This window comes from Coregonus lavaretus (genome assembly GCF_964263955.1).
Source record: "Coregonus lavaretus genome assembly, chromosome: 25".
NCBI lineage: Eukaryota > Metazoa > Chordata > Actinopteri > Salmoniformes > Salmonidae > Coregonus > Coregonus lavaretus.
Window position 1 is genome coordinate 7,695,664 of NC_140012.1, and position 72,058 is coordinate 7,767,721.

Here is a 72,058-nt window from a genome sequence, read left to right on the forward strand (position 1 = left end):
TTTGGCATGGGGATAGAAGCTGTTCAGGAGCCTGTTGGTGTCAGACTTGATGCACCGGTACCGCTTGCCGTATGGAAGCAGAGAGAACAGTCTATGGCTTGGGTGGTTGGAGTATTTAACGATTTTCCGGGCCTTCCTTTCACACCGCCTGATATAGAGGTCCTGGATGGCAGGGCGCTCAGCCCCCAGTAATGTACTGGGCTTTCCGCACCACCCTCTGTAGCGCCATGTGATCGATGGCGGTGCTATTGCCATACCAAGCAGTGATGCAGCTGTAGAGCTTTTTGAAGATTTGAGGGCCCATGCCAAACCTTTTCAACCTCATAAGGGGGAAAAGGCACTGTCGCAGACCATTTAAAGTTATTAGTTATTTGGACATCGAGGAACTTGAAGTTCTCAACCCGCTCCACTGCAGCCCTGTCGATGTGGATGGGGGTGTGCTCGCCCCCCCGTTTCCTGTAGTTCACAATCAGCTCCTTGGTCTTACAAACTTTGAAGGAGAGGTTGTTGTTCCAGCCCCACACTGCCAGGTCACTGACCTCCTTCCTGTAGGCTTTCTCATTGTCTCCGGTGATCAGGCCTACCACCGTCGCGTCATCAGCAAACTTGATGATGGTGTTGGAGTTTTGCGTGGCCACACAGTCGTGGGTGAACAGGGAGTACAGGAAGGGACTAAGCATACACCACCCTGGAGCCCCTGTGTTGAGGGTCAGAGTGGTGGAGGTGATGTAGCCTGCCCTCACCACCTGGGGTCAGCCCGTCAGGATGTCCAGGATCCAATTGCAGAGGGAGGTGTTCAGTCCCAGGGTCCTAAGCTTGGTGACGAGCTTGGAGGGGACAATGGTGTTGAACACTGAGCAGTAGTCAATGAACAGCATTCTCACATACTGTAGGTATTCCTCTTATGTAGGTGGGTGAGGGCAGTGTGCAATTGAGATTGCGTCGTCTGTGGATCTGTTGGGGCGGTATGCAAATTGGAGTGGGTCTAGGGTGTCTGGGATTGATGTGTGCGATAACCAGCCTCTCAAAGCACTTCATGATTACAGATGTGTCATTGTGGCATGGGCAGTAGTCATTGTGGCATGAAGGCTCCCACTACGACACAGGAAAGCTTGCAGTTTATTAGAAATAAGTTATGATGAACTTCACAGCAGGGGCATTTCCAGGATTTGGGGGGGTCCTGGGGCATCCCCACCCCACAAAAAAAAAAGGACTTTCAACAGCGAAATGCATGAATCTGGTGCACTTTGAGATTAACATTGAGAGATTAGATCTTTTTCAGGTAACGTGCACCTTCCCAACGGCCACAGCAGACACTGACAGTACTCAATTACAGCAGCTACTGTCGGTCTCTCTAGTCTGGAACGGATACATCTACAGTGTATTGCCAAAACCCTCCATACCACTCAACAACTTCAAACATAGACTCTGACCTGTCCAATGAGCCAAACTGATGAAAGAATGCCACAGCCCCAAACACTGTCTCTCTCTCACACACGCACACTGTGCAGTAATTAGAATCCATAGAGCAGATTTAAGTGACAGTCTTCTGTGTGCTCACCCCTCCTCTGCCTCTCTCCATCGCTTTCTCTGTGTCGTCTGTTGCTGTCTCTCTTGTCGGCCCTCTTCTGTTGCTGTCTCTTGGCCTTCTATGTTGCGGTCTCTTGTCTACCCTCCTCTCTCGTCCTGTCCTGGTTGTGAAAAGTGTAACAGTAAACAATTGTTTTAATAGTAATTTCACAGGCTTTTTCACCTCACCTGCAAATTCTTTGTAAACCATGCTTTACTTTTTTACTGTCTGTATTTCACCTGTTATAATTTGTGCAAATAAATACAACTAATTATAATCTATGAAGCAGCTTGAAGTGATACAGTCTACTGGGTGCTCACCCCTCCTTTGTTCTCGCTCCATCTCTCCTGTCACTTTCTCTGTCTTGTCTGTTGCTGTCACGTTCTTGTTTGTTACCGTCTCCTTAGTCTATCCTCTTCTGTTATGGCCTGTTCTGTTCTTCTGGTGTCTCTCTCCATCATATCCTATTCTTCTGTTGCCGTCTCTGTCTTGTCTGAAGTGTCTCTCTTCTTCTGGTCCGGTCTCTGTGTCTTGTCTGGGGTGTCTTTCTCCATCACCTATGCTTCTGTTGCTATCTCTGTGTCTGGTCTTGTGTTCCTTTCATTTTGCATTCCAAAACGGTCAAGGGGATAGTGGGGTAGCTTAACTTGTTTTGGGCCTGTGTCTGTGTCACCTAAATTATACTATTTCCTACCAGTTGCCCCTGGCTGCTGCTGTTCTAAGTGCTCCACTGGCCTGCTGTTCTCATCTGTCCTCCTGCTTGGCTAATCTGCCAGGTAACAAGGTAGAGGTACAACGTGTCATTAGTTAGTTTTAAAGGGCAACTTCCTGATTTGGCCTCGTTTTACATTTGGTTCCTTAAGAAATGCTAGCGGCCATGACTGAATTCAAACGTGAGTTGATTTCGGGGTGTGGTTTGATGTGGGTGTCTCGTGTGAGTTCGCAGGTGGGAAGAGTTAGCCAAATTATTTTGCCAATTGGCTTCAGCTGGCTGGTGTGCGACCTGACTTTGACTCTGGATAGCCTATCTCCGGGGCTAGATAGGGACTGTCAATAAATGACACAATGTAAATGGGACAATATTTTCATGTTGCACATCTTTTAGTTGTCTCATTAAATGCTTTCAATATTTGTATATGAATTTCGACAATTTATAGTTGGTTTGAGGTTTTTAAGTCATTGAAATGTGGAGATATTGGAATTTTAACATATTGTCCCGTGTACATTGTGTAATTTACCGATGGTCCCTAACTAGCCCCAGAGGGATATCCAAAGTCAACCCAAATTTACCACAGACATTATGATCGGGTCACGTGCAGCTGCACTCAGAATTTATGATTACTTTTGTGCTGCCAGCCGTGGGCAAGATTGAAATAAACCCAACTTTCATTTACATTGTGATGAAGTAACGACCTCAATTCTCACAAAACTCAGTTTTGGACAAGACTGATTTTATGACCGAAATTATCCTATTTACACTTTGTAGTCAATTTCACAGTATAATAAATGTTTCTGACTCATATCGATGCCACATAGGCTGTTTTCTAAATGAGAAGTTGTTTTTTAGGGGCAGTTGCTCTTCAAAGTTACTGAATACTGACATGACCAGGGCAACTCAACTGTAAATAAAAAGTGTCTGCATAACAGAGAAACACAACTCCAAACATGACAGATAAGAAGCTACATAGCCCCTAGGCTATATGAATATAAAGAGACATGAGCCCCCTCAAACAATACCTGTATAAGTTATAAAACCTCTATGATTAATTTCATTTATTCAGTTCTACCAGTTAATGTGATATTTTAGATTACATAACATAACATAATTTAAGGGCATATGCATTTTCTATATTTTTCACAATCTGACCACAAAGCCAGCCATCTTTTCCCCACTTTCTGGCTGCCCTCCCCCTTCCCTTCTAAGTTCAAGTTCAAGTTTGTTAATACCTGTATGTCATATACAGTGCATTCAGAAAGCATTCAGACCCCTTGACCTTTTCCCCATTTTGTGACATTACAGCCTTATTCTAAAATGGAGGTGACCAAGAACCAGATGTTCACTCTGACAGAGCTCCAGAGTTCCTCTGTGGCGATGGGAGAACCTTCCAGAAGGACAACCATCTCTGCAGCACTCCACCAATCAAGCCTTTATAGTAGAGTGGCCAGACGGAAGCCACTCCTCAGTAAAAGGCACATAACAGCCCGCTTGGAGTTTGCCAAAAGGCAACTGAAGGACTCTTAGACCATGAGAAACAAGATTCTCTGGTCTGATGAAACCAAGATTGAACTCTTTGGCCTGAATACCAAGCGTCACGTCTGGAGGAAACCTGGCACCATCCCTACGGTGAAGCATGGTGGTGGCAGCATCATGCAGTGGGGATGTTTTTCAGCGGCAGGGACTTAGTCAGGATCGAGGGAAAGATGAACGGAGCAAAGTACAGAGAGAGCCTTGATGAAAACCTGCTCCAGAGCGCTCAGACTGGGGCGAAGGTTCACCTTCCAACAGGACAACGACCCTAAGCACACAGCCAAGATAACGCAGGAGTGGCTTCGGGACAAGTCTCTGAATGCCCTAGAGTGGCCCAGCCAGAGCCCGGACTTGAACCCGATCGAACATCTCTGGAGAGACCTGAAAATAGCAGCAACGCTCCCCATCCAACCTGACAGAGCTTGAGAAGATCTGCAGAGAATAATGGGAGAAACTCCCCAAATACAGGTGTGCTAAGCTTGTAGCGTCATACCCAAGAAGAATCGAGGCTGTAATTGCTGCCAAAGGTGCTTCAACAAAGTACTGAGTAAAGGGTCTGAATATTTATGTAAATGTGATATTTTCCAAGAAGAAGAAGGATTTAACAAGATTGGGAGTAGGGTCTTTTATTGAGTACGACATTATAACATGTGATAAGATAGGTTCGAGTCCTAAGTAAGAAATATATATTTTTCAGAGGTTCAAGTCCTCAAGGAATTATAATAAAGTGTTCGATGTGAAGAGGTTCAAGGCCTCAACCGTGTTATAAAAGCCCTATGAGAAAATTCGTATTTTGTTAAAGATTTGAGTCCTTGGTTGAAGGTTGAAGTCCTTGGTAGAAGGTTAGAGTCCTTTGTAAAAGCCCTATAAGTTAAAATAAGCCATAATTGATTAAGGGAGTGACAACACTATAGAGGAGAAGTACAAATTAAGGAGGTTCAGTCTTTTGAGAGGGAGAGTACCTGGGTGAAGAGAGAATTAGTCCTGTGTGAATTACGCCAAACGGTCAGGAGAGAGAGAAAACAATAAATCATAAAGAATCATAGCAGATACAAATGAGCCTGTTGAATCATAGCACCAAAGACAAAATAGGCAAACGACATTTTAATAAAGATCAAGGTGGAGATTTGATTCAAACATTGAATTACTTATATTGTATTAACTAATAATACATGAGAATGGGGAGTCAATTCAGTATACCGGTTACGGGTAAGACAGTGACAATAAAGAAGAAATCAGAGCTAGATTTACCTCGATGGGAACGAAAGGTTATGATGAAATTGTTGCAGACAAATCCGCATCTAAAACATATCTCTTTTAAAAGTATTGAAAATCAGACACCGCGTGACTGGATGTTAATTAAATTAGGCTTTTTCTATGTGGAACCATATCTTAGTGATTTATCAGCATGGACAGATAATTACTATCCTCATGATGGTAGTTTTCAAAGGGATCAATTACAAGTAGCACGAAAGTATATAATTGATAATACAGCCATAAGCAACCCGAAATGGGATTTAGATTATATGAAAGAGGTGTATAGAGCATGGGATTTAATGAGTGCACAATGGCCGGTAAATATAATTAGTTACATAATTTGGCAATGGAATAATCTACCTTATGAAAAGAGTCAGTCCATAGGGGCTACTAAAGGATCTGAAAGTATGAAAGGAATTTATCCCCAGTTAGCGAACTCTATTCAGCCTCCAGTATTGACGTAGAAGAGGATAGCGACATATATTACATTTACATTTTAGCAGACGCTCTTATCCAGAGCGACTTACATGAGCAATTAGGGTTTAAGTGCCTTGCTCAAGGGCACATCAACAGATTTTTCACCTAGTCGGCTCGGGGATTAGAACCAGCGACCTTTCTGTTACTGGCATAACGCTCTTAACCACTAAGCTACCTGCCGCCCTATATGATTGGTTATTTATGGAATCTTATGGAAGTCAGGCTAAGAAAACATTTATTCCTAAGATCAGGTCAACATACATGTTTCCTATAGACAAAATAGATAACTTTGAGATCAAACGGTGGCGAGAGGAATGCAGGGCCTTGTGGTTACAACGCTTTGGTAGAGCTTTCGAAACAGCAGAAAGAAGGTTTAGAGGTCATACAGGACGAATAAACACTGAAAAGTTGCTCTTTCCTTGTAAAATGTTGACAACTGTATAGAACACTTTCTATTGCTAAGATGCTCAAACTTAACTTAATAGCTACACTCACTGACACAGGATAAACTTTATCCCTCATGCTGGCCCTGACCAAACCAGTAAGTTGCCCCTCACTATAGTTGCACTTCTCCACATGGCCAGACTTCTAGTGGTCTTCTCCCCTTTTAATGCTCTTATGCTCATCCTTGAAAAATAGTCTGAAATAGACACTGTGGGGATCTATTTTCTTATAATTAGATGTGCTGTTAGCTTAATAAGAAAGCTTAAATGATTAAACATAATAGGTTTGTGCTGTACTGATATAGACTGTTTAATATAACAAGCTGTGATTAATGTGGGGAACCATTAGGGGGTAGGCTGAGACAGACTTGTGACCCACACACACACACACTGCCTCTTTGTTAAATCGCTCAAGGACAAACTGTGTCTGGGGTTGCTGACTCGAGACAAGTTGTGGAGAAAACAACTGACACCTGGCAACAGTGAAGCGCCAAGGGACTGGGACCAGCCTGTGCGCCAACGATAGGCTGAGTAAGTCTAAACCACGCTCAGTCTCTACTCTGATAGGCCAGCAGGGAGCGGGAACTATCTCTGTCAGAGTATTTAAAGAAGAACTTATAACAATGGACCAGTTCTCTGACTACCCTGCGTGGTTTTTCAGTGGACCCGTATATATGAACATCATATTTACCATTGAAGTGTTTTGCATTAATTAAAATACTAGTCTATTTTAGAAGACGTGTATTGACCTCTTTTTGTTCCAATACCAGATTTGAATTGACGCAACTTAACAACACCAAAGTCGACATAATGTACAAACAATTACCTAGGCTAAGTAATACAAAATACATGTTTTATATACTGCTCTGCTAACTAGCTAGCTAAAATGTAGTCAGTGGCTAGCTAAGACAGAGAAAGGGGACGGAAGAAGTTCAACACTTTATTTAATTAATTTCAATACAGCACATGGATTCATCATGGCTTGGGCACAGGTCTTTGATCGCATTGTGAACGGTAGCTGACAATGTCGGCTAGAGATGACGTGCAGGAGTTTCCTGCAGGAATTTGTAGTCTTGCTGAGGTCTTCTCTGTTGGTAATTAGCATTTTGAATGTTTGAGAGTAAATTGAGGCGAATATATTGATAAAACTCACCTTGTCCGAGAAATAATTACATGGTTATGAAAACGGCATGCCAAGGTAAGCCTACACCAAACAAATACTTAGTTTGAAGTGTTTGTCAAATGTGAAAAAACGATTTGCACCATTTCCGTGTTTGACCACTAGGTTTTATTGGTAGAATGACGTGTCCACTGTGCCGGACTATTTACATTTTACATTTTAGTCATTTAGCAGACGCTCTTATCCAGAACGATTATTTTTAATTTTTTTATACTATTGACATGTAACCGTTTGCTGTAGGGTGGGGGAGGGGTCAAGGGACGTGTGCGGTCCACTGCCTTGTGAAATCTTGACCAATCACATCAGAGTCTGTTGGGTGGTGGGGTTAGGGTAAGAGTCTGTTGGGTGGTGGGGGCAGGGTAAGAGTCTTATTGCAGGTAAGTATTGTATTCGGCGGACCCCGGCGAAGCACGAGGCTAGCTTACCCACTACTTGGACCAACAAAGCTAGCTAGCTAGCTAGCGGGTAGCTACTGGTAACTTTTAGCAACTGTGGTTAGTTGTTTCCAATGTTATTTCACGCTTAAGAGTACCTGTGATTGAGCCAGCTAGCTGCCACCATTCAGCTGTTTTTCTAACCTCATTATCCGAGGCATTAACGTTAGGTGGTTGGTAGCTGCTGTACTTAATTACAGCTACTGATTGCAGTCTGCCAGTTTGGCTTTATACATAGCTTGGGCTTTGTCGAGTAAGGCTTAAACTATGTATTTAGATTGTAGTTAGGTATTATAGGTAGGCATCGTGGGCTGTATATTATTAAGTAGTATAGGTAGGCATCGTGGGCTGTTGTGGTTAGTTGTTGTGTAGTTATTGTAGGTTACTTTTGTATTCGGCGGTGCCGGGTGTAGCACGAAGCTAGCTAGCTAACTCACCTCCTGGATTAGCTGGCGAGTAGCTATTAGCAACGCTAGCAACTAAAAACAATATCCTTTTAGCCAGCTACATTCGTTCGCAGCGACGCCGTTTTTCAAACAAAGTCAACACAGCAGCCATTGCTAGCTAGCCAACACTACCAGCTGGCTGTACTGTAGTAGCTAAATACAATATCTTTGTGCTAGCTACCCAACGTTTAATCATTGCTGCATTATGAAAGGTAAGCTTGGCTTCTTATATGGTGTTGAGTAAAGCTTGAACCATGTATTTAGATTGTAGGTAGGTATTGTAGTTAGGTATTATAGGTAGTTTACTCAGGTAGTTATTGTAGGTTATTGTAGGTAATTATTGTCGGTAAGTATTGTATTCGGCGGACCCCGGCGAAGCACGAGGCTAGCTTACCCACTACTTGGACCAACAAAGCTAGCTAGCTAGATAGCGGGTAGCTACTGGTAACTTTTAGGAACTGTGGTTAGTTGTTTCCAATGTTATTTCATGCTTAAGAGTACCTGTGATTGAGCCAGCTAGTTGCCACCATTCAGCTGTTTTTCTAACCTCATTATCCGAGGCATTAACGTTAGGTGGTTGGTAGCTGCTGGACTTAATTACAGCTACTGATAACAGTCTGCTGTAGTTTACAACAATTCTAATTTCTAAAGTGGAAGTTGGGAGAGTTTTATTCGGGTGGTTCAGTGAAACAATTATAGTTTCTGAGGTGGAAGTTGGGAGAGTTATATATTATTTTTTTTGGTGAGGGAGGCCTGCTCTCTCCTTTCCCAGATGTTTAGTTCATTTCATTCCGATCTCCTCTGCATTATTGTAGCCATCTGCTGCAGCCTGTCAACTATGCCTCTGCCTATCCCTGTTCTCTCCTCTCCGCACAGGCTACACAAACGCCTCACACCGCGTGGCTGCTGCCTCTCTAACCTGGTGGTCCCTGCACGCACCACACACCTGGAGTTCCAGGTCTCAGGCAGCCTCTGGAACTGCCGTTCTGCCGCCAACAAGGCTGACTTCATCCCAGCCTATGCTACCCTCCAGTCCCTCGACTTCCTGGCGCTGACGGAAACATGGATTACCACTGAAAACACTGCTACTCCTACTGCTCTCTCCTCGTCTGACCATGTGTTCTCGCATACCCCGAGAGCATCTGGTCAGAGGGGTGGTGGCACAGGAATCCTCATCTCTCCCAAGTGGTCATTCTCAATTTTTCCCCTAACCCATCTGTCTATCTCCTCATTTGAATTCCACGCTGTCACAGTCACTAGCCCATTTAAGCTTAATATCCTTGTCATCTATCGCCCTCCAGGTTCCCTTGGAGAGTTCATCAATGAGCTTGATGCCTTGATAAGTTCCTTTCCTGAGGATGGCTCACCCTTCACAGTTTTGGGGGATTTCAACCTCCCTACGTCTACATTTGACTCATTTCTCTCTGCCTCCTTCTTTCCACTCCTCTCCTCTTTTGACCTCACCCTCTCACCGTCCCCCCCTACTCACAAGGCAGGCAATACGCTTGACTTCATCTTTACTAGATGTTGCTCTTCTACTAATCTCACTGCAACTCCCCTCCATGTCTCCGACCACTACTTTGTATCCTTTTCTCTCTCGCTCTCCTCCAACACTACTCACTCTGCCCCTACACAGATGGTAACGCGCCGCCGCAACCTTCGCTCTCTCTCTCCCACTACTCTCTCCTCTTCCATCCTATCATCTCTTCCCTCTGCTCAATCCTTCTCCCTCCAATCTCCTGATTCTGCCTCCTCAACCCTCCTCTCCTCCCTTTCTGCATCCTTTGACTCCCTGTGTCCCCTATCCTCCCGGCCGGCTCGGTCCTCCCCTCCAGCTCCGTGGCTTGATGACTCATTGCGAGCTCACAGAACAGAGCTCCGGGCAGCGGAGCGGAAATGGAAGAAAACTAAACTCCCTGCCGACCTGGCATCTTTTCACTCCCTCCTCTCTACATTTTCTTCATCTGTTTCTGCTGCTAAGGCCACTTTCTACCACTCTAAATTCCAAGCATCTGCCTCTAACCCTAGGAAGCTCTTTGCCACAATCTCCTCACTGCTGAATCCTCCCCCCCACCCCCCCCCCCCCTCCTCCCTCTCTGTGGATGACTTCGTCAACCACTTTGAAAAGAAGGTTGACGACATCCGATCCTCGTTTGTTAAGTCTAATGACACTGCTGGTCCTGCTCACACTGCCCTACCCTATGCTTTGACTTCTTTCTCCCCTCTCTCTCCAGATAAAATCTTGCGACTAGTGACTGCAGGCCGCCCAACAACCTGCCCGCTTGACCCCATCCCCTCCTCTCTTCTCCAGACCATCTCCGGTGACCTTCTCCCCTACCTCACCTCGCTGATCAACTCATCCTTGACCGCTGGCCATGTCCCTTCCGTCTTCAAGAGAGCGAGAGTTGCACCCCTTCTCAAAAAACCAACACTCGATCCCACTGATGTCAACAACTACAGACCAGTATCCCTTCTTTCTTTTCTTTCCAAAACTAGAGCGTGCCGTCTTTAGCCAACTCTCTTGCTATCTCTCTCAGAATGACCTTCTTGATCCAAACCAGTCAGGTTTCAGGACTGGTCATTCAACTGAGACTGCTCTTCTCTGTGTCACGGAGGCTCTCCGCACTGCTAAAGCTAACTCTCTCTCCTCTGCTCTTGTCCTTCTAGACCTGTCTGCTGCCTTTGATACTGTGAACCATCAGATCCTCCTCTCCACCCTCTCCGAGCTGGGCATCTCCGGCGCGGCTCACTCCTGGATTGCGTCCTACCTGACCGGTCGCTCCTACCAAGTGGCGTGGCGAGAAGCTGTCTCCGCACCACGTGCTCTCACCACTGGTGTCCCCCAGGGCTCAGTTCTAGGCCCTCTCCTTTTCTCCCTATACACCAAGTCACTTGGCTCTGTCATATCCTCACATGGCCTCTCCTATCATTGCTACGCTGACGATACACAACTAATCTTCTCCTTTCCCCCTTCTGATAACCAGGTGGCGAATCGCATCTCTGCATGTCTGGCCGACATATCAGTATGGATGACGGATCACCACCTCAAGCTGAACCCTGGCAAGACGGAGCTGCTCTTCCTCCCGGGGAAGGACTGCCCGTTCCATGATCTCGCCATCACGGTTGACAACTCCGTTGTGTCCTCCTCCCAGAGTGCGAAGAGCCTTGGCGTGACCCTGGACAACACCCTGTCGTTCTCCGCTAACATCAAGGCGGTGACCCGATCCTGCAGGTTCATGCTCTACAACATTCGGAGAGTACGACCCTGCCTTACACAGGAAGCGGCACAGGTCCTAATCCAGGCACTTGTCATCTCCCGTCTGGATTACTGCAACTCGCTGTTGGCTGGGCTCCCTGCCTGTGCCATTAAACCCCTACAACTCATCCAGAATGCCGCAGCCCGTCTGGTGTTGAACCTTCCCAAGTTCTCTCACGTCACCCCCCTCCTCCGCACACTCCACTGGCTTCCAGTTGAAGCTCGCATCCGTTACAAGACCATGGTGCTTGCCTATGGAGCAGTGAGGGGAACGGCACCTCCGTACGTTCAGGCTCTGATCAGTCCCTACACCCAAACGAGGGCATTGCGTTCATCCACCTCTGGCCTGCTGGCTCCCCTTCCTCTGCGGAAGCATAGTTCCCGCTCAGCCCAGTCAAAACTGTTCGCTGCTCTGGCACCCCAATGGTGGAACAAGCTCCCTCACGACGCCTGGACAGCGGAGTCACTCACCACCTTCCGGAGACATTTGAAACCCCACCTCTTTAAGGAAAACCTGGGATAGGATGAAGTAATATATTTCGACCATCAAAAGGTTCGGGGCTGGACCAAAAACATCCAGGGCTGAAGCCCCAAAAGCCAAGTCTAATAACACCACCGCTTCACAGGGTGGTGAAAGTGCATGATGATGAGCTTGTTGCTCCTTTCTAATAAATATCGATGGTCTTATTCTGGTGACATTATGATTCATGCGTAGCTGGCGTTTGACAAATAAAAATAATCGTATCCATAATAAACTAATCATGTAGGGTAGTCTACCTGCACTGTATATGCTAGCTGTTGGCTAGCGCTCAGGTGCGAAGACCAGAGTGGGCACATTTGCTATTTAATGCAACAGTTTTTGGGACAAAACTATCGATAGAGTTGAAAATGCAATGGAAACACATCGAACTTCATATTTTTATTTGGTACATCCATTTGGTCATCCATCAAGCACTGCTTATCCACAACAAGCCAGTTCGGTGGAAACACACCACTGGTGGGAAGATGAGCATATTTTCTTTATGTGGATTTTAGAATACTAGCATGAAAAATCGGTCGCCAATTAGATGGAAATGTATACTGTTTGCAAAAAACAACATCCTGCTTTTCTTCTCCTATTCTTTGCACACATCCACATCCAGAGCTCAGCCACAGCTAGAGGATCCGAGAAAAATGTGGCCTTTTATAAACACATTTCATGCAATTCTACGACAATAGCAAAATCTTTAATAGTACCCCAAAAATGACAGGGAATAGGCTACTCTGCTGACACTGACAAACTGATCAATAAAAAAAACTTGTTTTTAATGCAACCATCTAATCGAGGCCTATGACAAGGGGAGACAACTATAGTAGGCTATGATGTCCATCTAGCCTGGAGAAGGAAATTATTGTCCTAAAAAAAACTTTACAGGTGCACGGACTTACCAAATGATAAAGACAATGAATATGAGGATGTGGCTGATGCTCTGTGCCAATAAGATAGGCTAGGCCTACTGTTCGCTCAATAGCCAATTTGAGAGTTGAACATTTTGATAGCCTAACTAAAGACAGGTTAGAGTTGTTTTTCTTGTCTCCTCTCTTTTGTGTTTCCCAGCGATTGTATTTTGAAATATTGCGATAGTCCTAGACCTATTTTAGATGCTTTTCACTGATAGACGCAAATCAACAATCAGCTATTTGATATGCTGCGCGTTGCCCAAATTGTGCGCTTTCTGACTGGAGGTTATGATCTGGCCTTGTGATTTCAAACAATCCAGCAATTTTTTTAAAGAAGCTAATGATCCTCTGTGGCTAAGTCATGCTCTGGTGTAGTGCTTTGAATGATTGTATTTGTTTTTGTATGGACAAGAATATATACACTGCTCTAAAAAATTAATGGAACACTAAAATAACACATCCTAGATCTGAATGAATGAAATAATCGTATTAAATACTTTTTTCTTTACGTAGTTGAATGTGCTGACAACAAAATCACACAAAAAGTATCAATGGAAATCAAATGTATCAACCCATGGAGGTCTGGATTTGGAGTCACCCTCAAAATTAAAGTGGAAAACCACACTACAGGCTGATCCAACTTTGATGTAATGTCCTTAAAACGTGTCTCATGAGTGGCGCAGTGGTCTAAGGCACTGCATCGCAGTGGTCTAAGGCACTGAGCATCGCAGTGCTAACTCTGCCACTAGAGATCCTGGTTCAAATCCAGGCTCTGTCGCAGCCGGCCGCGACCGGGAGACTCATGGGCGGCGCACAATTGGCCCAGCGTCGTCCAGGGTAGGGGAGGGAATGGCTGGCAGGGATGTAGCTCAGTTGATAGAGCATGGCGTTTGCAACGCCAGGGTTGTGGGTTCGATTCCCACGGGGGGCCAGTATATAAAAAAAATGTATTCACTAACTGTAAGTCACTCTGGATAAGAGCGTCTGCTAAATGACTAAAATGTAAATGTTAAAACAAGTCAAAATGAGGCTCAGTAGTGTGTGTGGCCTCCACGTGCCTGTATGACCTCCCTACAACGCCTGGGCATGCTCCTGATGAGGTGGCGGATGGTCTCCTGAGGGATCTCCTCCCAGACCTGGACTAAAGCATCCGCCAACTCCTGGACAGACTGTGGTGCAACGTGGTGTTGGTGGATGGAGCGAGACATGATGTCCCAGATGTGCTCAATTGGATTCAGGACTGGGGAACGGGCGGGCCAGTCCATCGCATCAATGCCTTCCTCTTGCAGGAACTGCTGACACACTCCAGCCACATGAGGTCTAGCATTGTCTTTCATTAGGAGGAACCCAGGGCCAACCGCACCAGCATATGGTCTCACAAGGGGTCTGAGGATCTCATCTCGGTACCTAATGGCAGTCAGGCTACCTCTGGCGAGCACATGGAGGGCTGTGCGGACCCCCAAAGAAATGCCACCCCACACCATGACTGACCCACCGCCAAACTAGTCATGCTGGAGGATGTTGCAGGCAGCAGAACGTTCTCCACGGCGTCTCCATGTCACGATCGTCTACCAGAGATGAGGACCAAGGCGCAGGGTTGCAGGCAACCATACTCTTTATTAAGAGACACGATCAAAACAACAAACGATACGTGACAGTTCACGGTCTACCATAAACAGACTAGAAACAAAATCCCACAAACACGAATGAAAAACAGACTGTTTAAATATGGCTCCCAATCAGAGACGACCAGCAACACCTGACACTCGTTGCCTCTGATTGGGAGCCACTCTGGCCAACATAGAAATAGCACCCATAGAAACAAAACACATTGATCTCCACACCCTGGCTCAACATAACAGTGTCCCCAGAGCCAGGGCGTGACAGTACCCCCCCTAAAGGCGCGGACTCCGACCGCGTCAACCAAATACCACAGGGGAGGGACCGGGTGGGCACTCCGCCTAGGCGGCGGATCCGGCTCCGGGCCTGATCCCTGCTCCCTCTCCAACCCCCCAAAGTACCCCTGGTCCGGTCTGGCCCCGCTGGCCGGAGCTGGACTGCACACTGATGGAGCGGATTGCTCTAGCTCCGGCGTAAAACATCTGACCAGTGCCGAACCAGGCACCAGTGGAACAGGCACGGGCCATGCCGGACTGACGACGCCCACCACTGGCTTGGTGTGGAGAACAGGCACGGGCCGTGCTGGACTGACAACGCACACCACTGGCTTGGTGTGAGGAGCAGGAGTGAGCCGAACCGGGCTGACGAAGCGCACCACTGACTTGGTGCGGGGAGCAGGAACGGGCCGAGCCGGGCTGACGAAGCGCACCACTGACTTGGTGCGGGGAGCAGGAACGGGCCGAGCCGGGCTGACGAAGCGCACCACTGACTTGGTGCGGGGAGAAGGAACGGGCCGAGCCGGGCTGACGAAGCGCACCACTGACTTGGTGCGGGGAGCAGGAATGGGCCGAGCCGGGCTGACGAAGCGCACCACTGACTTGGTGCGGGGAGCAGGAACAGACCGGACCGTACTGGAGACACACACCACTGGCCCTACACCGGGATCTGGAACGGGCCGGACCGGACTGGTAACACACCCCAGTACCTCTCGCCGTGCCTCTACACCTTCCATCCCCTCTTCGACCAGTGGCCCCCGTAACCTGGCGGCCTCCTCTGCCAACCCGCTGGACCGCTCTATCGCGGCCTCCTGCTGCCCCGACATCGTGAGCCCCCCCCCTAAAAATTTTCTGGGGGTCTCTCTTCCCCGTGGGCCAGGCCTCTATAGTTCTCGCCCAACTCTCGCTCTTCTGCCTCCAACTCCCGCTATTCAGCTCCTCAATTGGCTTGACCCAGTCGAAGCTCTTCCTCCATTGTTCCCAAGTCCACTCTCTCTGCTCTTCACTCGGCTTGACCCAGTCGAGGCTGCCACGGAGATCTGCTAGGGATTTCCCTGGCGATGGCTCCTCGACTCGCTGCTTGGTCCAGTTGTGGTGGGATTTTCTGTCACGATCGTCTACCAGAGATGAGGACCAAGGCGCAGCGTTGCAGGCAAACATACTCTTTATTAAGAGACACGATCAAAACAACAAACGATACGTGACAGTTCACGGTCTACCATAAACAGACTAGAAACAAAATCCCACAAACACGAATGAAAAACAGACTGTTTAAATATGGCTCCCAATCAGAGACGACCAGCAACACCTGACACTCGTTGCCTCTGATTGGGAGCCACTCTGGCCAACATAGAAATAGCACCCATAGAAACAAAACACATTGATCTCCACACCCTGGCTCAACATAACAGTGTCCCCAGAGCCAGGGCGTGACACTCCAGACTCTGTCACGTCTGTCACGTGCTCAGTGTGAACCTGCTTTCATCTGTGAAGAGCACAGGGCGCCAGTGGCGAATTTGCCAATCTTGGTGTTCTCTGGCAAATGCCAAACGTCCTGCACGGTGTTGGGCTGTAAGCACAACCCCCACCTGTGGACGTCGGGCCCTCATACCACCCTCATGGAGTCTGTTTCTGACCGTTTGAGCAGACACATGCACATTTGTGGCCTGCTGGAGGTCATTTTGCAGGGCTCTGGCAGTGCTCCTCCTGCTCCTCCTTGCACAAAGGTAGCGGTCCTGCTGCTGGGTTGTTGCCCTCCTACGGTCTCCTCCACGTCTCCTGATGTACTGGCCTGTCTCCTGGTATCGCTTCCATGCTCTGAACACTACGCTGACAGACACAGCAAACCTTCTTGCCACAGCTCGCATTGATGTGCCATCCTGGATGAGCTGCACTACCTGAGCCATTTGTGTGGGTTGTAGACTCCATCTCATGCTACCACTAGAGTGAAAGCACCGCCAGCATTCAAAAGTGACCAAAACATCAGCCAGGAAGCATAGGAACTGAGAAGTCGTCTGTGGTCACCACCTGCAAAACCAGTCCTTTATTGGGGGTGTCTTGCTAATTGCCTATAATTTCCACCTGTTGTCTATTCCATTTGCACAACAGCATGTGAAATGTATTGTCAGTCAGTGTTGCTTCCTAAGTGGACAGTTTGATTTCACAGAAGTGTGATTGACTTGGAGTTACATTGTGTTGTTTAAGTGTTCCCTTTATTTTTTTGAGCAGTGTATATATTTTTTGCAAGTTCAATTAAATTTACTGTAGGGGAAGCTAACCTATTGGATGCGCCGCATATGCCCAATAGTTTGTGTTGCAGTGCAATCTAGGAGGTACAGTAAGACTCATTCATTGAGAGCATTTCTTTCTCATATGGCATAGAAAGTTTAACATCACTCTTGTCACAGACAGTATACTAACACAGAGCATACTATAAGGTGAATTCGAAAGTGGGACACTTTTTGCATTTCCGTCTACTGTAACCTCTTTCCACATCTATCCACATATTAGCCCAACACATGATATATTTCTGAAATCCTCAAGATGTTTCCAAATCACACCAAAAAATAAATGTTATCATATTCACAGGCGCCATGACACACCCATTTGTATACACTGAGTCAAAACCATATTCAGTTTGCATTTGGTCGACTGGGACAGCATGTTCGATAAACTGGGGCACCATTATTATACAGGGCTTGACATTATTATTTTTTAGCTACTTGTCCTTCAGACAAGTAGGACTGATTTTTTACTTGTCCAAAAGGTCAAGTCACTTGTCCAAAAATTACAAAACGGTCTGTAACACCATTTCTACATAATTGTATGATGCAAGGAACCACTTTACAAAATAAAATGCATTACTATCTTTTTTTACCATAGAGAATCAGAGAAAAATGTAGGTTACACTCTGCCTATTGGCTTCTTTGCATATTCAAGCCTGTCTCAAAACACAACACTGCCCCTTTAAGGCTCACCCTTGGTAGCCTATAAAATATTGCAACATTACAATTATAACCAAATACTTTTTATGTCTTTATAACATAAAAAGGGCTTGAAATTAAGGGCATCCCGTCGTCCCTGGGACAATAACAAATATGTCTACGGTTCAAAACAGACTCTGGGACAGTTCTGGGACGACATATCCAAAATTCATACAACCACTGCACATAAAAAAAATGTTAAAAAGCAATGAGGCTGATGCAACAGATCAGACCGTTTAGCTTAAAATGTTGATAAAAAATGTTTTCTTCATAAGCTCAACAATGCGCACATGGCTGTAAGCTACACACTAATGTTACAAAATGCAATCAGCAGGAAAACACTGTTCTCAAAAGCGCAACGCACATGTGAGCGGTTTTATGTGAAAATATCCTTTCGAAATTCTAAAGATGCGTCAAACTAGCATCGGTTACTACACTGAACAAAAATATAAATGCAACATGTAAAGTGTTGGTCCAATGTTTCATGAGCTACAAAAATGTATCCCAGAAATGTTCCATATGCACAAAAAGCGTATTTCTCTCAAATGTTTTGCACAAATTTGTTTACATCCTTGTTAGTGAGTATTTGTCATTTGCCAAGATAATCCATCCACCTGACAGGTGTTGCATATCAAGAAGCTGATTAAACAGCATGATCATTAAACAGGTGCACCTTGTGCTGGGGACAATAAAAGGCCACTTTAAAATGTGCAGTTTTGTCATACGAGCTTCAATGCCATACAACAATCCTTCAGTAGCCTCCAACTGCTCTTAAACACTAGTAAAACTAAATGCATGCTTTTCAATCGAACGCTGCTGGCACCCGCCCACCCGACTAGAATCACCACTCTCGACGGGTCTGACCTAGAGTATGTGGACAACTACAAATACCTAGGTGTCTGGTTAGACTGTAAACTCAACTTCCAGACTCACATAAAGAATCTCCAATCCAAAGTTAAATCTAGAATCGGCTTCCTATTTCGCAACAAAGCCTCCTTCACTCATGCTGCCAAACATGCCCTCGTAAAACTGACTATCCTACCGATCCTTGACTTCGGCGATGTAATTTACAAAATAGCCTCCAACACTCTACTCAGCAAATTGGATGTAGTCTATCACAGTGCCATCCGTTTTGTCTCCAAAGCCCCATACACTACCCACCACTGTGACCTGTACGCTCTTGTTGGCTGGTCCTCACTACATGTTCGTCGTCAAACCCACTGGCTCCAGGCCATCTATAAATCACTGCTAGGCAAATCCCCGCCTTATCTTAGCTCATTGGTCACCATAGCAGCACCCACCCGTAGTCTGCGCTCCAGCAGGTATATCTCACTGGTCATTCCCAAAGCCAACACCTCCTTTGGCCGCCATTCCTTCCAGTTCTCTGCTGCCAATGACTGGAACGAATTGCAAAAATCTCTGAAGCTGGAGACTCTTATCTCCCTCAATAACTTTAAGCATCAGTTGTCAGAGCACCTTACCGATCACTGCACCTGTACACAGCCCATCTGAAATTAGCCCACCCAACTACCTCATCCCTATATTGTTATTTATTTTGCTCTTTTGCACCCCAGTATCTCTATTTGCACATAATCTCTTGCACATCTAGCATTCCAGTGTTAATACTATTGTAATTATTCTGCACTATAGCCTATTTATTGCCTTACCTCCATAACTTGCTACATTTGCACACACTGTATATATATTTTCTGTTGTATTTTTGACTTTATGTTTTTTACCCCATATGTAACTCTGTGTTGTTTTTATTGCACTGCTTTGCTTTATCTTGGCCAGGTCGCAGTTGTAAATGAGAACCTGTTCTCAACTGGCTTACCTGGTTAAATAAAGGTGAAATAAAAAATAAATACAATACAATACCACAGATGTCTCAAGTTTTGAGGGAGTGTGCAATTGGCATACTGACTGCAGGAATGTCCACCAGAGCTGTTGCCAGAGGATTGAATGTTAATTTCTCTACCATAAACTGCCTCCAACGTTGTTTTAGAGAATTGACAGTACGTCCAACCAGCCTCACAACCGCAGACCATGTGTAACCACGCCAGCCCAGGACCTCCACATCCGGCTTCTTCACCTGCGGGATCGTCTGAGGAGGGGTGGGAGGGGTGCTGAGGAGTATTTCTATCTGTAATAAATCCCTTTAGTGGGGAAAAACTCATTCTGATTGTCTGGGCCTGGCTCTCCAGTGGGTGGGCCTGGCTGCCAAGTGGGTCGGCCTATGCCCTCCCAGGCCCACCCATGGCTGCACCCCTGCCCAGTCATGTCAAATCCATTAGGGCCTAAATCTTTGAAATTGTTGCATGTTTTGTTCAGTATAATATGACTAGGATTATGCCTTTGGCTGGTGAACAATATAATGTTGATTTGAAAACCAATAGAACATTTTATTTTGCTAGGCTTGGCTACTTTGAAACAAGGTAATAATATGTGCTTCATAAAATGACATCAAGCGTCCAGGTAAAAAAAAAAATCTGTTTATGTTTAAAGTTTCAAAATGCTGACCGCCTCTGCTCAGATTCAAGTTTGGGATATACTTGTCCCATTCTCCACCGTATTGACTAATGTTCTTTGCAAGATGGTCCTTCAGGGTCCGGTTCTGCCTCTCTACCATGCCATTGCACTGAGCATAATATGGGGATGTGCATGTTTTTTCAATGCCCAGTACTTTGCATAATTGTTTAACGTGGTCTGACTCTAATTGACGGCCTTGATCAGTATGAATGGACTCAAATTCCATGCTGGCGTATGTAGTCTTCAAAGATGCAATGAGCTACACTAGTGGCACGCTGGTCTTTAAGGTGGTAAAGATTAACATAGCGTGTGAAATAGTCCATTACAACTAACACATAACTATTGCCTTGGGAGGTGACGGGCAACTCAGTGATGTCAGCTGCGACCTTCTGGAATGGCCGCTCAACATTGATTGACTGTAGCGGGGCCTTTGCAGTGGGAGTTGGGGAGCTGCGGGTCTGACATGGAAGACAGTTTGCACAATATTTGTGAATGTCACGAGACATGTAGGGCCAATAACACAGTTTACGAACTCTCAGCAAAGTACGCTAAATGTTCACTGAACACATTTCCATGCAGGAAAGTGCCTCTGGAAGCACTAACTGGTAGGTGACTGTTTTCTGAGTGAGAGCTGTGACTTTCCTACATAAGACACCACTCTGTATTGTTAAGCGGGGAAACTAGGCCCCGTATAGCTCAGTTGGTAGAGCATGGTGCTTGCAACGCCAGGGTTGTGGGTTCGATTCCCACGTGGGGCCAGTATGAAATTTTTTTATACACTCACTAACTGTAAGTCGCTCTGGATAAGAGCGTCTGCTAAATGACGTAAATGTAAATGAAACTCCAGAGTTTCCTCAGAGCTGCAGAGGAATGTTTGAGGTACCCCAGTGATGATGACATCACTGTGCTGAAGCACACATACGCTTGCAGAGGAGGAGGCTCAGACCCAGGGCTGAGGTTGGTGATTAAGCACAGTGCTGATTTGTGTGTGTTCAGGTCTCCGTGAAGTTGTGTTTGCATGCTGTTTTCCTCCTTGTGTGCCATGACATAGACATACACATCCAATTCCAAGATCCAACATCCTCTCCTTCCCGTGGGGTCACTATCCTCTGGACATTTCTTGAGGCTGAGTAAAGGCTTGTGGGGGCGCTCCGGTACATGGAGTAGTGTCGGTGGTCAGGACTGTAATGTCTATAGTTATTGTAGTTGGAAGAACTTCTCCCCTCTCTCCAGTGTTGTGGTGATGAAGGAGAAGGTGAGTAGCGCCTCCCTCTGTCTCCTGAAGTGTAGCAGTTGTGAGGAGAGCCATTGCGGCGAGGGGACGGTGGGGTTCAACGGCTCTCTCTGCCCCTCTCTGAACGGGACCAGTCAGGAGAGTGACATCTGTCTCTGTATAACTCGTTCTGGTGACTGGGTGCAGGGGGCAGTCTTTCCTGTGTTTGTTTCAGATGACTCACCTCAAGTCTGAGTGCTTTAATGTCAGCTGTGAGATCATAAATGGCCTGCATCATTCCAGGGGATTGGTCAGTGTGAGCGGTGGAGGACGTGGTGGACACCAGGGCAGACGTATGTTGCCCCTGTGAGTAGTCAGACGATGTGCCTAGTGTAAGTGTTGTTGTGGGGCTGGCCTGATAGACTGGGGCCATTTTGTATGTTCACACTTGAATGCCACAACCAAGGCCATCTCTAAGGTAGTAGCTCCATGTTCATAACATGTTGATTGCAACACTGGATCATGACTTGCTATGAACCCTCAGTTGTTTCCCTTGCTGACTGGCAAAGGAATGCCTTTAGCACACATTTAGTTATTTCTGCTGCATATACAGGATGTGAAAATGGCGCGTTTTTATGTTTTGTAGTAAAAAAGATAGAGAAAGATGTTTCCAATGACATCATCAACCAATTAGTAGGCAATTAGTAGGCAATGCCTACGCACAATTGGTCAAAATCACACGATGCACACCGATGATGTCATTGGAAACACTTATTTTCCTCCACCTTTTTTACTACAAAACATAGAAACGCACCATTTTCACATATGTTGATGTTGAAAGATTTTCACATAATATGAAGGTGACAATTTTTGAAGTTTCCCTTTAACTATTTTTTTTGTTGTCTTTCAGACAGGCGGACCGGAAACCCAGTGACAACACTCGGTCTGCAACTGCCATTTTCCGTTGGGAAAGAGAAATGGCCCTGTATTTACCAGAAAAGGTAGCTCATCCACCATGGCAGAAGAGGAAGATCCAGACTCATCCACCGTGTCAGAAGAGGAAGATCCAGACTCATCCACTATGGCAAAAGAGGAAGATCCAGACTCATCCACCATGGCAGAAGAAGAAGATCCAGACTCATCCACCATGGCAAAGGAGGAAGATCCAGACTCATCAACAATGGCAGAAGAGGAAGATCCAGACTCATCCACCATGGCAGAAGAGGAAAATCCAGACTCATCCACCATGGCAGAAAAGGAAGATCCAGACTCATCCACTATGGCAGAAGAGGAAGATCCAGACTCATCCACTATGGCAAAAGAGGAAGATCCAGACTCATCCACCATGGCAGAAGAGGAAGATCCAGACTCAACCACCATGGCAGAAGAGGAGGATCCAGACTCATCCACCATGGCAGAAGAGGAAGATCCAGACTCATCCACCATGGCAGAAGAGGAAGATTCAGACTCATCCACCATGGCAGAAGAGGAAGATCCAGACTCATCCACTGTGGCAGAAGAGGAAGATCCAGACTCATCCACCGTGTCAGAAGAGGAAGATCCAGACTCATCCACTATGGCAGAAGAGGAAGATCCAGACTCATCCACCAAGGCAGAAGAGGAAGATCCAGACTCATCCACTATGGCAGAAGAGGAAGATCCAGACTCATCCACCGTGTCAGAAGAGGAAGATCCAGACTCATCCACTATGGCAGAAGAGGAAGATCCAGACTCATCCACCAAGGCAGAAGAGGAAGATCCAGACTCATCCACTATGGCAGAAGAGGAAGATCCAGACTCATCCACTATGGCAGAAGAGGAAGATCCAGACACATCCACCATGGCAGAAGAGGAAGATCCAGACTCATCCACCAAGGCAGAAGAGGAAGATCCAGACTCATCCACTATGGCAGAAGAGGAAGATCCAGACACATCCACCAAGGCAGAAGAGGAAGATCCAGACTCATCCACTATGGCAGAAGAGGAAGATCCAGACTCATCCACTATGGCAGAAGAGGAAGATCCAGACTCATCCACCAAGGCAGAAGAGGAAGATCCAGACTCATCCACTATGGCAGAAGAGGAAGATCCAGACTCATCCACTATGGCAGAAGAGGAAGATCCAGACTCATCCACCAAGGCAGAAGAGGAAGATCCAGACTCATCCACTATGGCAGAAGAGGAAGATCCAGACACATCCACCATGGCAGAAGAGGAAGATCCAGACTCATCCACTATGGCAGAAGAGGAAGATCCAGACACATCCACTATGGCAGAAGAGGAAGATCCAGACTCATCCACTATGGCAGAAGAGGAAGATCCAGACTCATCCACTATGGCAGAAGAGGAAGATCCAGACTCATCCACCAAGGCAGAAGAGGAAGATCCAGACTCATCCACTATGGCAGAAGAGGAAGATCCAGACACATCCACCAAGGCAGAAGAGGAAGATCCAGACTCATCCACTATGGCAGAAGAGGAAGATCCAGACTCATCCACTATGGCAGAAGAGGAAGATCCAGACACATCCACTATGGCAGAAGAGGAAGATCCAGACACATCCACCAAGGCAGAAGAGGAAGATCCAGACACATCCACCATGGCAGAAGAGGAAGATCCAGACACATCCACCATGGCAGAAGAGGAAGATCCAGACACATCCACCATGGCAGAAGAGGAAGATCCAGACACATCCACCATGGCAGAAGAGGAAGATCCAGACACATCCACCATGGCAGAAGAGGAAGATCCAGACACATCCACCATGGCAGAAGAGGAAGATCCAGACACATCCACCATTGCAGAAGAGGAAGATCCAGACACATCCACCATGGCAGAAGAGGAAGATCCAGACACATCCACCAAGGCAGAAGAGGAAGATCCAGACACATCCACCAAGGCAGAAGAGGAAGATCCAGACTCATCCACCAAGGCAGAAGAGGAAGATCCAGACACATCCACCAAGGCAGAAGAGGAAGATCCAGACTCATCCACTATGGCAGAAGAGGAAGATCCAGACACATCCACCATGGCAGATGACGGAGTTCCAGGCCCCTTAGCCGCTGAAGAATGTAGGAGGCTGCTGTCTGCACAGAGGCAGAATGTTCTCCCTGAGGTGCATCTTGAGGAAACATTGGCGCAGTTGAAGATTCTACAGGAGAATCAGCTGTATACCTGCAACAGGTATTCAGCATCACAGTACTTAGGATGGAAACAGGACTTCCAGACAAAGACATGTTCAACATCATTGTTGAATACTTGGAACGTTACAAGCCACCGCGAAGTGGAGGGTCGAGCTGCTGTCATTTGAGGATCAGGTGTTTCTGGCTCTTATGAAGTTGTCACAGCTACCCCAACTTGCATCTGGCTCAACTATTCCATTGTAGTGCAAGCACTGTCAGCAATGTTACCATCACTTTCATTCACGTGATCCACAAGCTTTTAGTCATTAGCATCATGAAGACTGTTCCATGTCGGGAGAAGAACCAAACGTGCTTGCCTGGGCCTTTTCAAGGGTTCAGCAGAAACAGCAGGATGGTCATTGACTGTATTGACATAGAAGTTGCTACTCCAAGTCAGATGGATCTGCAGAAGCAAACTACTCTGTGTACCGTTCAATGAACTCCTTCAAGCTACTTCTGGGAGTTGCACCTAATGCGGTACTAACATACTGCAGTGATCTGTATCCAGGATCTGTGTCTGACAAAGCCATTGTCCAAAAGTCAGGTATTATGAAGATCTTCATATTATTTTGGCAGACAAAGGCTTCTTGATCCAGAGCTTGATGCCTGCAGGAGACACTGTGAACATTCCTCCATTCCTGAACCACGGAAGGTTCACAGAGAGTGATACATCTCACAAAAGACATAGCGAGAAACAGGATCCATGTTAAGGGGGCAAATGCTTGACTAAAAGATTTCAAAATCCTGAGATTCATCCCACCTAATTGCGTTGTTATAGTAATGTGCTGGTGCTGACTTGCTGTGCACTTGTAAACCTCCATGACCCACTCATCAGAGAACTAGCTGCTGATTGGGAAACAAGAACAAACAATGAGGCATGATGATTGGGTGTTGAGGTACCACTTGTCACATTGTCCAAGGTGTGTTTGTGTTACAATAAACAATATATTTTCTGTCCAGATAAAGATGGTGATACAGCATTGAAAAAGACACACAACTGACCAAATGTCTCTTTGTTTTCCAATCCAACAGGAGTGCATCCCTCAGACCATCCGGTTCATGGACATCCTGTGCCAGTGTGAGCGTTCAGTTGTAGAGACTACAGCAGATTGAACCTGTGGACGGACAGGTCAGTAACATACTGCAGCAATCTGTATCCAGGATCTGTGTCGGACAACATTGGTTATAAAAACAACATTAAAAACAACAACCATACAGATGTACACAAGATAAATAATGGGATCAGTACTTTTCTGTACATTTCACATGAGGACTAGTGCAGTTTTTCCATACATTTTTAATTGATAACTTGACATTTTATCACTTGATTTATCAAATGCAATGGGAATGATCATACAAATCAAGACTGTGAATGCATATAGCTCTACGACAGTGGTTCCCAACTAGGGGTACAAGGACCCCTGAGGGTACTTGGCCTATCCACAGGGGGTACCTGAGAAGACTCATGAGACTATGGGCCTACTGGTAAAATTCATGAGGGGGTACTTCAGGGGTACTCCGGGTAGAGCAAAATTCAGTTGGTGGTACAGTAACCGAAAAAGGTTGGGAAACACTGCTCTATGACAGACCACTCTGTCTCTGGATGTCTAAAAAATAAATTATATCATTCTCAATGTGAATATATGTCAATACATTTTTTAAAATTAATTCTCATCAATGACAACATTGTAGCACTGAGTTATCACTCATCTAAGTCTGGTATCCAGGGTAATCTGGTTTATGATGATGTAATTGATTATTAGACTATTTTCTTGTAGAATGTCGACAGCTGTATAGAACACATAGAACACATTGTATTGCTAAAATGCTCCAACTTGACTTAATAGCTACTCTCACCGGCACAGGATAAACTTTATCCCTCATGCTGGCCCTGACCAAACCAGTAAGTTGCCCCTCACTATAGCTGCACTTCTCCACATGGCCAGACTTCTAGTGGTCTTCTCCTCTTTTAATGCTCTTATGCTCATTCTTGAAAAATGCCATATGGTCTGAAATAGACACCAAAGTCGACATACTGTACAAACAAATATCTAGACTAAATAAAACAAAATTATTTTTTGATCTACTGCTCTGCTAACTAGCTAAAGTGTAGTCAGTGGCTAGTTAAGAGAGAAAGGGGACGGAAGAAGTTCAACACTTTTATTCATTTTTGTCACGGATTCAGCCGAGGCTGCCCCTCCTCCTTGCTCGGGCAGGCTTCGGCGTTCGTCGTCCCCGGAGTACTAGCTGCTACCGATCTATGTTTCTGTGTTCGACTTGTTCTGTCTTGATTGTGTACACCTGTTTCCCATTATGTTGTATTGTCTTCCCTATTTAACCCTCTGTCTTACACTGTGTGTTGTGTGTGATTGTATTCGTTATCGGCCGTCGTTAGTGTGCGGATTATTTCCTCCCTGTGTGGAGATTGTTCATTTCTCAGTTTACTTTTCTAGTAAAGTAAGTTTTTCGGAAAAGCTCTGTGTCCTGCGTTTGACTTCGCCCAACGTATTTCACTGACGCCTTTGACACATTTCAATACAGCACATGGATTGGGCACAGAAGGTCTGTGATCGCGCTGGTGAACTGTAGCTGGAGATGACGTGCTGCATTTCACATTTTTTAGAGTAAATTGAGGCAAATATATTGATAAAACTCACCTTGTCCGAGAGAGAATTACATGGTTATCCAGTGGTGGAAAAAGTACCCAATTGTCATCCTTCAAATCAAAAAATTTTTTATTGCCACATGCGCCGAATACAACAGGTGTAGACCTTACAGTGAAATGCTTCCTTACAAACCCTTAACAAGCAATGCAGTTTTAAGTGTTAAGTAAACAATAGATAAGTAAAATAAAAGCAGTAAAATAACAGTAAGATGTTTGAGCATCTTGAAGACTAAATGCAATGTATAATCAGTGTAACAGGTGAAAAACAGATTATTCTACTATTGTAACATGCATTGGGGAGAATTCTATTGTCCCCGACAGGAGCACAGGCTTTTGCCATAGATTAGGGGTGTCAAACTCATTTTAGCTCAGGGGCCACATGGAGGAAAATCTATTCCCAAGTGGGCCGGACCGGAAAAATCATGGTATATATAACTTAAAAACAACAACTTTGATTGTTTTCTTTGTTTTAATACGATCAACATACAACATAAAGCTGGAGCCTGAGGACAGTGTGTCCAAAATAGTACAAGCACAACATCACTATTAATCATAAAACACATCAAGTTTATTTGAAAATTCTAAAGAAAAAGAACACACAAACACACAATGCCTCAGTGATTAACATAACTGTTTCACAGATCACAGAACTATATCAGGGTGTCATTTCTCAGGCAGAAATGTAGATAAAAATAATGAAATCCTGTTCCCCAAACAAGTGCAAGAACCACAGAGTCAAGAATAGGTTAAATATACAAATAAAATCAATTAAAAACAATAGCACATCAACATAAAAACATATAAACATAAAGCTGGAGCCTGAGGACAGTGTCCAAAAGCACAACATCACTATTAATCATAAAACACCTCAAGTTATTTGAAAGTTCTGAGGACAAAGAACACACAAACACACAATGCCTCAGTGATTCACAGAAGTATATCACAGATCACAGAACTATATCAGGGTGTCATTTCTCAGGCAGAAATGTAGATAAAAATAATGAAATCCTGTTCCCCAAACAAGTGCAAGAACCACAGAGTCAAGAATAGGTTAAATATACAAATAAAATCAATTAAAAACAATAGCACATCAACATAAAAACATATAAACATAAAGCTGGAGCCTGAGGACAGTGTCCAAAAGCACAACATCACTATTAATCATAAAACACCTCAAGTTATTTGAAAGTTCTGAGGACAAAGAACACACAAACACACAATGCCTCAGTGATTCACAGAAGTATATCACAGATCACAGAACTATATCAGGGTGTCATTTCTCAGGCAGAAATGTAGATAAAAATAATGAAATCCTGTTCCCCAAACAAGTGCAAGAACCACAGAGTCAAGAATAGGTTAAATATACAAATAAAATCAATTAAAAACAATAGCACATCAACATAAAAACATAAACATAAATCTGAAAGCGTTGCTCAAACTCCCGTAACAGTCCCGTTATTTTATCTTTGAACCGCTTCATATCTGCCACATGTTGGGTCGCGCACAAATTTTTCAGACAGGGGAAGTGAGCTGCATCACCACCGGCAAGTTGCGTCTCCCACAATGACAGCTTCAACTTGAAAGAACGTATGCTGTCATAATACTGCGTGACAACTTTGTTGCGCCCTTGCAGCTGTTTGTTCAAGTTATTCAGGTGCTCTGTAACATCCACCATAAATGCAAGGTCCTGCATCCATTCTGCGGAATGAAATTCTAACACTGGTTTGCCCTTTTCTTCCATGAACTGTTCAATTTCTTCTCGTAAATCAAAGAAACGCCTCAGCACAGCACCTCGGCTTAACCATCTTACCTCAGTGTGGTATGGCAGGCCATAGATGTGGTCTTTCTCTCTGAGAAGGCTGTCAAACTGACGGTGATTCAGGCTTCTGGATCGGATTAAATTAACAGTTTGGATGACCACCTTCATGACGTTATCCATCTTTAATGACTTGCAACACAAAGCCTCCTGGTGCAAAATACAGTGAAAAGTCAAAAAATCACGTCCTCCATTTGCAGATTGCACTTTCTCTCTGAACTTTGTCACAACGCCTGCGTTTTTCCCGATCATTGAGGGCGCACCATCTGTAGCCAGGCTGACAGCGCGGGACCAGTCCACTCCGACCCTGTCCAGCGCGCCGACGAGTGCGGTAAAAATATCAGCTTCTGTCGTTGTATCTGTCATCGGCACCAACTCCACGAACTCCTCGGTGACGGTCAATGTGTCATCAACTCCGCGGATGAAAATGGCCAGTTGTGCAACATCTGTAATGTCCGTGCTTTCATCAATTGCAACCGAAAACGCAATAAATGACTTTACTTTTTGCTTCAACTGGCTGTCCAAATCCACTGAAAGATCGGAAATCCTGTCTGCAACGGTGTTTCTTGTCAGGCTGATATTTGCAAAAGCCTGCCGCTTTTCAGGGCACACAATCTCCGCTGCCTTCATCATGCATGTTTTTACAAATTCACCCTCACTAAATGGTTTTGAAGCCACTGCGATTTCATTAGCAATGAGGTAGCTAGCTTTCACTGCAGCGTCACTGATGTCTCGGCTGTGAGTAAACACAGACTGCTGTTTCTTCAGACCCGCCAACAGTTCATTCACCTTCTCTCATCTCCGCTGTCCTTGAAAGTTGTCATATTTGTCGGCATGAAGACTCACATAGTGGCGACGAAGTTTATATTCTTTCAGCACTGCAACATGCTCTGAACACACCAAACATACAGCTTTCCCATTCAATTCCGTGAATAAATAGGATTACAATTTTTCTTGGAACACTCTGCTCTCTGCGTCCACTTTTCTCTTTTTTGACAGATACATATTGGGGCAATGAGGGTGCCAAAGCACATAATGTTAAAAGTAGAAGCCGTAATAAATATCGCGGGCAAAACAAAGTAGCTCATTGGCTGCACGTGCTTGACCTACTTGCTCTGCCCCGGTATAAACAGTTTGCTTGCTTAACACAATTGCTATTGCGCCATCCAGTGGACGCAATTGGAACAGCAGTTTATTTTATTGAAAAATTGCAGCGCATTTTTATACTTTACAACAACAAAAAAAGACAAAAAAAGAAAAAAAATTCTCAAAATCATCTCGCGGGCCGGATTAAACCCGTTTGCGGGCCTGATCCGGCCCGCGGGCCGTACGTTTGACACCCCTGCCATAGATGGTAGAGTTCTCATCTCTGGACCACACAAGCTTTAGATTGCATTCTGCTAAGGCACTTGTCTCTCTCTCCATCTGTCAACTACATTGGTGACCAGGGTGGGATCCTTTCGATACACATATGGGGCCTGGGCACACAAATGCTCCTAGAGTGAAGGGGGAATACTGAAGCATGCGTTGACAGTTCTACAGTCTCCAGAGGCCCAGGCTTTTGGCATAGATGATAAAGCTCTCATTTCTGTACTGTAACATTGTGCCTTCCACAGGACTTGATATACAGTGGGGAGAACAAGTATTTAATACACTGCCGATTGTGCAGGTTTTCCTACTTACAAAGCATGTAGAGGTCTGTAATTTTTATCATAGGTACACTTCAACTGTGAGAGACGGAATCTAAAACAAAAATCCAGAAAATCACATTGTATGATTTTTAAGTCATTAATTTGCATTGTATTGCATGACATGAGTATTTGATCACCTACCAACCAGTAAGAATTCCGGGTCTCACAGACCTGTTAGTTTTTCTTTAAGAAGCCCTCCTGTTCTCCACTCATTACCTGTATTAACTGCACCTGTTTGAACTCGTTACCTGTATAAAATACACCTGTCCACACACTCAATCAAACAGACTCCAACCTCTCCACAATGGCCAAGACCAGAGAGCTGTGTAAGGACATCAGGGATAAAATTGTAGACCTGCACAAGGCTGGGATGGGCTACAGGACAATAGGCAAGCAGCTTGGTGAGAAGGCAACAACTGTTGGCGCAATTATTAGAAAATGGAAGAAGTTCAAGATGACGGTCAATCACCCTCGGTCTGGGGCTCCATGCAAGATCTCACCTTGTGGGGCTTCAATGATCATGAGGAAGGTGAGGGATCAGCCCAGAACTACATGGCAAGACCTGGTCAATGACCTGAAGAGAGCTGGGACCACAGTCTCAAAGAAAACCATTAGTAACACACTACGCCGTCATGGATTAAAATCCTGCAGCGCACGCAAGGTCCCCTTGCTCAAGCCAGCGCATGTCCAGGCCTGTCTGAAGTTTGCCAATGACCATCTGGATGATCCAGAGGTGGAATGGGAGAAGGTCATGTGGTCTGATGAGACAAAAATAGAGCTTTTTGGTCTAAACTCCACTCGCCGTGTTTGGAGGAAGAAGAAGGATGAGTACAACCCCAAGAACACCATCTTAATATATAACTTAATATTTTAAACCTTTGTTTGCAATTACAGAGATCATATGTTTCCTGTAGGTCTTGACCAGGTTTGCACACACTGCAGCAGGGATTTTGGCCCACTCCTCCATACAGACCTTCTCCAGATCCTTCAGGTTTCGGGGCTGTCGCTGGACAATACGGACTTTCAGCTCTCTCCAAAGATTTTCTATTGGGTTCAGGTCTGGAGACTGGCTAGTTCACTCCAGGACCTTGAGATGCTTCTTACGGAGCCACTCCTTAGTTGCCCTGGCTGTGTGTTTTGGGTCGTTGTCATGCTGGAAGACCCAGCCACGACCCATCTTCAATGCTCTTACTGAGGGAAGGAGGTTGTTGGCCAAGATCTCGCAATACATGGCCCCATCCATCCTCCCCTCAATATGGTGCAGTCGTCCTGTCCCCTTTGCAGAAAAGCATCCCCAAAGAATGTTTCCACCTCCATGCTTCACAGTTGGGATGGTGTTCTTGGGGTTGTACTCATCCTTCTTCTTCCTCCAAACACGGCGAGTGGAGTTTAGACCAAAAAGCTCTATTTTTGTCTCATCAGACCACATGACCTTCTCCCATTCCTCCTCTGGATCATCCAGATGGTCATTGGCAAACTTCAGACAGGCCTGGACATGCGCTGGCTTGAGCAAGGGGACCTTGCGTGCGCTGCAGGATTTTAATCCATGACGGCGTAGTGTGTTACTAATGGTTTTCTTTGAGACTGAGGTCCCAGCTCTCTTCAGGTCATTGACCAGGTCTTGCCATGTAGTTCTGGGCTGATCCCTCACCTTCCTCATGATCATTGATGCCCCACGAGGTGAGATCTTGCATGGAGCCCCAGACCGAGGGTGATTGACCGTCATCTTGAACTTCTTCCATTTTCTAATAATTGCACCAACAGTTGTTGCCTTCTCACCAAGCTGCTTGCCTATTTGTCCTGTAGCCCAACCCAGCCTTGTGCAGGTCTACAATTTTATCCCTGATGTCCTTACACAGCTCTCTGGTCTTGGCCATTGTGGAGAGGTTGGAGTCTGTTTGATTGAGTGTGTGGACAGGTGTCTTTTATACAGGTAACGAGTTCAAACAGGTGCAGTTAATACAGGTAATGAGTGGAGAACAGGAGGGCTTCTTAAAGAAAAACTAACAGGTCTGTGAGACCCGGAAGTCTTACTGGTTGGTAGGTGATCAAATACTTATGTCATGCAATAAAATGCAAATTAATTACTTAAAAATCATACAATGTGATTTTCTGGATTTTTGTTTTAGATTCCGTCTCTCACAGTTGAATTGTACCTATGATAAAAATTACAGACCTCTACATGCTTTGTAAGTAGGAAAACCTGCAAAATCGGCAGTGTATCAAATACTTGTTCTCCCCACTGTAGATTGATTGGTAGGTTACGCTATATTTAGATACTTAAAATACTGCCCAATACATTTTTTATTTGTCTCTGTACCAGTGGCGGCTCCTGAAAAAATTCTCAGGGGGGGCAATTTTTCTGATGATTTAGGTGACCTACACACATTTAAAAAAAGATATGTCCAGCAACAACATGAAGACAGGGGCAGCATATAAGTCAGTACTGATATACACATTACTTGCTTCAAAAAGGCCTCATGGTTGAATTGGAAATATGTGCACCTGAGCATAATTCACAACAAGCAAGCAGGAGCTTTTGATAGAGGCTACTGAAAACATTGATGCAAGTTATTGGTAATAAGACATTTTTATAGACTTCCATATTCTGCCCTCTTGTATAGATTTGTGAAAATGAACAGTGATAGACATTTTGCCTGAAAACAGAATTTGAAAATAATTTCTAGAAAAGGTAAACACAGCTATCTGTATGGCTTTGTAAAAATGAACAACCATATTCTGGCCAATTGTATAGATTTGTAAATATGAACAACCATATTCTGGCCAATTGTATAGATTTGTAAAAATGAACATGAACAGATTTGTTTTTTTTTTTTAAAAACTTTTTTAAAAATGAAAAATAACTATTTTAAACAACATCAACTGTGAACTGATTTGGGCGTGTGTGTGTTAAAGAGACAGACAGGGAGGGACAAAGAGAGAGAGAGGCTACATTACTTGTACTGAAACTGTTCTAGCTTGCTGCATGATCAAATTCAGCTGATGCGCATAGCAATGCACGTAATGGGCATTCTTGAAATGCTCACGCACCTTTTGCTGCACACCAGCCTTCTCTCCCCTCATCACACTGGCTCCATCGTAAGCTTGCGCAATGAGTTTGACTTTCTCGTCGTCGGCAAAAAGACCGTTCAGTCTCTCCAAAAGCACACTGGCGATTGAGACTGAGGTTGATTCCGAGATGGGAAGGAACTCAAAAAAGCGCTCCTGCACTTTGTGGTTGCTATCTATGTACCTCAGCACAAGCACCAGCTGTGTCTGTGTAGAAACGTCCGTGGTCTCGTCAGCTTGGATAGCTATGAAGTTCGCCGACTTCACCTCCTCCACAATATGTTCCCTCATGACCGCTAGCATACACTCCAGTAGCTCGTTTTGAATGGTCTTTGATGTGCCCTTGAAAACTTTAGCATTTTTAAGATGGTCATCAAACACCTCATCTAATTGTGCCACAAAGTTGACAAGTCCAAGAAAAATACCAGGGTTGGTGGAGCCCTCAGTTTCATCTTTGCCTCGCAAAGCTAGCCATCTTGACAGTAGTACGTGAATTGATTGACGCTGCTACCCGCTCTTTTCTTAGTTATGTTCATGGTTACTTATGTTACGTATGACGAAAGCGCGTAAGTGCAAGCCCTCCCGGAACCCATAGAGATTGTATTGAAAGCTCTGATATTTGAAAAAAAAAAGATTTTACATGAGAGTCTATGAGAGACTCCTGGGCGATTTTCAACCTGACTGAAATCGCCCCAAAAGGGGCGGGGCCATTTGAAGCACGACTTTAGCCTGATTGGACATTTAGTGTCAGATCAGACGTCTAGATTAGAACACTGATAACTACTGTGGCCGTGATATAATTGATTAGAAAAAAAATCCCTTCCTTTTCCTGTTTGGCAGTGCGTCGCCCATATCGCCCTAATGAACACACCGCCCCTGCTCTGTACTCAATAAATGGTGAAACACTATTTGTGATGGTGTTCTTTGTTCGACTGTATATACATGAAATGTACATTATGGAAAACATGTCTCACACTCAGTCATAGTTAGTAGAATAATGAATGGATGGGCAAGATTTTGGTACCGTCAACTTTTAGAAGGTTAGTAGGAAAGTTAATAATTTAAACCACATAAATATACTCACATTCACTGAACATTTAGTATTTGAAACTAAAACATTCATTTTCCAACTGCTTATTCTATGATTCTACAGGCTCTTTATCATTCTCCATTCCTTATATTCCAATGTATCCAACATTATGCATGCCCACCATGGTATTGGGCAGCTGCTATTTGAGAACTCATCTGGTTTATATATCAAACTGTGGTTATCTTATGGCAGAGCACATTGTACAACTGTTTTTAGATAATATTGTATTGCAAGGTATGCTATATGTGTAGGCTATGCCATATGTATTGGCTAATATGCATATGCAGCTGTCGTTTTTAAACCTCCATTCTAGCATGCACAAACACACACACCTTTCTATCTATGTACATGCTTTTATTTTGGTTTCTATGCACAGTATATGAATTAATGTTTTTTTTAAAGCCTGCAGCTAGTTACTTGAAATAAAATATTTAATCATGCCAAAACATGATAAAAATATATATAATAATTGACAGAGAGATAGGTAATAAAACAAATGGACATTTACAGTAGCTGGATTGGCTAGTCAAACTGTAACATTGGCTTGCTTTCAATAAATTGGCTCTTCATATGATCAAAACTATTCGTATTGCGTGCTGCATATTTCAAGTGCACTCGAAAATAGATATTTATCTTAGCTATTTCAGTCTTTATCTGTTCCTTTTCATCAGACAGCAGCTCATGTTGGCTGCCTTCATCACGAGGGGTATGTACGGGAGTTCTGATTGGTTCCACGTGTATCAGTTCGGCAAATTTGCCCGAGCAAACAGTGTTGAAATATCATTTTTATGAGAAAATGTGCTAGAATTGAAGGTGCCAATAAATGTTATAGTCATCATAATAATTTTTTACTGTCACATACTAAAAAATCTGCTCCTCCCTCGACCGGGACCGATCAACTTCACGTGTTTCGGCTTAGGTCCACCACCTACGTTTAACGGAGTGCTTATATAGTTAATGTGAACGAGGCATTACTATCTTCATTCAACAAATCCGCTCCGCCTCCTTCTACTGTGGGTGTTTATGTTTGATTTCAGCCAATGGACAGCCTTCGCGCGGAATTTCAAAATTTGTTGCTCCGCCGGACACAAAATAGTCCTTCATATTTTAAACCACATCTGACACACTGAAATGTGTAAAACGGTGTAGATGTTTTACAAAGTAGAATAATAAATTTATTTTATAACCTACCAAGTCCACAGCACAACTATTTATTCTGAGTTGATTGAATTCGGCGGAAGGATATAATGTACACTGAAGTACGCTTGCACAGTTTTGCCAACAAGCTGTAGTAACAACAAGGAACCATATGTACGTTAGCTAGGTTAGACGTCGCATATAAGAAGGCTGATGGTTTTATCAATCTCTGTTATACTTTAATAAAGGACAAAGTATTGTCCTGTAGTTCTTTATGGAAGACCAGCTGTTCTGAATAATCTTTGAACTGCCTCACAGGTAACGTAGCTAAAATATTTTCTCCTAACTAGCTACTTTACTATAACGTTGCTAAGTTACCCAGCTAAACATTAACGTTAGCCAGTCAAAGTTAGCTAACGTTAGATAGCTGAGAACTTAATGCACAAAGTGGCTGGCAATAACACTTTGCTTCGCTGGCAATAACACTTGGCTTCGCCCGTCAGTCCAGAACAATGTTGAAATAAAAACTATAAACTGGTGTTTGATGCTCCGCTTATTTTACTACAGTTAATTCGTTTAACGTTACCAATCAGGACAACTTGGCTAGCTAGCGCCAGTACTAAAACGGTTAAATGAAATCAGTCACATTTCACACGATTGTTCGCAGTCTTTTAACCATTGTTTACTTTTATTTAGTTAAGGTTGAATTCAAAATGCCCCTGCACGGTAGAATTGTTGTAATCAAAAGGAGTGGAGGAGATGGGACTGAGTTTCCTCTGACTGCATCATGCTTATTTGGAAGGTGAGAAAAAGCTTTTGAAATATGTAAATATGTGCAAAATGCCATAGCAGTGAGTGTCGGTGTCTAAATGTAATAATATTTTCGCGTTTTGCATAGGTAAGTTAGAGTTAAACGTATCATCAACAACTTGTAGTTTAGCCATTTTAAATGTGTTAAGATGTGGGCTTTCTACTGCTGACTTAGGTCGTTGAGCTTTGTTCACTAATACAGCGTTTCAAAATACATGTTACAACAGACTCTTGCCAAAACATCAGACCATTATCATGGTCACTTCATGGATTTTCTGTCTGACCGAAGTCGCCCTAAAAAAAGACTCAATAGAAGCCAATGTTGAATAAAATGATATTTACACTTTCTTTACTTGTTGTACATGCTGTTGGTCCTTTTGGCGGTAGGAGGGGGAGATGGGGTATCCACAGGAAAGTGTTTACCCGACTTTTTGCGATGCCAGTAGGTTCTGTCGCTTGTATTTTCAATCTCTTGATGCATTGCACATGATGTACAATATGTAAACACCAAATGTAACCGAACATAGTCGACCAAAGCACGTTTCCTCACAATCAGTTGGAAGTGTTTGCCATTTGGTCTGTGCTTCGGTTAGGCTCGGCCATGTTGTGCAAGTGTTTGTCATGTGCGAATTGCATCAGTATTGAAAATCAAAAACGGAAATACAAACCGATATACAGACCAGCGTACTGAAGGTCAGGTTGATAACACTTCCCTGTAAATATTTTGTGTCAGATTACCTCTGATATGGGGACAAAATTGGTGGACAACTGTTAAAGTAAATTGAAATGAAGTTTGTTCAACATTCTGACTTGTAATTAAACTGTTTGGGAATGCTGAGCCTACATGTTAGAGACGAGTGTGTACGTATTTCACTCTCAGATTCTAAAAGAGCCTACACAGACCCTATAGATCCATTCAACCTTATCCACTGAAAATGGATTGGATTTAGCCCACTCTTGTTGATGAGTTGTCCCTCTTTTAGCATTTATTCAACTTAACTGTTCCTGTATGTGTGCAGTGTGAACCTGCCACAGTATCTGTGCGTTAGCGATGTCGACTACGACATGTCTCCTCTCTAAAGGCCAGGAAGCTCAGACTCAAACGCTCATTAGACAGCACTATCTTCATTTACTCACGTTATGGACAGAATGTACTTCCAAAATTGTTTTATAAGCAACTGGAAAAAATGCCTATTCTGCACCTCCAATCACTCATTATTGCCACACGCTGGTCGGAAGTCTACAACAGCTCCATACAATGGAGGCGCCGAAGAGGCATTTTTTTCGGTTGCTTGTAAATTTTCATTTAGACCTTTTTTTGAAGTACATACCGGGAGTAATTGAAGATAGTTGCTCAGTGAAACTCCATATATGGTGAGTAAGGAATGTATTTTGAGAACGCTTGTAGAGCTGTCTAATGGGAGTTTGAATTGGAGCTTCCTGGGCTTTATAGAGAGGACGCGTCATACTCATCTTCGACATCTGTAACGCACAGATACTGGGCATGTGAACCCCATGAAGTGTAGCTGTTGCTGGAGTAACAGCTTATGGGAATAAAGAAACGATGAAATCCAGTTGACATGCCTTGAAGACAGTAAAAATGTGTTGACAGAACCAAATATTTACTGAAAGAAATCAGGAAATGTAGACAACCTTTTTACAGAATATTTATTATGGCCTTTTTGTCTCTTAGGAACCCTGACTGCGACATTCGCATTCAACTTCCCCAAGTCTCCAAGGAGCATTGCAGGATTGAGCTGAATGAAAATAAAGAGGTAACTGCAGTCAGCCAAAATAATTGCTACCTTCCTTCGATAAGTCAGTCACTTTTATTTTAGTATCTGTAGAGGAAGTATTGAAAGACTTTATTTTTTTCTTACAGGTTATTTTAACCAATTTGAGTTCAGTGAACCCGACCCGTGTCAATGGGGAGGTTTTTCAGCAGTCTGAATGTTTGAAACATGGAGATCTAATCACAATTATTGACCGTTCTTTCAGGTTTGTGCATCTTATGTCAGTTTATCACAATAGTCAAATAATACGAATTTATTTGATGTGTTTCAGGGATGCAAACTCGCCACTTTTCGGCGATGTTCACCGTTTTGATCTCAAAATAAGACATCTACGTGAATCGTGTAGATCCGTTAAAAAAAGTGTTGGGGAGGAGAGGTTTGATGAAAAGTAATAATAATAATAATAATAATTGGAAAAAAGTGTGCAGACGCAGGGTGTATCACCCATTGAGCAATGACTGCTCATCCAATATCAGCTGTGAGCAGCCAGCCGCATCCCCTAACCATCCATTAGCCTACTCAGCTGATTCTCTCCATCCGTTCATTCTGCACATTTCCATCAGTTTTAAAATGTTATTTAGCCGTGATGGCAGGCTGGGTTGTGCAGACAGTGATGGGGTTTCTGTTAAATTTGCTTAACTATTGGAGAGTCTCCCAGCGCAAGTGAAGTGGATACGTAGATATCTTTTCATTTCGCCTGTAACAACAAGCAGGTCAGTCTGACTAGGCTCTTGAGTGCAACTGCCATAGAGGAAAAACGGAGCACATCTTTGCACCTTTACATAACTGAAAACCACGAGTTTTCTGGTGTTCCTTAAATTCTGTTTGCTGCCTAACTTTTTGGAGCAGTGAGAGCTAGTGTTGTGTGTGTGTGTGTGACGGAGAACGAGGATGTGTATGGGAGAGGGAGTAAGTGTGTGTGTGAAAGGGAGGGAGGGAGAGTGTAGGCTGTGTGTAAATCTGTCTGAAGAGTAGGCTAAAGATGGTTTCATATAGGCCTAGTGTGCTTTCCCCTTACTGCCACAATGAAATGCAGATCATTATGCATTTGTATTCCTTACTGTATTCCTTGGGCCCACAGGTCGGCCTTTGGATATCAGAAAATCTGCTAAATAGTTGCTGACACTCCAAAAAATGATGGCAAAACGTTTTCAGTGTTAAATATGATTGTTTTTATAAGACAATCTTTGAGAACAAAAAATCATCAAAATAGAAAATTGCCATTCAAGGAGAATCTACATTTCCAATAAATGTCATGGCATGGGGCCCCCGTTGATTTTGTTATGAGTCACTCAGATAGCATAAGAACACAGCATAAGCCATGGCAAAATAGATTTAAAATTGATCTCTTTCTCTCTCAACCCCATCACAAAATGTGTGGAGTTGCAGGAAACTAGCTTTAAAACAGCTAAATTGTCTCTGCGCCCAAGATGAGGGCCTCTAAAATTTGCTGTCCTATCACATCGTTAGTAAAATGTTGGTATTGTGACAACCAAATTCTGAAAATAGGTGCATTTTCTTGCCGTTTCCGTGCATATTTCTTTGGGTCATTTATTTTTTGGGTGCCCTCACCAGTTTGCATCCCTGGTGTTTAGTCTGCTTACTGTCCTTTTACATTTTGATGGACAGCATGTCATAATTTAACAAGTAAATATGTTATGGCATGTTAAACCATATACTTTGATACACAATATGATTATGGGTTACTGTTTTATTTTTACATTTAATTTGATATTTTCCTTTTCAGGTTTGAATACCATCCACCACCCGCTCCAAAGAAAAATAGATCTTCTGCTGCTAGAAAAAATGAAACTCCTCAGGTATTATGCGTGTTATACACTAAAAGTCAAAGCCTGAAGCATATTTGATAATAAAGCATGACTTACCATTTATATGCCCATTGAGGAAATATATCTTATGAATCACCTAGGAAGTCTGTGCTCAAGCTGTCTCTGTCACAGGTTTTACATGAAACCCAAGCGAGGGATACCAGAGCTAAAGATGGAACCAACACTTCTGTGGTCCAACTCCAGGAGGATGGAATTCTTGAACAGAACAAGCCAAGCTCCTCCTGTGAGCTGTATCAAATGTTCAAACAAGATCTGGATTCCAAGACTCCAAAGAAAGCACCTGGAACACCTGCTTCAAGGCTTTGTCCACAGAAACCTATCCCAACCAATAAAGTGGATGGGGTGTCTGTCATTTCCACACCCAAGAAGGTGGAGACTGAAAATGTGTCACCTGTTATCACTGGAGTGACTCCAAAATCAGCTCAGAGGAGGCGAAAGTCCTTCCAAGGTTGGGTTGTTGAGGGGAATGTGCCAGATGAAGATTTCATCCAGCTGACTCCATCTATTCAAGAAACTCCCAAAGGTAAAAGGCGTTCTTCACAGTCCAAAACACCCACCACTGTTGAAGAAAAATCCACCCCTGTTTCTCAGAAGAAAAGTCGTCTGGCAACACCCCAGAAGTTCACCGCTAGTGAAGTGGTTGAGCAGATTTCTGAGTGTCCGACTGCAGAAACCGCAAAGACCCCCACTAGGAGGAGGAGCAAGGAAGCCACTCCCATCAAATCTTTGGTAACTGAGGTAGAACCACCTGCTGACGCAGTCATTTTAAACCAAGACCAGACCGTAGTGAGTGAGAATTCCACGCCAAGTACCTTTAAGATAGAGCCCTGCCGCTCTCCACAGGCTTCACCAAGGTCTGCTGGGAAAAAGCTTCAAGCCCAGGATGTGCTTCGTGAACTAGAGGTGACCACACCCACCAATGGTGAGAACAATGCCAGGTTATTTCCCAATAACAGTCAACATTTTTATGCATACATTTAGTTAATTCAATAATTATTAGTCTACTTTGTTCTAGTTTCAATGTCAGTTCTTTGATAATTACTACATATTCATTTCTATCTCCAGTTAAACAGTCATCCGCTAAGAAACGGAAGAGTGGAGACCTTAAAACAGAATTGTCAACACCACTGGGCAAGAGGAAAAGGGTTTCATTTGGAGGTCATTTGGAGCCGGAACTGTTCGATAAATGTCTGCCTCCTGACTCCCCACTACGCAAAGGAGCCACTCCTGGACGGCGCAGCTTGTGTGTCCCTAAAATGAAACGGCCACTCCTCAGGAGAGCATCTGCAATTGGTCTGATAAAGGTATGTTCAATAAACTGTAGGTTATGTACATGCTGACTTTGCTCCTCAAATGACATGTATTTGATATAGCTAATGAACTGATTCTCACTCAAATATTTTTTCAATTTCATAGGAGCATGAACAGTCTGCCCCAGAGAACCCTAAAGTGAAAGGAAGTCCAGGAAAGATTGTATCTCCCAAGACTCCCTCGCCTGCCAAGTCACCACCGAAGGCATCTCCCAAAACTCCCTCACCTGCCAAGAAGACACCGAACGCTAAAACTCCATCTCCAGGTAAAGTCAAGACTCCATCTGCTCGAAGAAAGTCTCCATTAAAAGATGAATCTCAAACACCCAAGGCTGGGATGACCCCCGTGAGTTTGCAGTCAGCCAACACAACACCCACTGTGCAACGCCGGTTCTCAGTGTCCCGCATCAGCACCTCATCACCCACCGCAGACCAGGACTCTGTCCCACAGACACCTGTCACTGTAACCCTGCGTGTTCCCTTGAGGAGAACGAGCATGAAGTCTACCTCGAAGACAACAGAGAAAAGCACAATGAAGAATACCCTACAAGTCATCCGTAGAAGAAGTGGTGTTCCTCGGGCATCTATGAAAGGTATGCGTCTATTTACTTTCTTCGTTGGGATTCAATAACTTTTTGTTGATTGGCTGATGAAGTGGGTTTTTTTCTTCTTCGTTTCAAGTTGTGAGTTCCTGGGCTGATATTGTGAAGTTCGGCCAGACCAAGGCCCAAGCGGTTATCCCAACCAAGAAAACGTCCATCCGAGTGACCAAGACTAAGAAGAATGTTGTACCAAAACCCAAGGCATGCTTAAATAGTATTTTGCACTCCATGACTATACCATGTCAATATACAAATAAATGTCTAGTGCAGCAAATTGCAGCTTGTTGTTAAATTGACTTCAGTGGTTTTGTCTTAAAAACAATTATGGCTACATTACCTAACTTGTTGATTATGCTAATTATGTTACAGACACCTGCGAGGAAGCTCATAGGACATGTCAGCACTGGTCATGCAGATTCGCCTGTGACCATTGTTGTGGGCAAAGCTCACAAGCTGAAAGTCAGTCAGCCATGTGGGGCTGCCCCAAAGCTTGTCCACAACATTGCACTGCTAAAAAAGAACATGACAATGGATGAGGATTTGTCAGGTAATTAGTCAATTTCCTATCCCCAATATTTGATTGGCAAGTTCTTCGTATGGTATCTAAAGGGCTTGTTGCAGTGTCATATTGTGCTTACGTAAAGCAACAGGGTTGTTTTGTTTGTGGTTTCAGGAGTTGCAGAAATGTTCAAGACCCCTGCAAAGCAAAGGAAGTCTGTGGCCAATGTGCAGAGTGCCCTCAAGACCCCCCAGAGAGTCCAGTCTACATCTATGATTGAATCAGTGATGGAGACCCCAGAGGCCACTGGTAAGTGATTTTGACCATGACCTCTGTTGTGGGGCAGGAGATGGAGTCTTGACAGTGGTTTTCAGAGTCTTGTACACTGTTTATTAGATGTATTGATCATGTTGAAATCAATGATTAAACTAAATATACTTTCTGTTTATTCTCTATCGTCACAGGTGAAATGGTGGTGTCTCCTCTTGTTGTTTCTACTGCTAAACGGGGTGTGTACAACAGTGATGCAGTCATTAGACTCCTTCGGGATTATCAAGAATCCAGTTTCATCACTGCAAATGCCACTCAGGAGGAAGCTGATGACTCTTGTTCCAAACCAAGTGAGATCCCTGCCTTGGAGAGGTCTTGCGAAGAATCTAAGGAAGAACAGCAGCCAGAGTCAAAGACCGCGATCTCTACTCTCATACAGAAGAAACCTGAACAACCCGACTATCTCACTGGAGTGAAGAGGATTATGAAGACTCCAAGACAGAAGGCAGACCCCATTGAAGACCTCACAGGGAAACTGTTGAAAACTCCCAAACAACAGAAACCTGAGCAACCCGACTATCTCACTGGAGTGAAGAGGATTATGAAGACTCCAAGACTGAAGGCAGACCCCATTGAAGACCTCACAGGGAAACTGTTGAAAACTCCCAAACAACAGAAACCTGAGCAACCCGACTATCTCACTGGAGTGAAGAGGATTATGAAGACTCCAAGACAGAAGGCAGACCCCATTGAAGACCTCACAGGGAAACTGTTGAAAACTCCCAAACAACAGAAACCTGAGCAACCCGACTATCTCACTGGAGTGAAGAGGATTATGAAGACTCCAAGACAGAAGGCAGACCCCATTGAAGACCTCACAGGGAAACTGTTGAAAACTCCCAAACAACAGAAACCTGAGCAACCCGACTATCTCACTGGAGTGAAGAGGATCATGAAGACCCCAAGACCGAAGGCTGTACCCATCGAGGACCTTAGAGGAAAACTGATGAACACTCCAAGAGGGTCTAAGGCTGCTCAAGAAGTAAACTTCAGTGGTGTAAAGGAACTCCTGAAGACCCCCAAATACAACGCTCAACCTGTTGAAGAGATTTCTGGTGAAGGCCAAAATGATCACAATGTCCACAGCAAGACAAAAGAGGTTTGCTCATTGTTCTCTTTTTAAGACATTAGATGTAATTTGGTTTAATAGTATGTTTGCATGCCAAATGTGTTTAGCATAACTTATTTGCCTGTAATATTTATTTTCTGCCTAATTACTTATTTCATGTTTTACTTCAAAACATCCTCTCATCCAATGACTACAATTTTAGGTTCTGAATATTTAAACCTTCTCGCATTTTATTTATGAGTGTCTTATTTTTTTTTTTTTTAGATTCAAGAAGAAGCTATTTATCCTGAATGTGTGTCGGATGCCATGACAACAGTGGAGCAGAGCGAAGCGCTTGCTGCTACTCCTGAGGCAGTGGAGGAAGAACAGCCTGTTGAGGAGGTAGAAGAGCCTGCTGCTGCTCTTTCTTCTGAGACAGTGGAGGAGACTGAGGGGCATGCTGCTGTACCTGCTAATGCTGTAGAGGAAGAACAGCCCGCTGAGGCGGTAGAAGAGCCTGATGCTGCTCCTTCCGAGGTAGTGGAAAAGATAGAAGAGCCTGCTGCTTCTCTTGCTGAGGCAATGGAGGAGATCGAAGAGCCAACTGCTGCTCCTTCTGAGGCAGTGGAGGAAGAACAGCCTGCTGCTCCTGCTGAGGCAGTGGAGGAAGAACAGCCTGCTGCTCCTGCTGAGGCAGTGGAGGAGGTAGAGCCAGTTGCTGCACCTGCTGAGGCAGTGGAGGTAGAACATCTTGAAAGTGAAGAGCCTGCTGCTCCAGTAAAAGGTAGAGGCAAGAAAACTGAGGGGATTGTGCCACCACCAGCCAGACCATCTGCTAGAAGGAGAGGGGCAAGACATAATGAAAGCAGTAGCGTTGAGGCACAAGTGGAAACAATAGATTCTGTGGATGTGCAGGAGAAAATGGATGCTGACACAGTTCCTGCTGAAAAGCCGAAGAGAGGACGAAAGGCCAAACCGGCTTCTGTGGAGCAAGTTGAAACCGTGCAGGAGAACACTGTTGAATCCATTAGTGTTCCTGTCACTGAAAAGGTTGAGGCCCAGACTCGAGTCGTTAGATCTAAGCGAGGAAGAAAGCCTAAACAGGATTCAGTAGAAGTTGTTGAAGAGGAGGTTCTTGAAATTCCTCCAATTGAGATTGTGGAGGCCAAGGAGCTATCTGCTAGTGTTCCTGTTGAGAAACCACGGGCAAGAGGAACAATGGAAGAACATGTTGCTGAAGCTGTGGTGGTTGAAATTACTTCTACAGAAGAGATGGAGGCCCCAGTCCCTGTTGCAAAACCCAAGAGAGGAAGAAAGACTAAGCAGGAGTTTGTGGAACAAGTGGAGTCTGTGAGTGTTGAAACTCCTGTTGAACAGGTTGAGGCCCAGGAGCTGACCACTGTGGCTCCAGTTGAGAAACCCAAAAGAGGCGGAAGAAAGACTAAGCAGGCTTCTGTAGAGTTCGTTTTGGAACATCCTGTTGAGTCAGTGACTGTGGACGCTGAAGCCCAGGAGCAGACCGTGGTGGCTCCGGTTGAGAAACATAAAAGAGGAAGGACTAAACAGAATCCCGAGAGTGTCGTCCCTCCAGTATCCACAGAGACTCAGAAGGAAACATCTGCTCCCCCTACAGAGAAACTTAAAAGAGGAAGAAGAGCGAAGCGGAAGGTTCCTGAAGTGGTAGAAGTTGAGAACATGATAGTGCCGGAAGTCCACGTCCCTGCACAAACTGAGGAGGTTGATGCTAAACCAGAGAGTGAAGAGACCATTGCTGAGGCTGAAGAACATCTGGAAGCTCCTGTTGTCAAATCAGGACGGGGAAGGAAGGCAAGAGCCGTTGTGAAGGATGAAGTGCCTGCCAAGAGGAAACGCAGAGGAGCAGCTGATTCCCCAAAGGAGACCACTGCTGCAGAAGCAACTGTTGGAGTTCCAACAGAGCCTGTCAAGAGAGGCAAAAGGGCAGGTAAATCCACAGTCTTTTCCAATGAAACCACCATTGCAGCTGAGAGCAATCCATTGGAGGCTGAGGTAACAGACACTAAAAAGGGAAAGGCTGTTTCTGAAACTACCTCTGACCAGGCAAATTCTATTGAAGGCATGGAAACTATCGATGAAGACTCAAAAAATCCCTCAAAATCTGTTCATTGGAAACCTGATTTGGAAGTTACACATATGGTCACCCCTCTTCCTAAACAGAGAAAATCCAGACGGAATGATACTGTTCCCATGTGTAAGGTTGACGAACAGCCTGCACAAATTGAAGAACAGGAGGTTGTGAAGGCAGTGCGAGGAAAAAGGGCAAGAACTAACGTCACGGTCAAAGAGGAGACCGCACAATCAACATCCTCAAGAAGGGCACACCATAGTGCTACAGAGTCCACAGAGACCTCCACTGCTGAAGCCACTGTCTGCATTTCAAAGCCTGTAAACAAAAGAAATACAGCAAGAAATACAAAGAAAGCTGAAGAGGTAGATCTCTCAGATAAAACTGTTCCAAAGGAACCTGTCAAAAAAACAAGACGAGGAGCAAAGTCTACTGCTGCAGCTCCCATTGAGACCACTAGCACTACTCCTACTGTCACTGAGGAAGTGCCAGAGACCATCTCAGAAGTAGCTTCAGAAGGAAGAGGAAAAGGATCCAAAAGGGCAAAAGCTGCATCTCAGGGAATTGACATTGAGCAAGCTACTGAATCCGAGCAGCTGAGTAAGCCCCGCAGAGGGAGAGCTGTAAGAAAATAGAGCTTAGGCATTCATACATTTTTGTTTAATACTTTGGTATAAAAATGCTTATGTATGATTGCGCAACTTATTTTAATTTTATTTTTTTACTTGTCTGGTGTTATAGTAACAGGTATATCCTGTAGAATTGATGTCCTTAGCAGTGCTTTGCAAGATGATTAGATTAATGGTATTGGTGTTAATTGTGGTTAGTTTTTTTGGCTTATATTTTTTTACATTTTAAATGGATTGTATGGTATTCTATTCAGACTGCAAATATTTTGGGGGAAATTATTCGTATTAAAAATCATAATGGAGAAGTCTGAAATAATGTGTAGCATTATTGATAAGGCATGACTGTTTGACACAAATTGAGTAGGTTCTGATACTTACATTTGATATATTTCTGTCTTTGATTCAACTCAAATACACATACATACATACACTCAGTAAAAAAAGAAACGTCCTCTCACTGTCAACTGTTTATTTTCAGCAAACTTAACATGTGTAAATATTTGTATGAACATAAGATTCAACAACTGAGACATAAACTGAACAAGTTCCACAGACATGTGACTAACAGAAATTGAATAATGTGTCCCTGAACAAAGGGGGGGGATCAAAAGTAACAGTCAGTATCTGATGTGGCCACCAGCTGTATTAAGTACTGCAGTGCATCTCCTCCTCATGGACTGCACCAGATTTGCCAGTTCTTGCTGTGAGATGTTACCCATTTACATTTACGTCATTTAGCAGACGCTCTTATCCAGAGCGACTTACAAATTGGTGCATTCACCTTATAGCCAGTGGTATAACCACTTTACCATTTTTTTTTTTGAGCGGGAACTGTGCATCCGCAGAGGTAGGGGGGCCAGCAGGCCAGAGGTGGATGAACGCAATGCCCTCGTTTGGGTGTAGGGACTGATGAGAGCCTGAAGGTACGGAGGTGCCGTTCCCCTCACAGATCTGTAGGCAAGCATCATGGTCTTGTAGCAGATGCGAGCTTCAACTGGAAGCCAGTGGAGTGTGGAGGAGCGGGGTGACGTGAGAGAACTTGGGAAGGTTGAACACCAGATGGGCTGTGGCATTCTGGATGAGTTGTAGGGGTTTAATGGCACAGGCAGGGAGCCTAGCCAACAGCGAGTTGCAGTAATCCAGACGGGAGATGACAAATGCCTGGATTAGGACCTGTGCCGCTTCCTGTGTAAGGCAGGGTCGTACTCTCCGAATGTTGTAGAGCATGAACCTACAGGATCGGGTCACCGCCTTGATGTTAGCGGAGAACGACAGGGTGTTGTCCAGGGTCACGCCAAGGCTCTTTGCACTCTGGGAGGAGGACACAACGGAGTTGTCAACCGTGATGGCGAGATCATGGAATGGGCAGTCCTGGAGGAAGAGCAGCTCCGTCTGTGGACAGGTGTCTTTTATACTGATAACAAGTTCAAACAGGTGCCATTAATACAGGTAACGAGCGGAGGACAGAGGAGCCTCTTAAAGAAGAAGTTACAGGTATGTGAGAGCCAGAAATCTTGCCTGTTTGTAGGTGACCAGATACTTATTTTCCACCATAATTTGCAAATAAATTCATTAAAAATCCTACAATGTGATTTTCTGGATTTTTTTCCCTCAATATGTCTGTCATAGTTGACGTGTACCTATGATGAAAATTACAGGCCTCTCTCATCTTTTTAAGTGGGAGAACTTGCACAATTGGTGGCTGACTAAATACTTTTTTCCCCCACTGTATATATATATATATATACAGTGGGGGAAAAAAGTATTTAGTCAGCCACCAATTGTGCAAGTTCTCCCACTAAAAAAGATGAGAGAGGCCTGTAACTTTCATCATAGGTACACGTCAACTATGACAGACAAATTGAGAATTTTTTTTCTCCAGAAAATCACATTGTAGGATTTGTAATGAATTTATTTGCAGATTATGGTGGAAAATAAGTATTTGGTCACCTACAAACAAGCAAGATTTCTGGCTCTCACAGACCTGTAACAACTTCTTTAAGAGGCTCCTCTGTCCTCCACTCGTTACCTGTATTAATGGCACCCGTTTGAACTTGTTATCAGTATAAAAAACACCTGTCAACAACCTCAAACAGTCACACTCCAAACTCCACTATGGCCAAGACCAAAGAGCTGTCAAAGGACACCAGAAACAAAATTGTAGACCTGCACCAGGCTGGGAATACTGAATCTGCAATAGGTAAGCAGCTTGGTTTGAAGAAATCAACTGTGGGAGCAATTATTAGGAAATGGAAGACATACAAGACCACTGATAATCTCCCTCGACCTGGGGCTCCACGCAAGATCTCACCCCGTGGGGTCAAAATGATCACAAGAACGGTGAGCAAAAATCCCAGAACCACACGGGGGGACCTAGTGAATGACCTGCAGAGAGCTGGGACCAAAGTAACAAAGCCTACCATCAGTAACACACTACGCCGCCAGGGACTCAAATCCTGCAGTGCGAGACGTGTCCCCCTGCTTAAGCCAGTACATGTCCAGGCCCGTCTGAAGTTTGCTAGAGTGCATTTGGATGATCCAGAAGCTGATTGGGAGAATGTCATATGGTCAGATGAAACCAAAATAGAACTTTTTGGTAAAAACTCAACTCGTCGTGTTTGGAGGACAAAGAATGCTGAGTTGCATCCAAAGAACACCATACCTACTGTGAAGCATGGGGGTGGAAACATCATGCTTTGGGGCTGTTTTTCTGCAAAGGGACCAGGACGACTGATCCGTGTAAAGGAAAGAATGAATGGGGCCATGTATCGTGAGATTTTGAGTGAAAACCTCCTTCCATCAGCAAGGGCATTGAAGATGAAACGTGGCTGGGTCTTTCAGCATGACAATGATCCCAAACACACCGCCCGGGCAACGAAGGAGTGGCTTCGTAAGAAGCATTTCAAGGTCCTGGAGTGGCCTAGCCAGTCTCCAGATCTCAACCCCATAGAAAATCTTTGGAGGGAGTTGAAAGTCTGTGTTGCCCAGTGACAGCCCCAAAACATCACTGCTCTAGAGGAGATCTGCATTGAGGAATGGGCCAAAATACCAGCAACAGTGTGTGAAAACCTTGTGAAGACTTACAGAAAACGTTTGACCTGTGTCATTGCCATCAAAGGGTATATAACAAAGTATTGAGAAACTTTTGTTATTGACCAAATACTTATTTTCCACCATAATTTGCAAATAAATTCATTAAAAATCCTACAATGTGATTTTCTGGATTTTTCTTCCTCATTTTGTCTGTCATAGTTGACGTGTACCTATGATGAAAATTACAGGCCTCTCTCATCTTTTTAAGTGGGAGAACTTGCACAATTGGTGGCTGACTAAATACTTTTTTCCCCCACTGTATATATATAATGTGTGTCCCTAAGTGTTATGTCATTGGTGTTAACACCTTGAAAATCACATGACAAAGATATACAAGGACCTTGAGTGGCAAACTGTTTTTGGGGAGCAGTCTTTATTAACGAAAACTATTAACTAATCACACCCTTTAGTATGTCATAAATTTGAGGATTCCATTGATCATTTGGTGTGTCTAAATACAAAGTGTCATTGGTGTTACTCAATGTAAATTATGGAAAATTACATTGTGAGCAAAATTATTAATCATATCACTTTCGTAAATTAAGGGTTAAAGTGTTCATTAATTACCTTAGATTTGGGCATTTGTGGCCTCCATTTAAGAAAATCTTCAATTACCAAAAATGTGTCATTGGTTTTACCGTCATTGGTGTTACTACTCCTAAGGTGAAGTCAGCATTAGTGGGACACTTTTTGGTAAATCGCTATGTAGAAAATCAAAATCAGCCTACCCTCCTCAACTAACGTTTATTTCAATGAATTAAGGTTGTATCTACATTTTTATGATGAAACAAGTTGATAGTTTATTATTCAGTGGATGCAACCCTCCTTAAAACAACATCAGACCCCTTCTTTTGCTAAAGCGTGTCTTTCAGTTGTAGTGGGACACTTTAGTTGATGAAGTGGGAAACTATTTTCTTATTAGAAACATTAATGTCCCACTTCACCTGGCACTTATTATAAAATCATCAAAAAGACTTTGTAGAGGCTTATAGATAACACACTCTGTTTTCACAATTTTGTGACAATAACATTGTACTAGACACTCTCCATGTCCTTGCAAAATTGATTTGGGGAAATTCCAAGCTCTTCGTGAAAATCTAACTAAAGGACTCTGGAGTTGCCCGGGCGGTGTGTTTGGGATCATTGTCATGCTGGAAAAACCCAGCCACGTTTCATCTTCAATGCCCTTGCTGATGGAAGGAGGTTTTCACTCAAAATCTCACAATACATGGCCCCATTCATTCTTTCCTTTACACGGATCAGTCGTCCTGGTCCCTTTGCAGAAAAACAGCCCCAAAGCATGATGTTTCCACCCCCATGCTTCACAGTAGGTATGGTGTTCTTTGGATGCAACTCAGCATTCTTTGTCCTCCAAACACAACGAGTTGAGTTTTTACCAAAAAGTTATATTTTGGTTTCATCTGACCATATTACATTCTCCCAATCCTCTTATGGATCATCCAAATGCACTCTAGCAAACTTCAGACGGGCCTGGACATGTACTGGCTTAAGCAGGGGGACACGTCTGGCACTGCAGGATTTGAGTCCCTGGCGGCGTAGTGTGTTACTGATGGTAGGCTTTGTTACTTTGGTCCCAGCTCTCTGCAGGTCATTCACTAGGTCCCCCCGTGTGGTTCTGGGATTTTTGCTCACCGTTCTTGTGATCATTTTGACCCCACGGGGTGAGATCTTGCGTGGAGCCCCAGATCGAGGGAGATTATCAGTGGTCTTGTATGTCTTCCATTTCCTAATAATTGCTCCCACAGTTGATTTCTTCAAACCAAGCTGCTTACCTATTGCAGATTCAGTCTTCCCAGCCTGGTGCATGTCTACAATTTTGTTTCTGGTGTCCTTTGACAGCTCTTTGGTCTTGGCCATAGTGGAGTTTGGAGTGTGACTGTTTGAGGTTGTGGACAGGTGTCTTTTATACTGATAACAAGTTCAAACAGGTGCCATTAATACAGGTAACGAGTGGAGGACAGAGGAGCCTCTTAAAGAAGAAGTTACAGGTCTGTGAGAGCCAGAAATCTTGCTTGTTTGTAGGTGACCAAATACTTATTTTCACCATAATTTGCAAATAAATTCATCATTAAAAATCCTACAATGTGATTTTCTGGAATTTTTTTAGTTGACGTGTACCTATGATGAAAATTACAGGCCTCTCTCATCTTTTTAAGTCGGAGAACTTGCACAATTGGTGGCTGACTAAATACTTTTTTCCCCCACTGTACATGGAGGTTATCCCCCAGACATTGAAAAAAGTACATTAATTCAAATTATTGAGGATAAACTCACAGATAAATATTTCCATTGTAGTCATCTTAGCTAAAATGACATGGCTGTTAAACGAAACAAGGCTGTAATGTTTGACAAAACATAACACAAATAAATGGAGGTCACATTAAAGCTGAAGAGGCAGGTCTTCTATGAAGCGGTTCCAACAGAACCTGTAAAGAGAACAAATGGTGCAAAGTTTACTGCAGCTCCCGATCTCTGCCCCCAGACTTGAATTCTATTTCTATGATTGAAATGACACACACAATAGTCTGCTGGCCTGGGGCCAGTAAAACATGTCGGGCCAGTGACTTCTCAGCGCATTTTGGTGTTCTAGTTTGACATTTACCTGCTATATCGCAGTGCCATTGAAAACTATTGAAGACTACACGCGGAAAAGTCACGCTTTTTATCTATGTGCAATGTGATTGGCCGTGAATTCGACCACGCTCCTCGCAAGTCACAATTTCTCAAGCACTTGAGCAGTACATGAGTTGATACTTTCACACGGCAAATGCAAACTGTCTAGATTAAAAAGAAGCGCTCATCAATCCAATCGCTGAGCTTATTTATTTTAGGGAAAGTGATTTACAAAAGTAAGACTAGTGGCTACTGTTGATAGTCTGCAAAACGAAAGCTACAAATAGACACCTAGCGTTCGTCTTGTCTAGCTTGCTTTGGCCACTAGGCAGATCTACAGTTGAAGTCGGAAGTTTACATACACTTTAGCCAAATACATTTAAACTCAGTTTTTCACAATTCCTGACATTTAATCCTAGTAAAAATGCCCTGTGTTAGGTCAGTTAGGATCCCCACTTTATTTTAAGAATGTGAAATGTCAGAACAATAGTAGAGGGAATTATTTATTACAGCTTTTATTTCTTTCATCACATTCCCAGTGTGTCAGAGGTTTACATACACTCAATTAATATTTGGTAGCATTGCCTTTAAATTGTTTAACTTGGGTCAAACATTTTGGGTAGCCTTCCACAAGCTTCCCACAATAAGTTGGGTGAATTTTGGCCCATTCCTCCTGACAGAGCTGGTTTAACTGAGTCAGGTTTGTAGGCCTCCTTGCTCGCACACATTTTTCAGTTCTGCCCACAAATGTTCTATAGGATTGAGGTCAGGGCTTTGTGATGGCCACTCCAATACCTTGACTTTGTTGTCCTTAAGCCATTTTTCCACAACTTTGGAAGTATGCTTGGGGTCGTTGTCCATTTGGAAGACCTATTTGCGACAAAGCTTTAACTTCCTGACTGATGTCTTGAGATGTTGCTTCAATATATCCACATAATTTTCCTTCCTCATGATGCCATCTATTTTGTGAAGTGCACCAGTCCCTCCTGCAGCAAAGCACCCCCATGCTTCACGGTTGGGATGGTGTTCTTCGGCTTGCAAGGGCCCCCTTTTTCCTCCAAACATAACGATGGTCATTATGGCCAAACAGTTCTATTTTTGTTTCATCAGACCAGAGGACAATTCTCTAAAAAGTACGATCTTTGTCCCCATGTGCAGTTGCAAACCATAGTCTGGCTTTTTTATGGCGGTTTTGGAGCAGTGACTTCTTGCTGAGCGGCCTTTCAGGTTATGTCGATATAGGACTCGTTTTACTGTGGATATAGATACTTTTGTACCTGTTTCCTCCAGCATCTTCACAAGGTCCTTTGCTGTTGTTTCTTGGATTGATTTGCACTTTTCGCACCAAAGTACGTTCATCTCTAGGACACAGAACGCGTCTCCTTCCTGAGCTGTATGACGGCTGCGTGGTCCCATGGTGTTTATACTTGGGTACTATTGTTTGTACAGATGAACGTGGTACCTTCAGGCGTTTGGAAATTGCTCCCAAGGATGAACCAGACTTGTGGAGGTCTACAATATTTTTTCTGAGGTCTTGGCTGATTTCTTTTGATTTTCCCATGATGTCAAGCAAAGAGGCACTACGTTTGAAGGTAGGCCTTGAAATACATCCACAGGTACACCTCCAATTGACTCGAATGATATCAATTAGCCTATCAGAAGCTTCTAAAGCCATGATATCATTTTCTGGAATTTTCCAAGCTGTTTAAAGGCACAGTCAACTTAGTGTATGTAAACTTCTGACCCACTGGAATTGTGATACAGTGAATTATAAGTGAAATAATCTGTCTGTAAACAATTGTTGGAAAAATTACTTATGTCATGCACAAAGTAGATGTCTTAACCGACTTGCCAAAACATTAGTTTGTTAACAAGAAATTTGTGGAGTGGTTGAAAAACAAGTTTTAATGACTCCAACCTAAGTGTATGTAAACATCCGACTTCAACTGTATCTTTTTAAAAGCAGTTGTCTTAAAATGGGCAACGTCCTAGTTTGAGATGTATAAAACAAATATTCTTAAAATGGTACACTTTAGAAACAAAAGTAAATGCAATTAATTGTCACGGTTTCGGCCGAGGCTGCCTCTCTCCCTTGTTCGGGCAGGCTTCGGCGTTCGTTGTCTCCGGAGTACTAGCTGCCACCGTTGTATGTTTCATGTTCGTTTGCTTTTGTCTGAGTGTTGTCACACCTGTTTTCAGTTAGTGTCATTAGTGTCCTATTTAGTTCCCGTTGTGTGTGTCAGGTGTTGTGTATTATTGTTTTGTGTCAGACGTGTTTTCGCTCGGTTGAGCTTCTCTCCACTGCGCTGGAGTTTTCGCACATGTTTGTGCGCTGTTTTGTTTCCATTTCGCCTTCGTGCGTATTTCGCCTTCGGGCAAGTGTTGTCCGTTTACCGTGTTTCGGCTCAATACAAGTTTATTGGATTATCCGTCTGCGTCCTGCATTTGATTCCGCCACTGCACCTACAGCACGCCTTGACAGAATAATACACCACCTATGGAATCAGCAGGAGCCGCAGCAGCCCAGGAGACTCTGGAGGACAGGGTCCGGGAGCAAGGGGACCAGATCCTGCAGATGGGGACCGCACTGCAGGAGGTGATCACCACCATCCGAGGCTGGGGGACGCCTCCAACGCCACCCTCCGTGCCAGCACCATCGGCCAGTCAGCCTAGTCCCGCACCAGAACCCCGAGGAGTCCGACTCTCGCTCCCGAGGGCTTACGAGGGGACCGCGGCCGGGTGCCAGGGTTTCCTTCTCCAGGTGGAGCTGTACCTGGCCACCGTGCATCCGGCGCCCTCAGGACATGAGAGCGTGTCCGCCCTGATCTCCTGCCTGTCCGGGAAGGCGTTGGAATGGGCCAACGCGGAGTGGAGGAGGATCGACGCGGACACCATCACGTACAACGAGTTCTCCCGCCGCTTCAAGGCGGTGTTTGACCATCCCCCGGAGGGGAAAGCGGCGGGGGAGCGTCTGGTCTTTCTCCGGCAGGGGAGGAGGAGTGCTCAGGAGTTCGCCCTCGAATTCCGTACTCTAGCGGCAGATGCAGGGTGGAATGATCGGGCCCTCGTCGATCACTACAGGTGTAGTCTACGAGAGGACGTCCGTCGGGAGCTGGCCTGTAGGGACACCAGCCTCACGTTCGACCAGTTGGTCGACATGTCCATCAGGCTGGATAACCTGCTAGCTACCCGCGGGCGTTCCGAGGGGGGTCCGTCCATTTCACCCTCCAGCGCTTCCGAGCCGTGCCCCATGGAGCTCGGGGGCGCTGGCGCTAGAGAGAGGAGGGGTCGGCTTACTAGGGGGTCCATCCCTTGCACCAACTGTGGTCGGGGAGGACACACCGCGGCTAGGTGCTGGGGATGGCCTCCTAGGGGAGAGGACGACAGGTCCCGCACTGGGGATTCCCTCCAGGTGAGTAGGCGCCCCACTCACCCAGAGCTCTCTGTTGCACATTTTTGTATGCCTGTGCGTTTTCCACAGGTAGCACCTCATTCCCAGCATAAGGCGCTGGTAGATTCAGGCGCGGCTGGGAATTTTATTGATAAAAAGTTTTGTTTAGCGTTAGGGATTCCCCTTCTTCCTGTTGATGTTCCTTTCCCCGTTCATGCCCTAGATAGCCGTCCGTTGGGTACGGGCTTGATCAGGGAGGTCACGGCGCCACTTAGGATGTGTGCGCAGGGGGGTCATCAGGAGATGATTCAGCTATTCCTGATTGACTCTCCTGCGTATCCGGTGGTGCTGGGCATGCCCTGGTTGAGTACCCATGACCCATCCATTTCGTGGCAGGAGAGGGCTCTGATGGAGTGGTCTGCTCAGTGTGTGGGTAGATGTTTGGGCGTTTCCGTAGGGGCTACCTCGGTGGAGAGTCCAAACCAGGTGCCCGCCTTGCACGTTCCCCCTGAGTATGGGGATTTGGCTATTGCGTTTAGTAAGGCGAGGGCGACGCAGTTGCCGCCCCATAGGCAGGGAGATTGTGCGATAGACCTCCAGGCAGGAGCTGCGCTCCCACGGAGCCATGTGTATCCTCTGTCTCAAGAGGAGAAGAAAGCTATGGAGACTTACATAGACGAATCTCTGAGACAAGGATACATACGGCCTTCCACTTCCCCTGCGTCCTCGAGTTTCTTTTTTGTGAAGAAAAAGGATGGTGGTTTGCGCCCGTGCATCGATTACCGTGGTCTCAATCAGATTACGGTGAAGTACAGTTATCCACTCCCGCTGATTGCGACCATGACTGAGTCGTTGCATGGGGCGCGTTTCTTCACTAAATTAGATCTCAGGAGCGCGTACAACTTGGTGCGCATCAGGGAGGGCGATGAATGGAAGACAGCCTTTAGTACCACCTCGGGCCATTATGAGTATCTGGTCATGCCATACGGGTTGATGAACGCTCCGTCAGTTTTCCAATCATTCGTGGATGAGATCTTCAGGGACATGCAGGGGCAGGGGGTGGTTGTGTACATTGATGACATTCTCGTGTACTCGCCTACCCGTGTCGAGCATGTGGCCCTGGTGCGTAGAGTGTTGCGGAGGCTGGTGGAGCACGACCTGTATGTGAAGGCAGAGAAGTGTCTGTTTTTCCAGGAGTCGGTCTCCTTTTTGGGGTATCAGTTGTCTGCGTCAGGGGTGAAGATGGAGGTAGACCGGGTGTCGGCCGTGCGTAATTGGCAAACACCAACCACTGTGAAGGAGGTGCAGCAGTTTTTGGGGTTTGCGAATTACTACCGGAGGTTTATCCGGGGTTTTGGACAGGTGGCAGCTCCCATCACGTCTCTTTTGAAGGGGGGTCCGGTGCGTCTGCAGTGGTCGGCCGAGGCGGACAGGGCGTTTGGGAGGCTGAAGGACCTGTTTACCTCGGCCCCGGTGCTGGCGCATCCGGATCCCTCTTTGCCGTTCCAGGTAGAGGTGGACGCGTCAGAGGCCGGTCTAGGAGCCGTGCTTTCACAACGGTCTGGCGCGCCACCTAAACTCCGCCCCTGTGCTTTTTATTCTAAGAAGCTCAGTCCGGCGGAGCGGAACTATGACGTAGGGGACAGGGAGCTGTTAGCCGTGGTACAGGCTCTAAAGGTGTGGAGGCACTGGCTTGAGGGGGCTCAACACCCTTTCCTCATTTTGACGGACCACCGTAACCTGGAGTACATCCGGGCGGCGAGGAGGCTGAACCCTCGCCAGGCAAGATGGAATATGTTCTTGACCAGGTTTACTTTTAAGATCACGTACATCCCTGGGTCACAGAATGGTAAGGCAGATGCGCTGTCTCGGCGGTATGACACGGAGGAGAGGTCCGTGGAGCCCACTCCCATACTGCCGGAGTCGTGTCTGGTGGCACCGGTAGTGTGGGAGGTCGATGCTGAACTTGAGCGGGCGTTACGCACCGACCCTAGTCCACCACAGTGCCCGGAGGGTCGGAAGTACGTTCCGCTCGAGGTTCGGGATCGATTGATCTATTGGGCTCACACGTCACCCTCCTCTGGACATCCGGGTATCGGCCGGACAGTGCACTGTCTTAGTGCCAAGTACTGGTGGCCCACGTTGGCAAGGGATGTGAGGGTTTATGTTTCCTCCTGCTCGGTGTGCGCCCAGTGTAAGGCGCCTAGACATCTGCCTAGGGGTAAGTTACTACCCCTGCCCGTGCCACAACGACCATGGTCCCACCTCTCGGTGGATTTCCTTACTGACCTTCCTCCGTCACAGGGGAATACCACTATACTGGTCGTTGTGGACCGGTTTTCTAAGGCCTGTCGTTTGCTCCCCATGCCGGGCCTTCCTACCGCCCTGCAAACTGCCGAAGCCCTATTCACCCATGTGTTCCGGCACTACGGGGTACCCGAGGATATTGTGTCTGATCGGGGTCCCCAATTTACCTCCAGAGTCTGGAGGGCCTTTATGGAGCGGTTGGGGGTCTCGGTGAGCCTCACCTCGGGTTACCACCCGGAGAGTAATGGGCAGGTGGAACGTGTAAACCAGGATGTGGGCAGGTTTCTTAGAACATACTGCCAGGACCGGCCGGAGGAGTGGGCAAGGTACGTTCCCTGGGCCGAAATGGCCCAGAATTCCCTACGCCATTCCTCCACTAACCTAACCCCTTTCCAATGTGTGTTAGGTTACCAGCCGGTTCTGGCACCCTGGCAGCAGAGCCAGATCGAGGCTCCTGCGGTGGATGAGTGGGCGAGGCGCTCGGAGGAGACATGGAACGCTGCACACGTCCACCTGCAGCGGGCCCTCCGACGTCATAAGGCGAGCGCTGATCTCCACCGCAGTGAGGGACCGGTGTACGCACCTGGTGATCGAGTCTGGCTCTCTACCAGGAACCTGCCCCTCCGCCTGCCCTGTCGGAAACTGGGTCGGCGGTTTGTAGGGCCATTTAAAGTCCTGGGAAGGTTGAACGAGGTGTGTTATAAATTACAGCTACCTGTTGAATATAAAAGTATTAACCCCTCGTTCCATGTGTCCCTTCTCAGGCCGGTGGTAGCTGGCCCACTCCAAGACAGTGAGATCAGGGAGACTCCTCCGCCCCCATTGGACATCGAGGGGGCACCGGCGTACTCCGTGAGGTCCATCTTGGATTCGAGACGTCGGATGGGGGGTCTCCAGTATCTAGTGGAGTGGGAGGGGTACGGTCCGGAGGAGCGGTGCTGGGTGCCGAGGGGAGACATTTTGGACCCGTCTCTCCTGACGGAATTCCATCGTGAGCACCCGACGCGCCCGGCTCCGCGTCCTCCGGGTCGTCCCCGAGGCCGGAGTCAGCGCACGTCTGGAGCCGCGCGTCAAGGGGGGGGTACAGTCACGGTTTCGGCCGAGGCTGCCTCTCTCCCTTGTTCGGGCAGGCTTCGGCGTTCGTTGTCTCCGGAGTACTAGCTGCCACCGTTGTATGTTTCATGTTCGTTTGCTTTTGTCTGAGTGTTGTCACACCTGTTTTCAGTTAGTGTCATTAGTGTCCTATTTAGTTCCCGTTGTGTGTGTCAGGTGTTGTGTATTATTGTTTTGTGTCAGACGTGTTTTCGCTCGGTTGAGCTTCTCTCCACTGCGCTGGAGTTTTCGCACATGTTTGTGCGCTGTTTTGTTTCCATTTCGCCTTCGTGCGTATTTCGCCTTCGGGCAAGTGTTGTCCGTTTACCGTGTTTCGGCTCAATACAAGTTTATTGGATTATCCGTCTGCGTCCTGCATTTGATTCCGCCACTGCACCTACAGCACGCCTTGACATTAATATAATGCAATTTTAAAGAACATAATAATGTCTTACATTGCTAAATGATATTATACAGCTTTTTAATATCTACCATAATAACCAAATGTAGCCTATTACTAACTGAATATACACTCACCGGCCAGTGTATTAGGTACACCCACCTAGTACTGGGGTCGAACCCCTCTTCGCCTCCAGAACAGCCTGAATTCTTCGGGGCATTCTACAAGGTCTCAGAAACGTTCCACAGGGATGTTGGTCCATGCTTACACGATGGCATCACGCAGTTGCTGCAGATTGGACGGCTGTACATTCATGCTGCAAACAGCCCGTTCCATCTCATCCCAAAGATGCTCTATTAGGTTGAGGTGTGCGGACTGCGCAGGCCACTCAAGTAAACTGAACTCGCTGTCATGTTCCAGGCAATGTTTTTCCATTCCTCAATTGTCTAGTATTGGTGATCGCATGCCAACTGGAGCTGATTCTTCTTGTTTTCAGCTGATAGGAGTGGAACCTGGTGTAGTCGTCTGCTGCAATAGCCCATATGTGATCGACGAGCTGTGCGTTCAGAAATGCCGTTCTGTACACCACTGTTTGTGGCCCGCCTGTTAGCTTGCACGATTCTTGCCATTCTCCTTTGACCTCTCTCATCAACGAGCTGTTTTCGCCCACATGACTGCCGCTGACTGGATGTTTTTTAAATTTGTCGCACCATTCTCTGTAAACCCTAGACATTGTCGTGCGTGAAAAGCCCAGGCGGGCGTCTGTTTTTTCAGATATTTGATCCTGCGGGCCTGGCACCGACAATCATTCCACACTCAAAGACTCTTAGGTCACTTGTTTTGCCAATTCTAACATTACATCGAACAGAAACTGAATGCCTCAATTCCAGTGGCGGCTCCTGAAAAAATTCTCAGGAGGGGCAATTTTTCTGATGATTTAGGTGACCTACACACGTGCACGAGTCCGTGCACGCGATTCCAGATATCTTTACCTCTGAATAAACTGCCTTTATTATACCATATCCACCCTGTCCAAAGTCTCTACTTGGTCTCAGTTCTCCAGTAAACTTGTGATTATCAACAATACACAACGGTAACAAACAATTGGGGGAACTCACGGGGCAGATAGTAACCACTTAAAAGGAAGCGATTCCCAAACCTTCCATAACAAAGCCATCACCTACAGAGAGATGAACTTGGAGAAGAGTCCCCTAAGTAAGCTTGTCCTGGGCCTCTGTTCACAAACACAAACAGACCCCACACAGCCCCAGGACAACAACAACAACAACAACAACAACACAATTAGACCCAACCAAATCATGAGAAAACAAAAAGAGAATTACTTGACACATTGGAAAGAACAAACAAAAAAACAGAGCAAACTAGAATGCTATTTGGCCCTAAACAGAGAGTACACAGTGGCAGAATACCTGACCACTGTGACTGACCCAAACTTAATGAAAGCTTTGACTATGTACAGACTCAGTGACCATAGCCTTGCTATTGAGAAAGGCCGCCGTAGGCAGACCTGGCTCTCAAGAGAAGACAGGCTATGTGCACACTGCCCACAAAATGAGGTGGAAACTGAGCTGCACTTCCTAACCTCCTGCCAAATGTATGACCATATTAGAGACACATATTTCCCTCAGATTACAGCGATCCACAAAGAATTCGAAAACAAACCCAATTTTGATAAACTCCCTTATCTACTGGGTGAAAAACCACAGTGTGCCATCACAGCTGCAAGATTTGTGACCTGTTGCCACAAGAAAAGGGCAACCAGTGAAGAACAAACACCATTGTAAATACAACCCATATTTATGTTTATTTATTTTCCCATTTGTACTTTAACTATTTGCACATTGTAACAACACTGTATATATACATAATATGACATTTGAAATGTCTTTATTCTTTTGAAACTTCTGAGTGTAATGTTTACTGTTAATATTTATTGTTTATTTCACTTTTGTTTACTATCTACTTCCCTTGCTTTGGCAATGTTAACACACGTTTCCCATGCCAATAAAGCCCTTAAATTGAATTGAATTGATAGTAAGGTCGCAATGACACAGAAAGCAGTTCAATGTCGGGGTACAGAGTCGCTCTCTTACCAGGATCGCGGTCCGCTCTGACCAGGGTGAAGGTGGCCGGCTCCACTTCTCTGTCCGGGACTCATCCAGCCAAGTCTCCCAGCTGTATTGGGATTCAGCTGCCAGCAGCGTTTTCATTATTTAGTCCGTTCGTAGCGGGTATGTACACGATCAACAAGATCAGTCCAAAACCAACCACTGGAAATCCATGGTTGGCAGAATGTTTGTAAACTAAGTCTACAAATTAAAAACATAAAATAACGCCGCACTGCAGGTCGCAACAGAGACGCTTCTAGCCGCCATTGTCTTAGTTACGTTCAACGTTACGTCACGTATGACGAAAGCGCGTAAGTGCAAGCCCACAGACACCCATAGAGAATGTATTGAAAGCTTTGAAATGTGAAAAAAATAGATTTTACATGACAGGCTATGAGAGACTTCTGGGCGATTTTCAACTTGACTGAAATCGCCCCAAAAACGGGCGGGGCCATTTGAAGCACGACTTTAGCCTGATTTGACATTTAGTGGCTGGCAGATCAGACGTGAACACTGATAACTGCTGTTGCCGTGATATAATTGATTAGAAAAAAAATCCCTTCCTTTTCCCGTTTGGCAGTGCGTCGCCCATATCGCCCTATTGAACAAGCCGTCCCTGCTCAATTCCTGTCTGCCTGCTTTATACTGTATATAAAGCCACGGCCACGTGGTGTACCTAATAAACTGGCCAGTGAGTGTATATAGAGAAATAATGTCAACCTAGGCCCTGCATGACCCTAATGCATTTATAAAATACCCCATGTCCAGGCCAGTAGAAATTATGTTCGGGACAGTAGATTCTTGGCCATCTGGCCCGACCGGGCCAGTGAGAAAACGTTGAACCCTGAGGAATATTCTTTGCAGTATTCTTATAGATCCCCACCCTTTACAGTTGGCTGACACAATAATATAATAATAATAATATGCCATTTAGCAGACGCTTTTATCCAAAGCGACTTACAGTCATGTGTGCATACATTTTTGTGTATGGGTGGTCCCGGGGATCGAACCCACTACCCTGGCGTTACAAGCGCCATGCTCTACCAGCTGAGCTACAGAGGACCACCAACAATCCTCGGACATGACCCCAGTCATATAATGAGTAAATAATCCATAGTGTTCCGTCCACAGGTTGTGTACACAGTCATGGAGTTCAGTGAGAAGGACAGTCTGCAGGCCATGTTGTCCCAGTTAGAGCACGACATGAATGATCTGAAGCTGCGGGTGAAACCCGGAGAGAACAAGAAGTTCAAACTGATCCCTAAAAAGAGGCAGGATTCCAAGAACCTGCAGCAGATACTGTAGCGGCTCACCCAAGAGCTGTGCCAGACATGTTCTGTGAGTGTTCTGCAGTTTAGTACCCCATTTCATGTTCATGTTCGATGACCATAACTCTTTCAGCTGTTATGCACTAGTAAGGCTTAAAGGACAAGTCAGTTATGAGGTGAAAAGGGAGCAAATTATTAGGGTGAGGCACATGGGCTACTAACAGCTTACTACACAACATACACTTAGTATTTCTTAGCTACAGTATACAGTGAGGGAAAAAAGTATTTGATCCCCTGCTGATTTTGTACATTTGCCCACTGACAAAGAAATGATCAGTCTATAATTTTAATGGTAGGTTTATTTGAACAGTGAGAGACAGAATAACAACAAAAAAATCCAGAAAAACGCATATCAAAAATGTTATAAATTGATTTGCATTTTAATGAGGGAAATAAGTATTTGACCCCCTCTTAATCAGAAAGATTTCTGGCTCCCAGGTGTCTTTTATACAGGTAACGAGCTGAGATTAGGAGCACACTCTTAAAGGGAGTGCTCCTAATCTCAGCTTGTTACCTGTATAAAAGACACCTGTCCACAGAAGCAATCAATCAATCAGATTCCAAACTCTCCACCATGGCCAAGACCAAAGAGCTCTCCAAGGATGTCAGGGACAAGATTGTAGACCTACACAAGGCTGGAATGGGCTACAAGACCATCGCCAAGCAGCTTGGTGAGAAGGTGACAACAGTTGGTGCGATTATTCGCAAATGGAAGAAACACAAAATAACTGTCAATCTCCCTCGGCCTGGGGCTCCATGCAAGATCTCACCTCGTGGAGTTGCAATGATCATGAGAACGGTGAGGAATCAGCCCAGAACTACACGGGAGGATCTTGTCAATGATCTTAAGGCAGCTGGGACCATAGTCACCAAGAAAACAATTGGTAACACACTACGCCGTGAAGGACTGAAATCCTGCAGCGCCCGCAAGGTCCCCCTGCTCAAGAAAGTACATAAACAGGGCCGTCTGAAGTTTGCCAATGAACATCTGAATGATTCAGAGGAGAACTGGGTGAAAGTGTTGTGGTCAGATGAGACCAAAATCGAGCTCTTTGGCATCAACTCAACTCACCGTATTTGGAGGAGGAGGAATGCTGCCTATGACCCCAAGAACATCATCCCCACCGTCAAACATGGAGGTGGAAACATTATGCTTTGGGGGTGTTTTTCTGCTAAGGGGACAGGACAACTTCACCGCATCAAAGGGACAATGGACGGGGTCATGTACCGTCAAATCTTGGGTGAGAACCTCCTTCCCTCAGCCAGGGCATTGAAAATGGGTCGTGGATGGGTACTCCAGCATGACAATGACCCAAAACACACAGCCAAGGCAACAAAGGAGTGGCTCAAGGAGAAGCACATTAAGGTCTTGGAGTGGCCTAGCCAGTCTCTAGACCTTAATCCCATAGAAAATCTGTGGAGGGAGCTGAAGGTTCGAGTTGCCAATCGTCAGCCTCGAAACCTTAATGACTTGGAGAAGATCTGCAAAGAGGAGTGGGACAAAATCCCTCCTGAGATGTGTGCAAACCTGGTGGCCAACTACAAGAAATGTCTGACCTCTGTGATTGCCAACAAGGGTTTTGCCACCAAGTACTAAGTCATGTTTTGCAGAGGGATCAAATACTTATTTCCCTCATTAAAATGCAAATCAATTTATAACATTTGTGACATGCGTTTTTCTGGATTTTTTTGTTGTTATTCTGTCTCTCACTGTTCAAATAAACCTACCATTAAAATTATAGACTGATCATGTCTTTGTCAGTGGGCAAACGTACAAAATCAGCAGGGGATCAAATACTTTTTTCCCTCACTGTACATATCTCCCTGGCATATTACATTATTTATGCAGCAGCATAAACTCTGTGCTCACTTGAACAGGAAGGTGGCGCGACGGTCCTTCTTGTGAGCTCTAGAAAGAGGCCTGATATCCCGACTTGGAATTCAGAGTTGGATGACCGTAAAAAATTTTTTTACGTATTTTCCCAGTCTGAGCTATTATTATTATTATTTAATTTTTTGTGAAATCCAATTGGTAGTTACAGTCTTGTCCCATCGCTGCAACTCCCGTACGGACTCGGGAGAGGCGAAGGTCGAGAGCCATGAGTCCTCCGAAACACGGTCCTGCCAAGCCGCACTGCTACTTGACACACTGCTCGCTTAACCTGGAAGCCAGCCACACCAACGTGTCGGAGGAAACACCGTACAACTGGCGACACGTGTCAGCGTGCATGCGCTCGGCCCGCCACAAGGAGTCGATAGAGCGTGATGGGATAAGGACATCCCGGCCGGCCAAACCCTCCCCTAACCCGGACGATGCTGGGCCAATTGTCCGCCGCCTCATTGGCCTCCCGGTAGTGGCCGACTGCGACACAGCCTGGGATCGAACCCGGGTCTGTAGTGGCGCCTTAGCACTCATTGTTGAATTTGCGATTTCCAACTTATTGTCTAATGTTTATGTCCAATGGACAATGAGCACCGATACGTTTGATCTAAAATGTCTCTTCATATGAAAAGGATTGAAAAGGATTTACCAGTAGATTGCCAATTGATGCATGGTGATGAGTACTTGTCTAGCTTGCTAGCTAAGATTTTGAAAGTAAGATGTTGACATGATCAGTCCAATCAAAGCTAAGGTAGATATAATGTGATTTGACATCATTTTATCTCTGGCCAATGACCTTGAGCTGTCTTGGATGGACACTTCTAATGTAAGTCTATGGCAGCACCCAAGGGGCTCTAACCGTACATTTTGTGGTGATGAAGTGTCCCCATGAGTGACAGAACACTGAGCCAACCACGGCGCAACTAGATAACATTACCAACCCCAACGCTCCGTATTTTCCTCTGGCTGCCCCACCACCACAGAAAGCACTGAGCTAGGCTGAAACACCTGCATTTTGGAGCTGCCTTACTCAAGAAAGCAAAAAAGAGATCATGCTTGTTTGCGGCTTTATTAACGCAAAAATTGTTTTTATTTTTTTACATTGTTTGCAAACTGATATGTGACACATATTAATGCCAAAATACCATGCAAAACAGAATAAAAAAATTATATAGCTCTATTTGGTAAAAGACAAAGTCCATATTATGGCAAGACCAGCTCAAATAAGCAAAGAGAAACGACAGTCCATCATTACTTTAAGACATGAAGGTTAGTCAATATGGAAAATGTCAATAACTTTGAAAGTTTCTTCAAGTGCAGTCGCAAAAACCATCAAGCGCTATGATGAAACTGGCTCTCATGAGGACCACCACAGGAATGGAAGATCTGCAGAGGATAAGTTCATTAGAGTTACGAGCCTCAGAACTTGCAGCCCAAATAAATGCTTCATAGAGTTCAAGCCACAGACACATCTCAACATCAACTGTTCAGAGGGGACTGTGTGAATCAGGGCTTCATGGTCAAATTGCTGCAAAGAAACCACTACTAAAGGACACCAATAATAAGAAGAGACCTGCTTGGGCCAAGAAACACAAGCAATGGACATTTGACCGGTGGAAATCTGTCCTTTGGTTTGGAGTCCACATTTGAGCTTTTTGATTCCAACCGCCGTGTCTTTGTGAGACGTGGTGTGGGAGAACGGATGATCTCCGCATGTGTATTTCCCACCGTAAAGCATGGAGAAGGAGGTGTGATGGTGTGGGGGTGCTTTGCTGGTGACACTGTCTGTGATTTATTTTGAATTCAAGGCACACTTAACCAGTATGGCTACCCTTCTGGTTTGGGCTTAGTGGGACTATAATTTGTTTTTCAACAGGGCAATGACCCAAAACACACTTCCAGGCTGTGTAAGGGCTATTTTACCAAGAAGGAGAGTGATGGAGTGCTGCATCAGATGATCTGGCCTCCACAATCACCCGACCTCAACCCATTTGAGATGGTTTGGGATGAGTTGGACTGCAGAGTGAAGGAAAAGCAGCCAACAAGTTCTCAGCATATGTGGAAACTCCTTCAAGACTGTTCTAGACATTCCAGGTCTACCTCATGAAGCTGGTTGAGAGAATGCAAAGGGTGGCTACTTTGTCATCAAGGCAAAGGGTGGCTACTTTGAAGAATCTCAAATATAAATATATTTTTATTTGTTTAACACTTTTTTGGTTACTACATTCCATATGTGTTATTTCATAGTTTTGATGTCTTCAATATTATTCTGTCCCACATGCCTTGAATGACATGTTGCCACTGAATATGGATAACTATTGAAAGATGGCTGATATGCCTGTGTTCATGGTTCTCACAGGGGAAGTAAAATGATAGGCTACAATGACTTTGCTCATGATCATGCACACTGCAAATGACATGTAACGATAAGTGTCTTGAATATTATTTGGCAGATGTGGAGGTCCTGGTGCTGGTGTGGTTACACGTGGTCTGCGGTTGTAAGGCCAGTTGGATGTACTGCCAAATTCTCTAAAACGATGTTGGAGGCAGTTTATGGTAGTGATGTAAAAACGGCCAGCTCATCTCCTTTCCAAGACCCAAACTTTCTTTTGGTTTTCCTATTAGAATAAGGTCACTTCAATCGTCATAATTTTATTAGCCAATCAGCAGCCTTTTCCCCCTGGATTCATCTCCTTCCCCAACCAGGCAGGGCCTCAGGCAGTCTGTAGTTTCCATTCTGATGACCAACCTGTTTTTCTTTCCTGCTTATATTACCTCCTTAGAAGAAATTGCTTTTCTTTCTGATGTTTATTGTGCATGCAGCTAAATGTACGTTCCAAAATCCTGATGTCCTGTTGTTTGGAGCTAAATAGTATCTGTTGTAAATATGTACAATTTGTGTTAAACGTGTTAAACAGTTAGCTAGCGTACTCCCGCTAGGGTTAGCATTAGCATTAGCATTGTCATCCTGAATGCATGACTATTTAGCATGCTTATTAGCGATTAGCATTTGTTAGCATTTGTATGTGGTGCTAGGTTATTTTCGGTTATAGATTGCTCATGCTTATTATGTTGATTTATAATGTGTAGTTATTTCTACATTGCTCTATTGTTCTTTGTGCATCTATCATGTGTTTGGGTCCATATAGCCTGTTTAGTTGTTGACGTGCAAATAGGTATATTTTCCTCATACTGTGCTATAGCCTAAGTTAGTATCAGAGAGAGTGGTGTTGTATGCGTGTGTGTGGATCTTCATTAAGCCTTGAACTGGAACTACTGCTTCCTTCAAGCTGGATTCAGTAACTGCCAGAGTTCAAGGATGCCAGTCTCCAGAGAAGATCTTCCACAAGTTGTGGTTCATCCCCGCCGTCAGACTCGCCCCCCACATCGTATGGTCGACTATGAGGTAAGCTACGAGTCAAGGCAGACACCAGACACAACAACACACCACTTCAACGAGGGACCACGAGCAGAGGGCGCTGTGAGTGGAATTAATTACTCTCACAACAAGACCAGCAGCAGCTACCCTCCTGTACAAGATGAGAGAGAAATCCGTTCTTCTTCCAGAACAGTCGTAACGTACCTGAAGCTTATAGGAGAGGAAACTGAGAAGTTGACACGGGAGATACTCGAGCTATCGGAAGAGCTAATTTCATCCGCTTCAATGGGTCCCCAACAGTTCAAGTCACTACCCAGGCTGACCCGCAACAGTGAGGATGGAGCCTCACCTTCATCAATGGCCAACTCACCGGCCCCCCATAGCAGGCGCACCTCGACTAGAGATTGTCATCATCAAAGTCAGCCTGAGCGGGCACAGCTGGTGACAACCAGAGATTATAAACTGCAGTCACAAAGGCAGCGTGATAAGCTAGAGCAGCTCATTGAAAACCTTGGGATCAGAGGGCTCTCCTTCTCAGACCAGTCATCCACACAGTCATCATCTACTCTGTCAACCCCTCGACGTCGTGAGCCATCGCACCAGCGAGACCGGTCAACTTCTCATTGCAGAACTCATAGCCCTACAGCGCCACCTAGAGGGCTGACTTCACAGGATCGCCAACGTCAGCCCTCACCTAACCGCTGTGGTCAGCCTACACCTAATAACCATCGTCAGCCTGCACCTGACCATCGCCGCCGCGACTACTCACCTGACCGTTACGGTCAGCCTACACCTGATCGCCGTCGTCAGCTCACACCTGACTGTCGCCGCCGCGACTACTCACCTGACCGCTACGGTCAGCCTACACATGATCGCCATCGTCAGCCTGTACCTGACTGTCACCGCGACTACTCACCTGACTGACGCCGACGCGACTACTCAACTGACCGCTATGGTCAGCCTATGCCTGATTGCCATCGTAAACCCTCTACTGATTGCCATTGTCAGCCCACGCCTGACCGTAGCCGCCGCGACTACTCACCTGATCGTTGTCGGCAACTCACCTGTCCACTACCACACACCTTCTCCACCCAGCCGGGAGCGCGTCTACCGTGGACCAACTCCTACCATCCCCAACTTCTTCAATGAAGACCCACGAGAGTTTGCAAGGCTGAAGGTGGCCCTCGACAATGTGCAGCCTGTAAATGCAACAGAGTGCTTCAAGTTTCAGATATTGGTGGACCACTTGAAGTTGGAAGAGGCTTTGCTAATTGCCGATTCCTACAGCAACAGCAGGTACCCATACAGTGTCACCATGGAGTCCCTCACAGAACTGTATGGCCAGCCCCACCAGCTTGCCCTCCAACGCATCGCATGGTTAATGGATGGCCCCAACATCAAGAGTGGTGACACCAAGGCATTCCGAAGATTCGCTCTGAGGGTGCGTGCCTTGGTTGGCATGTTGGATCAGCTAGGGAGTAATGGACAGACAGAACTGAGGTGTGGCTCACACGTCTCACGCCTCTTAGCTAAGTTACCACACGACCTAAGAGCCAGCTTCAAGAGATGTGTGAACACCATCAAGACACCCATTCCAACCCTCCTTCACCTGGGAGAGTGGCTCGAGTACGAGGTGAGAGTGCAAGTAGATGGCACGCAGTTCAGTAGCAAACAAAACAGGGACCACCCTAGCTCACGCCGAGATCAGTGTAAAGACAAATAATTCCCCAAGACCGTCAACATCCTCCATGGAGGTGAGCAGAGAAAGGACGAAGTCGAACTCTCTGCACAGAACTAGTCTCCGGAAAAAAGGTCACGGGAGAAGCCAAAAAGTATTGTCCGCTCTGCAACACCACGCAGCATTACGTGAATCAATGCACCAACTTTCAGCTCCTTTCCAAAGAACAGAAAGAATCCTGGATCAAGACAAATTAAAGATGTTGGAAGTGTGGACGCGAACACCAAGCAGCTCAGTGTACTCTCAAGGCTAAGTGCAAGAAGTGCGAGAAGAAGCATCTTGAGATTCTCCACGAGGTCAACACTAGCCCGACTGCTACAAAGAACGCTAGCACAAACACTATGAAGACCACCAGCACAAAGGCGTCAACAGAGAGCATTTGCCTGGTGAGCTCCACCGCAGAGACCTTCTATGTTGATCGACCTTCTGGCAGCAGCAAGGTGCTGCCGAAGATGAGTCGAGTCATCTTGCGGAGCGGCAACAAGTCACTTGACACGTACGCCCTGTTGGATGACGGGTCGGAGCGCACTATACTTCTACATGAAGCAGCTAGGCCTCCAAGGAAATCCTGAGGACTTGGCACTTTGTACGGTGCGTCAAGATATCCGAGTCCTCCATGGAGCTTCTGTGTCATTCTCTGTGACCCCTGTTACTCAACCAAACAGGTCCTTTGACATCCACAGAGCCTTCACAGCTGAAGAGTTACGCCTTGCACCGCATACCTACCCGGTCCAAGCCCTTAAGAAAATATATCAGCACCTCAAAGGCCTACCCCTTCAACCGCTGGACCAGGCGCAGCCATTACTGCTCATCGGATCAGACTATCCCCATCAATCATCCCGACGGAGCCAGTGCGTTTGGGTCCCCCTGGCAGGCTTGCCGCCATCAAGACTCAGCTCGGATGGACTCTTCAAGGTCCTTCAAAGTTCCTGCAGCAAAGTCTTGCTCCACAACAGTGCCTTCATACATCCCTTGTCTCTTCATCTGCAGAGCTCTTCAGCCATGTAGAGAAGCTCTGGCAGTTGGATACGCTATCGTACAGGAGTGAGAAGCTCGTCACACAGTCCAGACAAGATGTAGAAGCCATGCATCTACTGGAGGAGAAGACAGTCAGGATCGAAGTAGACAGGGTTCAAAGGTACGCCACTCCCCTTTTGTGGAAGAAGAACCTTCCTCCCTTGGAAGCTCCGAAGGAGGCAGTACTGGCTCATCTGCGAGGGACAGAGAAGCGTCTGTCCAAGGATCCAGAGAAAGCAGCAGTGTACAACGCAGAGATTCACAAGTTGGTGGAGTCCGGCAACGTTAAGAAGGTATCCCCAGTAGCAGTCGAAGAGTACCAAGGTTGGTACATTCCCCATCATATGGTCCATCACAATGGGAAAAACAGAGTCATCTTCAACTGTTCCTTCAACTACAGGGGCAAGAGCTTGAACAAACAACTATTTCCCAGACATACCTTGGGAGCTACTCTGCTTGGAGTCCTTCTCCATTTCCGGGAACACTCTGTGGCCATCAGAAGTGACATAAAGGGGATGTTCCATCAAGTTCGCCTGCTTCCCGAAGACCAGCCTCTTCTCCGGTTTCTGTGGCGAGACCTAAACTGTGATGATTACGCTGATGTCTATGAGTGGCAGGTTCTTCCCTTTGGGACGACATGTAGCCCCTGCTGCGCCACGTTTGCCCTTTAG

General features: G+C 45.3%; 1 protein-coding gene across 1 annotated transcript; it reads left to right on the forward strand.

The window, feature by feature from the left end:
• Positions 1–36,230: 36,230 nt before the first annotated feature.
• Positions 36,231–47,299, forward strand: LOC311100770 (uncharacterized protein). The gene is made up of 13 exons (XM_084141732.1): positions 36,231–36,340; positions 36,719–36,824; positions 38,526–38,607; positions 38,715–38,830; positions 40,373–40,445; positions 40,587–41,397; positions 41,541–41,779; positions 41,892–42,378; positions 42,467–42,588; positions 42,757–42,934; positions 43,061–43,195; positions 43,351–44,315; positions 44,550–47,299. Exons 2-13 carry the CDS (start codon positions 36,736–36,738, stop codon positions 47,001–47,003), a joined length of 5,751 nt encoding a protein of 1,916 aa, XP_083997858.1. The 5' UTR covers positions 36,231–36,340; positions 36,719–36,735; the 3' UTR covers positions 47,004–47,299.
• The last annotated feature ends 24,759 nt before the right edge of the window (positions 47,300–72,058 follow it).

Excerpts from the sequence above, each read along its gene's own strand:
- LOC311100770 (XM_084141732.1), top strand. The coding sequence starts at position 36,736 with ATGCCCCTGCACGGTAGAATTGTTGTAATCAAAAGGAGTGGAGGAGAT. Across the intron at positions 42,935-43,060 it reads AATGGATGAGGATTTGTCAG|GAGTTGCAGAAATGTTCAAG; the intron begins GTAATTAGTCAA and ends TTGTGGTTTCAG. Across the intron at positions 43,196-43,350 it reads GGAGACCCCAGAGGCCACTG|GTGAAATGGTGGTGTCTCCT; the intron begins GTAAGTGATTTT and ends CTATCGTCACAG.